This window comes from Xiphophorus maculatus, chromosome 10, assembly GCF_002775205.1.
Source record: "Xiphophorus maculatus strain JP 163 A chromosome 10, X_maculatus-5.0-male, whole genome shotgun sequence".
NCBI classification, from domain to species: Eukaryota; Metazoa; Chordata; class Actinopteri; order Cyprinodontiformes; family Poeciliidae; genus Xiphophorus; species Xiphophorus maculatus.
Window position 1 is genome coordinate 10097315 of NC_036452.1, and position 56291 is coordinate 10153605.

A 56291-nucleotide genomic window follows, 5' to 3' on the forward strand; every position below is an offset into this window, starting at 1 on the left:
TTCATGCTTCTAACGTTTTGGTTGTGTTTTTTTACGCAATAATCTATTTTCAGGTAGAACAAGGAGCTCTCCTTAAATCCATCTCCTCCTGAAAGGATCAACTTGGATTTTTCTAAGTGCAGTTATTTTTAGGAATATTGTTTCCTTTAATGGAAGGAAAAATATCACCTTGAGTTTCTTGGAAAAGACAAAAAAGAATAGACGTAGCAACAAATGTAACATATCCTTTGAACTTGCAGACGGTTGTGGTCTAGATTAAACAGCACAAAATGCTGTGCACAATTTTTATTTTTCATCTTCATTACATGGGTTTTCCGTACATTTTGAAGCTCTGGAGGGATACCACACTTTTGCTGACATTAACCAAGAAATCAATCAAATAAATTTGTTATAAAAGTATTACTGATCAAACTTTAGCTTTAGTAACATAAAGCCACATAATTTTTAAAGTTTAATCAGTAATACTTTTATAGCAAATTTATGTCAGATCATGATTTCTTGGCTAATGTCAAGTTGTCGTAACGAAGACATTTTGAATAATGTCAACTTTGTACTAAAAGTGTCATGATTTACAGAATGACACTTTATGGCAACAGTCATAAATATTCATGAAGACTTAATCATGTTCATGACTGTCTTATTCACAACCCGTCAAATAAAGTGTTACCAATATTTCTAAGCTGTGAGAGTGATGTGTAAAATTAGTCTGCATTGAAAATAAGTTTTCTGAATAGGAAACTCTCCTGTTTCCTTTTCCATTTCCACTTAGAATCATTGATTTTTAGAAAGAGACGACATGGAAACAATATCTTGAGTTCTGCATTTCTATTAATACCTCCTTCACTCTGTTATCCTTTTCCAACTCTCTCCCTCATCATCTCTGTCATTGTGTGGGATTAAAATATTAGATGCACATCCTCTCAATCTGTCTAAATCAAGCCTGAACAAACTCTAATCCTTCCTTTACAATCCATTTCTTAAGCTGTGACGTTGCACCTCAGATGCATCTCAAACTTTATCTCTGTCACAAGTATTTCCTTTAAACATTTTCATAAACTTTTGCCAAGTTTATGACAACTTGAATAGATTGTGTTGGGATTTAAGTTACCAGGTTAACCCAAAGTTGTGTACAACTGTGGAGTCGAGGGAAAACAAAGTTTTTTATTTCATAATTGAATCTAAAAAGTATATATATATATATATATATATATATATATATATATATATATATATATATATATATATATATATATACATATATATATAAACACAAAAATCAACAATACATGCATTTGTATCGAGCCTCACCGAGTCACAACTTTTATTTGAAACATATTCACAAGTAAAATATCTTGAACTTTGTTTGAATAGAAAGTGTAAACTTATTTAATCATGCCTTCTTTCTTTTGCGTCTTACTTTTTAGACATTATTCTTTAAAGAAAATAAAAACACGTGTTAGAAAACAGTAGTCAACTTGTCAGTTTAGATGAATGTCCATGTCATGATAACTGAACAGAGCTCAGACATCAGATGTTTATAGAGTTTGGGATATTTGTTTATAACCCAACCACTTCTTGCCTTGGTGTTTCACTTTTTATGTGCTGTTTGTTCACAAATGTTAGCTTTTTTTTCCTTTTTTTTCAGCAGATCTGACATAAATGTGCAGCATACTTTTCAGGTTACAATTTTTTTCTTGATCATGGATCAACAGATCAATGGGGATGTTTGTAAATTGATCAGCAGGGTTTGGACAATCAGGGAGGAAAATGTGGCACAAATTAAGAAAGAACCGCTGATGTCTTCAATAACCACTGAAACAAATAACAACAAAGGTTAGATCTATTTGTGCGCACAGCACAGGGACCCACTAACACAGTCTGAGGCTTCCCCGGAGCGGGGAGTGGATGAGAAACGGAGGGAGAGACAGAGGAAGAGAGAGAGAGAGCGCAGTGTTTCCCACCGCTGCACAGCTGTTGTTCTCCAGTTTCTCTGAGGAGGATGTAGGAGCCGGATGGAGAGGATGACCGGCCGCTCGGACTCCTAAAACCACCTCAGGCAAGCTCAAAACATCTCAAATAAAATTCTCTTAGAGGCTCTCCATTGTTTGGTCCGCGGATGGACTCCAGACTCCATATCGGACCGGTGGTTCCGACACCGGACCCGACCGGCAGCGCACCTTGGAATATCAGCTCCATCAACCCGCACCGGCTCATGGAGGTGTCTCCGGTGGCTCCAGCTGTAAGTGTCCGCGCATCTGTTTCCTGTTTTCAGCCGATTTGAACGCAACAGCTGTCCGCGTGACCGGAGAGCTGCTGTGCGCTTCTGAAACGCGCATCAGAATCTGATCCAGATCTGCCAAATCCAGTTCAACACAGCTGGAAAAAACTGGGGAAATGCTGCTTATTGATAAAAAAAAATTTCTACCGCCTTGTAAGATATTTTAATATTTTTTACGTGGATATTATTGCAAGAATAATTTAAAACTGATCATGGAAAGTGTAGGATTAACCAGCCGTGAGTGGATGAATGGATACTTGAATGATTGACGGATCTTCCTGTTGCTCCGCTCTTTTCATTCATAACCGCACCTGAATGGAGGCAGGAGTGCGGGTGGTTCCTCCATGTCTTGTAAAAAAAAAAAAAAAAAAAAAAAAACTGTCACGTCTGCGTGCAGTTATGCGTGACTTGCGTTCCCAAAGAGCGCATCTCCACACACAATGTATCTGAAGGTACAGCCACATAAATACCTCTCTGGTAAACGCTGGTCGCTTTTCTCACGGTGAATTTCACAGAGCCGTTCATATTTCTTTTTTGTCATATTTTCGTGCTATTCTGAGTTAATAATTGCCTGTAATTGTTTTGTCTGCTGAAAATGATAACCTTTTGGTTGTCTGCATTTCCGAAGTTTCTCTCGGGAGGGAAATGTCATTGAAGAGAGAGATAAGTGAGACAATACAGCATAAAAAGTGAAACAGGGATGAGAAATCGTTTATTGTCTTAATGTTTTTGGTAAATTTCAAACATTCTGCACTTTCTACCTTCAAGTCCTGTCAATAACTCTCCATTACTTCCATCTATAAATTTAAAACTTTAACCCATAGCCATTCAAATATCATAATTTTTATTTACTAATCTTTAAGACATTAATAAACCTTTTTCATTTAACCTATTGACATTAAATTCATCATGAAAAATACTGCTAAAAGGTGCATATTTTGAAAATGCTAATATTTATCCATGTAGAAATGTGGACTTGAGTTCAAGGAACAAAAAGTGTTGAGTGTTCAGAATAAATCCAACAAGCTGACTTTTATTTTGTTTTTGTAATGACTTAGTTAACCCCTGTTAATCTATATTATCATATTGTCTTAATACTGAACTACATAGTTTTTAGTTTAATTTCTTCCTATTATTCAGAGGAGTTTTAACAATGTTTTACCATAAATCTACATTTAAAGACATTGTTGTTTTGAACATTAAGCATGTTTAATGTTTTAGATTTTAGTAATTTGAGCCATGGTGAGTGAGGTACAGTGTAGTGAGTAAATGTCAGGAAATGTTATATATCTGAATAAAGAGCACAAGGTGTGCTTTTAAATTTCATAATATATGTTAAATTATGCAGCTAGCTTAGCAGCAAGAGATGTGGAAGGCAGTAATTTAAACATATTATTTCAGAGTAAAATATGCGCATACATCACATGTCAGCCTGTAATTCCTGTCTGTAATTAATTTCACTACTGATTATTTGAAGAAAAGCTTGTTTATAAGACTAGAGTCTCAAACTACGAGTGTAAGTCGAGCCACAAGCCCTTAAGTCACAAGCTTTAGTCACGTCTGAAGTTTTTTGTTTTTCAACACAACTTGAGATCTAGTCTCTCTATCTGTCTCTGTGCCTGACTTTTTCAGAATATACCGACTAGAGGGAGATTTTGAAGCACTTTGACAGCAGATAATCTGTTTTTCAGGGTCCATTGTAAAAAAAAAAAGTAGCTTTTTGACACCAATGAAAACTATTTCATTACACAAACTCATTTTGCCTTGAACAAGGGTCATAACCTGTGAGATGTGAGCATTTTTTTAACCATTTATGGCCATAATGCATGAAAATACACCATGGTTTAAGTTCATGGGTTCACAATTGTTTGTTTGCATGAGAGAAATAAAGTAGGAAGCAACAAAACAATAATGTGTCTCTATGAAGAGGAGATCTGAAGAGGCAGGAGCCAAATACGAAATGGTTGGTCAAATGGCCAAACATTAGTTAAGTTCCCAAATCTTTGCTTTTTCTGAATTTGGATTCTTTATCTTACAATTTTAACATACACCAACCAGGCATAATATTTTGCTTCCAAAAGCAACACATGGTCTCCTTCTTCTTTCTTTCTTCCCATGATGCATCCTGGCGCCACATTTTCCCCAAAAACATAGAAAATTTCCAAAAATATTTATTTGTAACCAATGTTTTTACTTCTGTAAACAACGAGCTGCTGTCGCCGTTCTTCTTCTGCGTATGCAGGTTGTCTTGAAGTCTTAAATCGTTCACACCGAAGTCTGATTGCGGTCACTTTTAGTTAGTAGTTTGAAAGACAAGGCAAAAAAAAAAAAAAAAGCAAAACTCCAAATTGAGTTTAGCTTTTTTTTGCTGAGTGAACGCAGCCCGAACAATCTGCTCCCAACATGTGACTCAAGATGAGTTCTTAAACTTTTCCAACCCAACCAGCGTTAACGCCTTCAGCAATCAGGCTGCCTGCAGGATCGGGCCACGCTGGCCAGCCTTCAGTCCCCATTAGCAACAATTAACCTTTGACCTTGCCGTTGGTTCAACACTGTTCTTGTTCTGAGCAGCAGCAGACTGGGAAGTCCCCTTAAGAGCTGCAGTTTCAGAGACGCTCTGAATATTCTGGCTTTCACAATTCGGCTCCTTTCACTCGAATCTCTATGGATTCCCATTTTCCTGCTTCAACACATTACGTTTGATGACATAATGAACGTTATTAAGCACTTGGTGCCTGATAAAGTTCACTTACTAATAGGTCACATTTAAAACATGGATGTGGAGTCAAAATGTAATTTCTGCCCAATTCGATTAACCCACAGTTACCAGTTGGTTAATGATTCAACTAATTTCTGGAAAACGTCAGTCTTGTCTTTCTGCCGTCAGGTTGGCTAATTTAGGCCTTGCTTCCAAGGAGTGGCTGATTCTGTGGTCATTGGGAGAGCAGCTCATCCAGTATTCATTACACTTAATGAGACAAATGAAGAAAATGGGAGATTAATATATGGAGAGAACATAAAACTGTGCAGAAACTGCAGGGATGGCTGGAACATCTATTCTGAACAACATAGTTATTCTGTCTTTAAAAGAATGAAATAATTACGAAAAAAAGCATTTATTCTGGTGGTATTCTGGTGGTAATTTTGCAGTACCACTTTGCTGCTGGTACTGCAGAATTTCTCCTCTGAGGAACAGCAAAGGATATTTCTGTTTTATCCAAATAGTACAGGCTAATAGGTTTCTTAAAAATCTCCATTTTCATCCCTTTAGGTTTATTCTTCTATGTCTGCTTTCCTCCCAATTCAAACAAGCAACCCAGACTGAATGAGTGCATCAATCAGAGGGACCTCTAGTGGCTTTGTTAGGAAGTGCATGCAACGTTATCGATAGATTTGTTCAAAAACAAATAAGGATGGTGCAATATGTGATTATTTAAATTTAACTGTAAAGTCTTTTACCATAATTTACTAGTGGTGCACTTTCTTTTGAAGTTTCCAGCTCCTCAACTTAGAAACGTTGTGTGAAGTTTAGTGTTTCTCTAATCAGAGTCCAGCATTTGTGGCATTTGAAGCTTTTCAGACAGCGACTGAAAGCAAAAGAGTCCAAAAGACTGTTATGACAAAGTGTCATTTACACTTTTAATACAAAGTTGACACTTTTAGCAGACTTTTGCATTAAAAGTGTCATTATTTACCGAATGACACTTAATGACAACGGTTGTAACCATTCATGAAGGCAGCTTCATGTTCATAACAGGTGTTATTTTATGTTTGTGACAGTGTTATGTCAGTCTTATGAACATCCTTTCAAATAAAGTGTTACACTGCTCCTTAATTAATTTTTAGGTTGTTTTCATCAGCATTCAACAGGCAGAGAAGTGAACTCGTCATGTTAGAAACAATTGAAAATGTGAGATTTTAACTGAGCCGAGGAAGTCAAACAAAATCTTGACTTTGTGTACTTACTATTCAGAAGTTATTTTCTCCCATCAGTCTCAAAGATTATCTGGATATCTCTGAGATATTAACCACATATTTGTTGGAGACGCCTCATTTCACCCCTGCCAAAAGTCTCAGAATTTTATCCGATTAGCTTTAGTTTTAATTAGTTTTAATTTAAATGTGTGAATCAAAACATTCCTGCGAGCGGCTGACGTGAGTGAAAATTTATTATAGACGTGATTTTCCAAGCAGACGGTTACATGATTCCAAGCCACAAGAAAGAGCCTGAAAATGTAAGTTTTCTGAGAAGATGTGAGCAATGGGTTCTTGAATTAAAGCCGTGTTCAAATGTCGCTGGGAGAAATTGTTATTTGCATAGTTATTAGATTGAAACATTGTGGTTTTAGAAAGACAGATGTGTCACTGACAGCTCGTCAGAAAGGGATGGAAGCACCGACATTTTCCGATGAGATAAAAAGAAGCACCATTGTGAATAAATAGGAGAGAAGATCTACGCTTGAAAACACTCTTAGAGGAAATTATGGTGCAGCTGATTGATAGACGTTCACTTGGTTTCATGTTTTTCTATTTTAAATCAATAGGGGTGGACTTGATGGTGTCCTTTAGATCATCTTCCATTTGACCTTCATTGTAAGATTATATTTGGTTTCTTTTTGGTCAGCATTGGTTCTGGTTTGGAGATTTGCCATTCTGGGTCAATTGCTAAAACTTGTACTTTGACCTTAACAGAGGCAAGTTTAGAGGTTGTTCTGGTTTCGTGACCTTCTGGTTGAATCGTTGATGAGCTCTTGGAGTAATTTTGGTTAATTTCTCCAGTTGTGGATTATGAATCTCAGGCTGGTTACTCGTATCCCAAAGTTTTAGGGTGTTTTCACACCTGATAGTCCAGTAGAGTCGGTTTGATTGGGGACCAGAATTGCAACAACATTTGCTACATTTTCAGCTGCTGTGGTTTGCTTTCTCACTGCAATGTGTTAAATGATGCAAACCCCTTGAAAAACCTTCCCTGTGGTGGCGCTATGCTAAGAACTACTGAAGGAAACAACAAAAAAACCACAGAAGAAGACACTGAGCTCAACTTCCTTTTTTGTGAAATGCAAAGAAGAGTCAGATTTTTGCAGTTATAGGGTTTTTCTCTTTTGTTGTTGGTAAAAGAGCACAAACAATTTCTCTCTCATATCTTTGTTTTTGTTGTATTTACCCAGAATGCCACGCTTTTTAGTCCACTTCCTGATTTTGGAGCAGTTTATGGTCCACTTCGCATTCACATATGCACTCGAACTGCACCAGAGTTCACTTCAACCTAACCGTAACGCTGGTTTTAGATGGACCAGAGTTCGATTACGAATTCACACCTTCCCCAAATGAACCGGACTTTCCAGACAAGTGGACTGGAGTTTGACTAAATCGCACTAAACCGGACTGGAGTCAACGCTCATTTAGAAATAACTTTGTAAACTTTTCCAGATTTTTAGACGTCAACGACTTTTTGTGTTGACAGTTAATTATTTGGATGATGTTGCATTTTGAGATCTTTTAGCCTACTTCATGCTGTCAGACAGTCCAGATGATTTTTGACTCTACAGATCAGTCAGCATCTGCTGATGACGCTCATCCTTGGTGTTTGTCTCCAGCAGTCTTGCTAACTAATTGTTAACTTTTTTGCATTTCATTTAGTTGATTAAACAATAATTTGACAGCAGCTATGTGTATGTACTCATATTATCTTTGTTTTATATTTAAAAAATTAGCTTAATTATCTGAATTATTTCAGTTTGATACAAAAAAAAGCAAAAGATCTGGACATAATGGGTGTCTACTTTTTCACAGAACTATATCTCACAAAAACAATACCCTCAAACTGAAACACTATCATCTTTGCATCACCTTTAGCAAAGAAGGCTGTTCATTAGTGTAATTATTCAGCTGTGTTGTTCTGTGTTTTCAGGAGTCAAAATAGTATCTGAGTGACAGCAGACTGTGATAATGAGGCTAAGCTGTCTAAATAAATCAGAATATAATCATGACTGTTCTCAATTAGGAATGTCCCTTCAGCTGTACAGCTGGGTCGAAACATTTCCATATGCAAGAAAAAGACAATCAACACATTAGTCTAGACTGAATATGACCTTTTTTGGTCAATTAGGGAAAATTATTTCTGTTTGCTTACTGCCAGATTGACCGGGAAGAGAGCGGTTGTAGATAAACGATTTCAATCCCTGTAAATGATTTGGGAAAGCTGAGGTGACGAAGTCACGGCTTTAAAGCTTCTGACAACTTTTAAAAGGGGAAATTTCACTTTTTTCACCTTCAATCATGTTACGATGCTATTCCCTCTTCACAAACACACCTGGAGTGTTGCTTTGACTCATTCATGGTTGTTTGAGAAATCCTCGAACTAACACTGGGATTTTTTTATGAGGCTGTCTTGTGATATTTGGCCAAAATGACGAATGTTACATTTTAGCAAATAGGGCATCGTTTGCAAACCTGGGAGCACCGTCCCAGCTGTGAAGTATGAGAGAGGCAGCATCATGATGTGGGGGAGACTGATGAAAACGTGAAAATGTTGAGGCAACATCTCAGAACATCAGCTAGTTCAGTTTATTTCACAACAAAGATTTGATGCAAGTCATATTTAAATTATATCAATTACTAAGAAAATGTATGTAAACTTTTGAATCTAAAGGAAATTTTAAAAATCTCTAAGTATTCCTCTATAAGATTGGTTCTGTTCGCTTTAATTCATTTATGTCGCTTCACGTTTTCTCTAATCTTCTTGTCAATATCTAATCTTCACCATCTTTCTTACATTTCTTGTTTATCCTTGTCTGTTTTTAGTGTCACTGTGCATTAAACATCAACCAGACCATTTATATTCAAATTACAAGAGGCAAACCCCCCCAGAAATCATAGAGGGACAGTACTTCCCACCATTTTCTTCAAATCCCACAGAAGAGAGGATTTCACCATTTCCGCCGCATTTGCCGTGTGATCGGAGTTAATCTGCTGGAGCTGAGGCAACAGGAGAGAAGAAGTAGAGGTAGCACAGAGAGAGGAAGAGATTTTCTTGGAAAAGCTAGGAAATCATCTGGAAAACCAAAAGATAAAGAGATCAAGCAGGGCGAGTGAATAGTGATCCGACGCTGTTTATATTCCACGCACAGAAACAACATAAATTTAAAACTTGTTCTTTCTTTCCCTACAACATCCCAGTGACCTTTTCACTCCCTGACTTACACAACCTGCTACTAGATGCCCTCTTTTCGCTGCTTGATGGTAAAACTCTAGAGAAGTAGGACTGCTGAAACAGATGTCAAACACAGAAATCATGGTGAACGCATCCAGGATTAAGCAGAAAATCTGCGTGTGGGAGTGTGGGTGTGGGGGGGGGGGGAGTGTGTGTGGGTGTGTTCCTGTTAAACACCGGGCCCAGCTGAGGTAGTCTTGGTGATAATGTGTGACTGACTGGATGTGTGGGTGGCTGAGCATCTGCCTGAAACGAGCTCAGTGAAAGACAAAAGAAAAGCAGTCAAGGATATAACATTGTGATGCCTTCAGGTGCAGAGACTCAGCTGGAAAAAGCAACTTCCTGTACTGTACTGTACAACCCTGCACTGAAAGACATTTACACTTTTCTGGGGATATTACTGTTTTTAAATTTATTAAATTAACTATTTTGTTTCTCATGGTATAAATAAATAAATGTTTTTTCTAAAAGTGAACATTAAGCAGGAAGTGACATAAAGTTGGTAGAAAACACATTGCTGCTCTGAGCTGGTTTATCAAATGCTTTCTGCTTTCACAATAACAAATTTTGCTGGACAATAAATTGTCTCAGACTTTATTGCGATAAACAATAATATTATTGTTTTGAGACCATTTTCAATTAATATAATAATGCAAGAACACATTGTAAAGGATCAATAAACTATAAATTCCAATAAACATTTAAACACTGGAGCTGGGAGACCTTTGAAATATCCTAAATAAACAAAGAAAAAACAGAAACAACAAATAAAATAAAGTCTGAAGTCTATGTAAACAAATTTATCTATCAAAAAAAGGGATAGTTGAGCTCAGAGCACCAGACTGAAGACTTTTATCATTCAGTTTTGGTAAAAAGAGAGAAAAGAGAAAACGATAAATCAAGCATTATTGAGTTTATCATGTGATTAATTGATTTATTGTTTATTGTGACAGGCCTATTCATAATTCATTATCACTTAAAGAAAGAAAAAAAACGGTTTTTGGGTAACACTTTATTTGACAGGCTGTGCCTGACATGAAGATGAAGGAGTTTTCATGAATGTTTACGACTGTTGTCATGAAGTGTCACTCGGTAAATAATGACACTTTTAATGCAAAGTTGAATTAAAACTTGTATTAAAATGGTCAACTTTGCATTAAAAGTGTCATTATTTACTGATGCACCCCTGTGGTCTGTGGGAGGAAGCAACACCTGCAAACTCCATGCAGAAAGACGCCGGGCCGGGAATCGAACCCAGGACTTTCTTGCTTCAAAATGGCAGTGCTACCAACTATCACTATCACTTTATATTTCCTTAAATCTCTGGTTTCTCTTTGGGCAGAACCAGGACGCCATCGTCCCGGCCCACGCGTTTCCGACGGTAAACGTCCCCGCACACGCCCACTACACCATAGGCGTCGTCATCCTGGCTGTAGGAATCACAGGCATGCTGGGAAACTTCCTGGTCATTTACGCTTTCTGCAGGTATTCAAGGGTTTTCCATCCTTGATGACTATTGTCCAATGAGCTAATAATTAAAGCTGTATTTCAACCACTCTGCGTGTGTGTGTGTGTGTGTGTGTGGGTGTGTGTGCGTGTGTGTGTGTGTGTGTGTGTGTGTGTGTGTGTGTGTGTGTGTGTGTGTGTGCGTGCATGGGGGTGTGTGTGGGTGTGTGAGCAGAAGTCGGAGCCTTCGGACGCCGTCCAACATCTTCATAATCAACCTGGCAGTCACAGACTTCCTGATGTGTCTCACCCAGACACCCATCTTCTTCATCACCAGCATGCATAAACACTGGATCTTTGGGAAGAAAGGTGATGTTTGCGTTCGACGCTCTTCATCTTCTGCTTCCAGCAGCGTAACGGGATTAAGAACAATCCAACTGTACAGTACATTTAATCATTTTGGGATCAATTAAAATGAAGCTTTTCAGCAAATATGATTATGTTGGAAACCTTTCAAATTAAAATCCTAAAGTCAGTGGCGTCACTGATTGTAGGTAAACTCATAATTGGAGAGTAGTAGGAGAAAGAAACAGTAAAATATTAAAAAATATGAATTTTTAAAAGGAATTCTCTTTAAATTTGTGAGAATTAAGTTAATTTCTTAGTATATGAGTTTCTTTGGGGATAAAAGGTAAAGGAAATAAAGAATCAGTTTCTCAGTTTTAGTGTGAGATGCCTCTTTACCCAGGACACAAATAATTATACAAAATGTATCATTTTATAGAAATGATATATTTTATTCTAAAACTTAAGATCTGCCACATAAACCTGAAACACAATATAAGATTTTATTTTAAAAGTGGATGTGAGAGCAATATATTATATTATATTATATTATATTATATTATATTATATTATATTATATTATATTATATTATATTATATTATATTATATTATATTATATTATATTATATTATATTATATTATATTAATATCCTGTACTTTTAACAAGGAAATTCAAAATTACAATATCATCACAAATTTTCTACAGTTCTGGAAAAAATTTAGAGACCACTTTAAATGATCGGTTTCTCTAATTTTACTTTTTATAGGTTTTATTCTATGAACTACTGACAACGTGTCTCTGAAATTCAAACAAAAATTTCATATTTATTTGCAGAAAATGAGAAATGGTCAAAATAATGAAAAAGATGCAGAGCTTTCAGAGCTCAAATAATGCAAAGAAAACAAGTTTATATCCATTTAGAAACAACAACACTAATGTTTTAACTCAAGAGTTCAGAAATTAATATTTGGTTGAATAACCAGGAGGTTTTCAATGGGGTTCAGTGCATCAATGTATCTAAATGTATGTAAAATATAAAACATTTTCATCTACAGAGCCAGAATAAAAGACCCTCAGGCAACCAGACCCACCAACACTTAAAGATAAAAATGAATGAATAAATAAAAAAGCTTCAACATTAATAAAACCTGGGCTTTGTTCTCACTGTCTCGTATCGTTTAGCTTTTTGTTTGTATTCCAGCCATCATGGAGTGTGAGACTGTCTCACAAAGAGCCGTGATTAATGCTGACATTTTCCGTTTAATCCCTAAATGCCATTTCCATATTTGTGATGCTGTGATATTGGGGCATCTCTCTGCAAAGATCCTGAGATTAGTAATGGGATTTTTATTGTCAAACTGTCTTCCTGCTCTGTGATCCTCCACAAAATCCAAAATAACACTGATAAAGGACAAAAAATGTATTCAAAAAGTATTTACGTGATGAAATGATGCGTCACAGATCTGGTATTGTCAATAGTTCTGTTTTAGAACCAGTAAGGAACTGGTTTTAACCTTGGAAAAAACTCCATGTAAGAAAAGCTTTGAACATTTAGGTAAAAAGATAAAATAAAATAACATTTTAAACTCATTTTCATCTGTGCAATTTTCGCTTCTTGTGTCAAATTCAAAAGACATTTACCACTTAGTACTGCAAGTACATTCAGTCTGAAGCACAAAGAGTGCATTTTTATTTAAAAGTTAAATAAGACGAACAAAACTGAGAGGAAATTTAAAGTGACAACATGAAGATTAACATCATGTTCTATTAACTTTCTCCTTTTCAGTCTGACCTGATTTAATGAATATTCTCCAAACTAACCAAGAAACCAGATCCATCTACCTCAGAAAACATATTTGTTGAAAATATGTTGCAATGTTGCAACTCCATTTATGCGACTCCATTTAAAAATAAGAAACGAGGCTCTTTAAACATCTTAAGCACTTGTTTGGCCTTGATGCATTTCTGAACTGCTTCAGGATCTTTAATAACCTCTGCAGGCATCTATCAGGTATCTGTCTTTTTGAAAAATGAAAATGTGTTTAAATACCATTTTCTTCTTATTTACCAGATTCAACCTTTCAGATGTAATTAAGGTTCTTTTCAATCAACCATGTTGGAGTGTTTAAAGCTGCTTTGAACATTTTGCTGTTTCAAGAATGTTCATTGTTTTCAGTTTTCATTATAACTCACAGACAACTAAAGCACAGCACTGTAAAACATTTGAAGGTGGTTTAACTTGAAAATAAAACTCCACCTGCTAAAAATGCAATTTATGTCAACAACAAAATTGTGTCAAAATCTTTGTGCTTTTTAAAATTTTTTTTACAGAATTTTCCTCTTCTTTAGGCTAAATTTTACGTTTATCTCTATTTTAAATCCTACAAAGTAGAAATAAAAAGGTGGCTTTTTAAAAATAACACAAATTAGATAGATATTTGTCTACAATTATTAGTGATCTTTCATCAAGAAGTTATGTGACATTTGTGGTTTTATTTTGCCTGGTTTGCGTAACAAAAAAGCTCCATAGGCTGTTAAGATTGCAAACCCCTGAGACAAAGAAACATGATATGAGAAAAAGTCAATATTTAAAGCAGTAAATCATTAGTACTGTGATTTATTCCAACATATTCTCCTCTGCCGCCTCTCCTCCCAGGGTGCGAACTGTACGCGTTCTGCGGCGCGCTGTTTGGCATCTGCAGCATGATGACACTGATGGTGATCGCAGTGGACCGATACGTTGTCATCACCCGGCCGCTGGCCTCTCTGGGAGTCATGTCTCACAGAAAAGCTCTCTGCTTCGTGGCCGCTGCCTGGGTCTACTCCACGGGCTGGAGCCTTCCCCCGTTCTTCGGCTGGAGTGAGTAGTAATACAGACAAACGGCTGAAAACGTTTTCTCTGAAACCTTTAGAAGAGTCAGTATGAAGCTAAACTGAACTTATCTATCTATCTATCTATCTATCTATCTATCTATCTATCTATCTATCTATCTATCTATCTATCTATCTATCTATCTATCTATCTATCTATCTATCTATCTATCTATCTATCTATCTATCTATCTATCTATCTATCTATCTATCTATCTATCTATCTATCTATCTATCTATCTATCTATCTATCTATCTATCTATCTATCTATCTATCTATCTATCTATCTATCTATCTATCTATCTATCTATCTGTATTTTTATCTATATTTTTTATCTAATTTTTTATTTGTGAAAATAAAATGAAAAAAACATTTCTTTTGCTTTTAGACACTGGGCATACAGAATCCAATTAATCAATTAATTAATTACTAAATCAATCAAGTTTATTTGTTTAGTAAATTTCAGCAACAAGGCAGTTCAAAGTGCTTTACATCATAAAATCCCTAAACGTTTAATGTTCAGGAACTTGCGTATCGAAGGCAACATTCAACTTAAAGTTCTTGCAAATAATAAATCTGATCCTATAAAAACCAAAACGGTGTTTTCCCCTCTCACAGGTGCCTACGTCCCTGAGGGTCTGATGACTTCCTGCTCTTGGGACTACATGACCTTTACCCCTTCGGTGCGCTCCTACACCATGTTGCTCTTTACATTTGTTTTCTTCATTCCTCTCTTCATCATCATCTTCTGCTACTGCGGCATCTTCAGAGCCATCCGCCACACAACACGGTTGGTACATCCGCATTTCTTCACGGTCAGCACCAACATGCTCCCACAGAGATAAACTCCTGTTTGGATTACTCAAAAAATACGGCAAAAAATTTGTAATTTTGTGTGTGGTTGGCAGAGCGATAACAAAGATCAACTGTGAGGGAAGAAGAGACTCTGCAAAGAGGTTCCATAAAATGAGGAGTGAATGGAAAATGGCTAAAATCGCCTTAATCGTCATTTTGCTGTTTGTCATCTCTTGGGCTCCGTACTCCTGTGCAGCCCTCACTGCATTTGCAGGGTAAGTGCCTGGATGTGTGCAACTTAGCCAAGGCTGCTTAAGAGAAATTATTTACCATGTAGCAGGACTCAGACTCAGTGAAGCACTTCATTTGTGGTGGGTTTCTTTGATAATAAAGCAGCCTGGAGATCAATTTAAGATGTAAAATGTCAGTAAAGCTGCTTCATGCATCAACCTGTTTTATACTGACTGTCATTGTGAAAAGCAGTATCAGTAAGTTAAAAGATATTCCCATAAATATTAAGTCAAGATAATGCACTTCTTAAAATATTTGCTGAAGTTTCAAGGCTCTGCCTGCTTACCTTTTTTCTCATAACACATAAATCTTCTAGATTCAATAAAAGGTAGCATCATACAGAACATTGTCTAAGACATTAAAGTTACAGCAACATTAACTTTCTCAAGCTCTTTCTTCTGTGTATTGATTAGCGTGGTTCTGTCTTGTTTAAATAATTTGCATAAAGCAGGTATTTTATCTTTCCAAACAAATAAAATGGCAAAATCCTTCCATATTTATTAATTTATTCATCCAAATAAATTTGTAAAAAAACACTGGCAGAATTTACGATACATTACATGGTAGATGCCTGAGCAAAAAACATTTAAAAATCACTGCAACAGCAAAATAATGCTCCCTACGGTTAACCTTTAACACCCTGTCACATGAAATAAATACAGCTCTGTTGTTTCCAGCAGCTCTGAAACTGCTCAAGCGCCACTGGACTGCAGCAAATTTAGAAAATCTGCAGCTTTCGTCATAAAACTACATCCACATACATCTACACATGGACATTTCCTGACGATTTGAAATTTCCCAATAAATATGGAGAGTTTCTGCAAGAACCTTGATGAGTGTTAGAACTAATGTGAAGGAGAAAACAGCGTCAGTATTTTGATCTTGTACCAGCAGCATAAGAAAATGAATATATGTGGTTTTCTGTGTTGCCACAAATCATGCTGCTCAACACCGTCTCCGTTTTTGTTTTCTCAAACTGATTTCTTTTCATCTCTAAATACAATGTCACATTTGGCTACATTTTTACTGAAACCTGAAGAACCAACAACTTTCCCTTTGTCTCCAAGTGGACTGGTACATGCACAATTTGGAGGTGTGTGCTCCAAATCAGGAAACAAATTCGAGAGGGACAGAAGCTGACACCCCACCCACATGAAAAATTGGTTAGTGCTCCATTACTGCAGGTTTGTGCCGTTAAAGTTTTCGTTTGTGCTGTTTTGGTTTCTGAGAAATTATAAGTTCTTTTTTAGGTCATCCAGAGGTCACCATTCCCCCCATCTTACCCCAAAACAAACCACCGGGCTACTTTTTTTATTGCAGGTTTGTGCTGTTAAAATATTCGTTTGAGCTGGAGTTAATTATTGTGGAGAGAGCTTAAAATATTGGTGAGAAAGATAACATTGCCTTCTAAAAACATTACTTGAAATGAGACAAATTCCTTCCTGTTCTAAATCTTTATTGACGTGCAAAACAAAAGGAGGCACACATTGTACAACAGCTGCAAAATCTGCCACATTTAACTTACACGATAGCATATGAAATTAATAACTGCTGCTTTGTGGTGTTGATGTCCAGCGCAGACCACCGACGTCATCAATTTAGGTGGAGTCAGTTGTCGCCTGAAGAAAATTATAAAATATCTCAAAAATGAAAGCTGCATAAATGACAGTTTAAACCTGCACTAACCTGCACTCTGGCTGTTTGCTGGATTTTTTTCACGTGGGTGGGGCGTCAGCTTCACTCAGCTGGAGAGAATGTAACCAGATTGTCAAATATTACTGTAAATTTACTTATTTTGAGCTCTGACAGCCTGATTTCAGCATGAGTAGCTTTTAGTCTTGGCATAAGATTTATTTATTTCGTTCATTCTGTTGATTTCAGTTTTGTAACTCCTCTTTCTTCTTGACATTGTTTAGTCACTGATAACTTAAATGTTATTTTAAAATGTAAGCACCCTACAAATACAAAACTCACACACACACACACATTCTGAAATGTACAAACTATAAGCTCTTTAGTTTTTGTTCCTTTTGCTTCTTTTCTTTGGATAATCCTCATCTCTTTCTTGTCTTGCATTTATTCTCTTGTTGCTGAGAAAAGTGCTTTTATTTTCAAAAAAAAATTATTGCAAAAAAGGTCAAATTTATCTCTTTTCTTTTTTAGGTGTAAATTCTTTAGTGAGGACCAGGCTAAGATAATGATGCAACATTTCCTTGCTGTGTTGGCAAGTCATTTTTTATGACCTGAAATACAATCACAAAAACAATTTCAAGCAAAGTAAAAAAAAAAACAAGCAAATTCCTTTGTTTGTAAAATAGACAAAACAGGATTATATTCAACAAAACTGTTTGGTTTATAAATATCAGGCAGTTGGATAAATAAAAGAGCTGCTATAATGTATGAAAACCTGAAAAGTAGTTTAAACATTATGTAAAAGTCGGGTTTCAGGTCTTTTACTCTTTTTAATAACTCCCATCACTCACATGGTCCTCATTTCCTTCTCTCATTTTTCTCCCTGTCGCCTCACGCGTCTCATCCGTTTCTCTCACAGGTACGCCGACTTACTGACTCCTTACATGAATTCAGTTCCTGCTGTGATCGCCAAAGCTTCAGCCATTCACAACCCCATCATCTACGCCATCACGCATCCGAAATACAGGTAGGATGCGACTCGATCCCGTTTCTCTTCCTCAGGACGCACTAAGATTATAAAACAGAAATACAACTGAACTTTAAGGTTTCTTTTGTTTTGTTTTGAGTTTTTAATTAAGAAACTTCTGCATGTCTGTTTGACGAATGCTGCACAATTAAACAGTTATTTTTCTTTAGTCATGAGGGAAACATTTTAGTTCCACACTGAAAAAAGAAAAATAATTTAAAAAATGATTCATCATGGTTTTCATTCATTTAAAACATTATCAATAGTTACAATAAGGAAAATAAAAACATGCTTAGCTGTCATTTTCACTTCTGGCAGTTGACATCTTGCAAAAATTAACATTTTCCACAGTACTTGATAAAAAATGTTTAATAAATTGGTTTTAGCCTGTATTACTAACTATAATAACTATATAACTTTCAATCTCATTTCGTTTATCTGTAATTACAATCATGCTGCACATATGAAGCTGGTTGATGCGTGTCAAAAATAGATCTTGAGATGCTGGCTGTCAGATTTAATGAAGACCTGATGAATTGCATCTAATTTTGAATACAACACTATAATTTCAGGGAACTAAAGATGTAATTCTGCAGATTCCTTTTTAGAAAACTGTCAGAAGTTTCTTTTCAGCAGTAATGATTGGTGCAGAAAAGAGGCTTTAAAATACAAATACATTTTCATCTTTCCTTAATTAACAGTCATAATTCCTACGTAGATTCAGTTTTTGGAAAACTCACAAATGTAAAAACTAGTCAATTCTATCAATGATAAAATAATCAAGCTTGTCATAATTTAGAAACAATCAGCTGTAACTGTATCAAAAATGTACTTCTACATTTTCTGGATTCTTTGTTTGGCAATTGCAAACATGCTTCCTTGTAGTTTCGCTAAAACTAAATATACTAAAGCATAACTTCACAAGTTGCATTGGATTTCTCATAAAATTACCGCTTTATTCTCGTTATATTTATGTATTCTTTTAATATTATGACTTTATTCTTGTAATTTAAAAATAAATCTTAGCCTGGAAATAATATTCCATTATGTTTGACCTTAATTCAAAGTCCAAATAAACAGAAACATTTAAGCAAAATTGAATATAAGCCTTAAGCTTATAAATAGTTTCCCTAAACCATGGAAACTCAATGAGTGCTTTGGTGGAGAAAAAAAAAAAATCTAGATTTTCCAAAAATAAAATCGTCAAAAACAAAAAAATTCTGTACCTAAGTTTCAAATTTACACCTGGATATTTTTGCTTATTTAAATTGTACGCAGTCTTTTAAATGTTCTGTGAGTAAATATATATTTACCTACTTATCCATAACAACTGGAACTTTCAATAATTAGCAAGTTATTTTTGCAATTTACCATCTATTAGCGCAATGCCTCCCCTTTTAGAAACCGCTGGAATTTTTCAGGTAGCGCAAAGTGTGGTGGAATTACGGTACTGAAAATTTGGCTGGATCGCCGGCGATCCGTTCGGTCTGGAAGGGTTAGTCGATAAAATCGTGTCCTTAAAGTAAAGTTGCTGCCTGAGCCGCTTACCTGCGTCTCATTCTGACTCAGATCGGCCATCAGCAGATACGTACCATATCTGGGCATGTTGCTGTGCATCAGCGGCAGGGACCGCTACAGCAGCAGCAGCCTGCAGTCCACACGCCGATCCACGCTGACCAGCCAATCGGAGTGCAAAGGCACCGGCCGGCACCACACCTCGTCCCAGTCTGAGAGCGAATCAGTGAGTGTACCTCATGTCTCATCTGGTATGTCTGTCTCACACCTCCATCCACAACGCCTTCCAGCGGTGAGTCACTCATTTCGGATCCGAATCGTCACAGGCGCACCTCTCGGACACCGAGGAGGACTGCTCGTCTCGGACGCCTGCCGGTCGTCTCTTGTCCGCTGAGGTGCGCCATGCCAGCCAGAGATCGAAGGTGAGTGGTCACAGCGCAGGAGCGTCTGAGAGGACCGCTGCCCTCAACCCCACTGACCCGGCCATTTGTCACCTTTCACAGCTCACTGTGAGTACATGAGGATGACCCATTTCCACACAGAGCACATTTAGATGTACATGTGTATCACCTAGAACACAGGTGTCAAACTCCAGTCCTCAAGGGTCGCTGTCCTGCAGTTTTTAAATGTGCCACAGGTACAAAACACTGGAATGAAATGGCTTAATTACCTCCTCCTTGTGTAGATCAGTTCTCCAGAGCCTTGCTAATGACCTAATTATTATATTCAGGTGTGGTTCAGCAGAGGCACATCTAAAAGTTGCAGGACACCAGTCCTTGAGGACTGGAGTTTGATACTCCTGACCTAGAACACACATTTTGCAGGTTGAAAGGCAAACGTTTCTAGTTTTGTTGAGTTTTGGATCATAGTTTTCAATATCTGTGGTTTCAGGTTTTTTTCTTGAAAGTATGTCCTTTAGTTTTGTCATTGTATCAAAGTTTATTTATATTTTGCTCATCAACAATTGAAAAGCGATGTCATGTTGGCTGAAGGAGACATAATATGCAAAAATTAACATTGTACTCAATTTTCTACTTTCATTTGAGTTTCTACCGCTTCTAAAAACAGCCCAACCACTTTAAAAAAAACACCCAGACGTTTTTTGGCAATAAGTTAATGTTTTTTTGGTGTCTGGTAAATGAACCGTTTCAAAAACCTCCTATATCAGCAGGAACTGCCTGTTACCTAGCAAGCCCAGCAAAGCTCAGTCCTTTACCGGCATGTCAGTCCGTTACGCATTCAGCGGCCGTACAATGTGGCTGAATGTGCTGTACAATGGCTGCTGGAAAAGACAAGTGTTTGATTGTTGACTTACCATTCAGAAACCCCTGGCTGCATTCTTGTTGCTTGTGCAGGAGGCTCTACTTATGCTTTTCAAAGATGTACAGTTGTATAATAGCGCATCTGTTTGCAGCCATTTTCATGTGCAAGTGTAAACGCTGATTTTCGGAGGCGTGGCCAGCAGCAGTTCATTTGGATTTAAAGTGACAAGAGGCCCTAAAACATCTCAATCTGAAAGGAGCTCAAAATAGGCAGAATGATTATCAAAAATTGGGATGAACTTGTTTGTATCCTAACCTGTTCACGGAAGCATGATAGGTGACTTGTAAAGTCAGTAAATGGTATTTTTTCTTCTTGAAACTATCAAGACATGGTTTTAGGAGAGCTTCTTTGTCTTTGTACCCAATTTCATATTAATGAGAATATCTTACACTCAAGACTAAGAACAAATCTTAGACTATCTTTGTTGGGCAGTCTTCGCTTTCTTGAGAAGTACTCAACATCTCATTTAACGGCTCTTGTTATGCCCTTTCTGAGAAGTCTGGTCAGCCACTCTAATAACTTCGGACGCTAAAGACATTACATTTTCATGGGTACATACAGAGTGTCTGCATACCTTAGCATGAAATCAAATAATTACAGTGTAACCCTGCCTGTTCGGTGAATTTGTGAATTCACCTATTTGTGAATTATTTGCGGAAGGAAACTCCAAAATGTTTATGACTCACAGATTTTTTTTTATAGAGCAAAGAAAATGCAGCTTGGAAGCTGGAATATTTAGACACCATGCTACTTGACATGCTGTTTGTTGGCATTTGCAAAACAGCCTGACATTTTCCTTGCCCCTGATTTGCTGAACCCACAAGAGCAGAAATAAGGAAGATCACAGTTTACACTGTACATGTTGACGCATCTTAAGGTATATTTGGTGTCTGAACTTTTAAGTATTAAGTATTCATGGAATTTAGCATTTTACTGGTGGGTCATTGTTATGATGTTTGAGTGGCCACATGAAATTGTGCAAATGTAGAGCAACAAAAACTCAGGAGTTCAACAAGCTTGTATTCTTGCAACATCCAAGTGGAGCTTAATTGACTGTGAAATCACACAGATCACAGAATTGCTTAAAAGTGCTAAAACAAATAGAAAATTGACTCCAAAACTCATCCCCTGTAGACCAGTTCACGTCTTAAAAGCAGAAAGTCAGATGTAGGTTAGAGTGCCAGCGCTTCAGGGGTAGAGTCATCAGAGCCACAGTGTGTGAATGTGTCTATAGCTGTCAGAAATGCTACATCATCCTCTGCAACAAGGAGGGAGACAGAAACAATCTCCTAAATATCACAGAGCCCCACCAGCGAGGGTCACCTCAGCAGATCTGGGTTTTTATCCACCATTACCTGGAGAAAGGTCACCAGCAGGGACATCTGTTCGCAACACGTGAAGGAGTTAGCTTGAAGTGAGATGACTAAAGTGGATCTGACCTGCTGGAGACGCCGGTCATTACCGCCCAGTTTGGGGTACCAGCAGGAATTATTACCAGAAGTTAAGATTTTAACCTCAGCAATACAGTTTTACTGCTGAATTTAAGGTGAACAATGTTGTCTTTTAAAAATCAAATTACTTTTAACTCTTTAGTACCTAATTTCAAATGTCCATCTGGATATTTTTTGCTTATTTTAGTTGTACGTAGTTTTTGATATGTACTGTGAGTAAATATATTTGCTCATTTATCCATAACAACTAGAACTTTCAATATCTAGCAAGTTATTTTCGTAATTTACCGTCTATTAAGAGAGTGTTTCATCAGATTAATTTCACTCCCTGCTATGGCGGGGGTGAAATTACTGTAATAACCCGACATTGGCTGGAAAGCGCAACGTCTCCCCTTCAAGAAACCGTTGGAATTTTTCAGACAGCGCAACGTCTCGCAGAATTACGCTGCTGCAAAAATACGTTTGATCTGAAAGGGTTAAATGTCCATCCAGAAATCCTCCCAGCTTGGTCAAACTTAATTCATAAGTACTTCCCAAAAACCAGAATATCCCTCCAGTGGTTGAATTCTGATCCATTTTCAATGCGTTATGCAACAGATGTGATCGCCAACAGGACTTAGATCTACATATTTAAGGCAAGGCTCATCCGCTTAGACCTAAAAGTGTTTTGGCATTGGCCTTAAAAATAAGAAGTTGCAGCCATCTATGAACCATATTTATATATAATATATTTAAATAGGTTTGATTTAAATAATGCTAAAAAAATAAACATTAAAATTCAATTTGCATTCCTGCTTATGCAAATAACACCATTTGAGTGGGTGGTTCTGACGATATTATTATTTATACATTGCTTGCTATGTTATTACCATCTTCACTCTGCATTATCCCCTCGACTGTTGCCTCGAGAAACTGTTTAAATCCCCTGAATTGAAATACTATTGAGAATCTGATAATATGTAATGATTTATCTGTACAAACCACTAGCACCAGCATTTTATGACTTGATTTTTAAAAGAGATTAACAATATCTGCTGCAGAAACTTAATTTTGTTGGTTTGTTAACTCAATTGGTTGCATTTAACCAGGACTGCTCAGTCTGTGTGATTCTCAAAAGAGAAAAAGTTGTTTATGACAGAGAATAAAAACCAGAATAAAAGGTTTTTTTATGGTTTTTAATTTGAGAATTAAGTTATAATTTAGTATTTTTTTGTAATTTCTTCTGAGAACGCTATGCCAAACTGCTTTGAGGAATACTGAGCTTCTTGTAAAGTTATAGTTGGCATCAGTTTTATAAATTAACACGACTTTGAAACAATTGTTTAAGCAACTTAAACCATTCAAGAAAAACGAACAAGTCAGATATTGATAACTCCATTGAAGCTGTTTTTCTCTTACAACATCCACAGACTAACTTTAACAACTTTTTAACAATATTTAGAGCAAATTAAAGAGGTTAGTTTTCTGTAAATGAAACAAACCAATCCTGTTATTTTGTTTTTCTTAGATAAAACTTTTCAAGCAGGAATTAAAACTCATCAAATGCTCCACTTCTGAATTTGCTTCCTGAACCTCAGAGCCACATTCTGAGAAAAGGTTCAACCAAAGTACCTGGAAAGAATTGTGGAACAGAAAGCATGTAGAGCATTTCTGTCCGTCTGTAATCATCTGTAAAAAAGAAGAAAGTGCAAATAACCTACTTAGATTGTCGCATGCAGACTCTCACAGATGGGCTGGCTGCCATTCAGGTCAGGTTTACCAAGGAGTCCATTGCAGAGAGACCGAGCGCTAATCCAGTAATCTGGGACTTTCAGTTTTAATCCACAGTGTGCATGATGTGATCTCATGTTTCATCCTAGTTCTTTAATCTCCACAGCAGATGACAAGGATAAATGTTTTCTTTGAATTCAACATCCGGATTGTCATTTCACAAACTCTAAAGTTCTACATCTACATTTTTTTTTTTTTAGATTTACATTAAAAATTCACATTTTGCACATTTTTGAACTTCCATTTGGATCTCAGCTGCTTCTAAAAACATCCCAGGCGCTTAGAAAAAAACTAAAACACCCAGCTGTTTCTTTTTAATTTTTTATTTCTGGAGAAGGAGCCGTTTCAAAAACTTTCCGAATGTAACGTGGCAAATCAGCAGGAATTTCCCGTTACCTAGCAACCCCAACAGAGCTCCACCCATCACCTAGCAACCCAGCACGTTTGGACAGCTGGTTTTACCGCTGTATGCGCCGTACAATGGCTGCTGGAAAATGCGAGTGTTTTATTGCTGACTTAACATCCAGAAACCACTTTCTGCGTCCGTGTTTGTTGCACAGCAGGCTCCACTTCTGCTTTTCAAAGATGAACTTCTGTTTGCAGCCGTTTTCACGTGCGAGTGCAAACGTTGAAGTGGGCGTGGCCAGCAGCAGCTTATTTGGATTTAAAGTGAAAGGAGCCTGTAAAACGTCTCATTTTGAACTCAAAATAAACTGAAATCTCAGTATCTAAGAGTAATTTTGTGCAAAATATGTCATGAACATGTTTTATATAGATCATAGATCTATCCTAACCTGTTCAAGGAAGCATAGTAGGTCGCCTTAGGAGTGACGTCAGTAGAATATCTACAACAAACCTAAACAGGTCAGTTTACAAATCAGATTAACACCTTCAGTGGGAACCAGAAGTGTGAGAAAAGGTTGTTTGGGTCAGTGCAGACACCTGAGTCCACTGACGCTTACAGCTGCTGAGAAAACAGAAAGCAGAGGTGTTTTGATCACCAGGTGAGGAGAGGATTCTGTCGCAGAAATCTGTTCTGTGTTTTTGAGATTCAGCCGAAGGTTTTTATGACAACATGTATTTACAGAGGCGTAAAAAATGTCTGGTCCTAGTTAATCTGATAGTAATCAGGCCTGGGTTTGGCTTAAACAACTCATGAATTAACAAGGCAATTAACCCAGAGCCTTGTTGGTTTTGATAGCTTTTATCCCTAAATAAAATGATTAACTATTCTAGAACTGATCCTTGTATGTATTCAGGTTATCTGTGTCTTATATTTTCATTTTGTAATCACCTTAAAAATGTAAGTGTGATTAAAGAGCAGAAACATGAAAAACCTGTGAATTCACTGCCCAATATTTGCTCACCAACCTTTAAGAAATTTATTTGGAAATAAATACAATTTATTATCACTGCATAATAGGGAAATATTTTAAGCTGGAGGTTTAAAGTACATGACTCAACAGGGCCTGCAGATAGCTAAATGTAACTAATTTGTGTAAATTTATGTTAATGTTTGCCTTTTGAATGAATGTTTTCATTATTGTGTCTCCCGTTTCTCTCCACTCGGCCTTTTTTTATGTAAGTTGCCATTACTTTATACCATTTTTGTGCTTTTAGGATCCTCAGCCTGCTGCTGTAACACAGATGTAGCAAAGTTCAGATGGCAGCTAAAAGTGCCAATTTTCAAATTAAAGCTAAAACTGCAATAGCATTGTATTAGTTTAGTAAAAAAGACAATGTGAAGCAAACCAAGGGCCCAGCAGGCAACAAGGAACAAACTACAGTGACAGTAACATTATTGACATTTTCCCTCCATTTTGTACAAAAGGTTTCACCTTTACCTTTTACATTCCACTCAGGAAGGCTGCAGTATGTTTTGTTTGTCAGTAGGTGGCGACATTGTCAACAACTTCAAATTTCAAAAGAGGAAGCTGCTAAGCACGGCTAAAGCAGATCTGGGTCAAATAATCTAACATAGATATTGTAGTCGGTGTTTCTTCTCCTTTCAGTTGCTTTTTGGGTCTAATGGAAACAAAGTCAAGAAAAAACAAAAAAAAAATATGTGGAAATTGACAAACATTTCCTCACTGTTGGGGTTTCTATCATATAATATCAGTATGGTTATCTAGAAAATGGGCCTCTGATTATTTGTTTTTAGTTATCTTTGGGTATCTATTCCACATTTAAGCACCAAAAAACTGAGGGTTTTTTATACATATTTATTTTTAAAAGCATTAAAACAAATCTTACGAGTGTAAATGTTGTTTAAACTTGTTCTGGCAGGTAAACAAACAAAACATCTGAGAGGAGGTGGAAATAAACCAAACTACTCAACATAAAAAACAGAAAAGCAAGATAAGACCTCGTTCAAAACAAACAAAAATGCTCCCAGATTCTCTTGCATCATGACATGAACACAGTAAACAATTTATCTTCATCAGCAGAATATTTAATGGCAGGCAACTATCCTTTCTTTGAACAAAAGGAGCTGCACGGTTCATCTGGGAGTGCTGTTTCCAACATATCAAAGTGTTTTCTGAAGGCAGACAGGAAAGAAACACAAAAATGAAAACATTTTGTGTTTCTTTCCTCCTCCTCCTACCTTGGCGAACACTCTAGAGTTGTATTTGCAGACAAAACTTGTGATATTGCTACATTCCATGACATTTTATGACCCTCACATCGTTTTCTTTTTTTTTTTCAATTAAACCCAAAGCTTGCTGTTGGGAGACATTCTTGAGATGGCATCTGATAATGTAAATATCCGCAGCAGAGAAATTTTGTACTTCTCCAGCATAATAAGTGACACACTTCTCCAGACATTTGTAGCTCTCTCTTTACAGAAAATAACACGAATAAAGTAAAATATGGGGGAAATATACATGGCAAATTGTACAATTGAAGCAAACTGTACTTAATTTGTTTCAATTATTTCAGCACAAACGTTGCTAGAGTTCCTATTGTACAGGAATATAAACGTACCTGCTGCATGTGAGAGAATATATACGCAGGATTCACTAATAAATGCAGCCAAAAATCAATTACAGATTGAAGTGTCACACAGCTTGTAGATGTTTAGGTCTTTTTTGGGGGAGCAGTGCTGGCCAGAGTGTCTCAAAAATATGTAAGAAACAACAACATTTTTATAAACATTACATACATCAGCTTTAATTCAAACAGGATGAATCGGGACAAAACAGTTTCTATCTCTTTTTACAAGTTATAGAGCAATAACAAATATCTCTATTTCTTTTTATTAATTAATGTTGACTGACTTTTTGTTTTCTAAACTGTTTTTATTTGCGTGCTGTTCAGACTCCGACAGAGCCTGAAGACATCTGCATGTTGGAGATCAGCCGGCAGCCGACCAGCCACCTGCCTGCTACTGTAAGAATCCACTAATTGTTCATTACAGACATTAAAATAACTAAATCATCAACAGATTCATGTTGTCTGCTGTTTTTATGCTCACATAACGATGATCATCGGATATAGTTTAACTTTTGTTTTTATCGCTGTCCTGAGAAATTCCTGTGTTTTCATTTCATATTTTACATTTCATGGTTGCATGTAAAATTATTTCATTCATGCTCTGTTTTATCATATAACAGCACATTAAAAATGAAGATTAAATGTTTTATTTGACAATATTAATTTATGTAATGCAGTTGTTTGTTAGTAAAGAAGTTAAATTTCTCTGTTAAAATTTAGAGTACATTGCTGTATTAGCTGTAAATACATGCTGTTCTGCTTGCTCTTGCAAATGCAAAAAAATGCTTAGGCATGAAATTTCTTCTTTTAAAAATTCATTGATATTACTAATTTATACAAGAATAACTCTGACACTTTTTAAAATTATTTGTAATAATTAACTGCATGCACTTGGTTCATGAGAACAAAAACATTTGAAAGACTAACTCTTTTTTATTTTATTTTCATCTCATTCCAATCAGTCCTTAAATTTCTGCTGTTTATATTAAAATGTTTCAACTGCTGGAAAAAAAATCATCTGTTGCCACCTTCCACTTCTGTTCATGTTCCTCTTAATTTTACAAGCAGACACAGCAGAGTCTCTTCCCATCAGTGGAAAGGTGTGAAGTGGTTGTGTTTAAGATCTGCGTCAGTTTGGAAACAATAAAATTAAAAAAAATTGATACGGATAGTTGGATCATTTTTCAGTGCATTAAAACCCTGCGCTGCAAAAACATGAAGTATTTTTGGTCCAGTTTCTGGTGCAAATATCTTGAAATAAGACAAAACTAACTTACAAGTAACTTTCAGCAAGAAATATGTGATTATTTTAAGTCAATAAATCCTTTATATTGATGAAAAGTGGAACTAGTACTTTACATTATTAAGGAATTATTCTCTTAAAACAAGTCTCTATATCTTGCTGAAAAGTTACTTGTAATTTAGTTTTCTTATTTCAAGTATACTAAGATATTTCCACCAGAAACTAGACAAAAATACTTTCTAAGATTTGTGCTAATCTAACACTTAGGAATTTATGTTACAAATAATGTTTCATTATTAGTTTAAGTGAATTAATTACATGTTAAACTTTTCTTCAGATGTATAAAATGTGTAAATTGCGACCTGGTTTTCTGTCCTTTGAGGGTTTTTGATCTGAAGTGTCAATCGAATCATACAAAAGGTGTAAATTTGCAGAATTCAACCATTTCTGCACCTATACATCTTATTCCTTCACCTCACTGCATAAACACAAAATCTTACAAAGTACTTTTTTTCCTAATTTCTAGTGCAAATATCTTAGCACACTTGAAATGAGGCAAAACTAACTTACAAGTAACTTTTCAGCAAAATATGGGAGCTTGTTTTAAGTAAATAATTCCTTAATATTGATGAAATAGTTATAGTTTCATTGGCAGATTATTTCACGTAAGACATTTTCCCCTGGTTATAAGTCAATTTTTCTGCCAATGAAACTAGAACTTTTCCTTCAGTATTAACAAATTATTTATTTAAAACAAGCCTCCATTTCTTGCTAAAAATTACTTGTAAGTTTGTCTTATTTCAAATGTACCAAGATATTTGCATTAGAAACTAAACTAAATATACTTGGTAAGATTTTTTGCGGTTCAATCACCTCCTCTCATTTATCGAGCTAAGTTTACCTTCTCTCTTCCTCCACAGCAGGATAGCATGAGGAGGGAGCCCGGACCAAAGACGGTGGCCAAGAACCCGTCGTCCATCATCGTCACCTCCATATCCACCCCGTCCATCCTGCACAGTCCTCCCGGTTTCCACGGCAGCCTCAAAGTTGCCAAAACCGTCACTCCGGTTAGTAAGGAGCTGCTCGACATCGCCAGACTGGAGACGACGGCGTTACCGTGAACATCTTGCAGTAAAGTCTAGTACTGTGTCACCGTGTCTCCCTTCTGAGGAGTGACCTGTACCAGCATGCTGTCTGATCATTACGGTTCCCTTTGCATGCAATGGAAATATGTGAGCCTGAATTCCCAGAAAATTTAGGTGATGTGTGTTTGAGCTGTGGGCATGGGCCGGTCTTAACAAATCAATGCCGCGGTTTTTTAAAGTCACTAAACTCGCCGTCTTGCTGTTGAAACTCTTTAAAGAGACACCAAGGATCGTCTTGGGGTTTCTTTGTTTGTTTTCTAGAAAGCCTGAGCCGCTTTCTCGCCCAGCTGTTGCTGCAACCTTCAGTATTAAAGTCATGTTTTTAAGAGGCGCTGCAAACAAGGTTTATGGGCGTCGCCATGTTGAATTCCCCACTTCTAACTAGAACGCCGTTACCTCGGGTGTGACATCAAATCCACATCCAAATTCAAGGTAACAGGAATTAGTCACTCGTCTTAGCATAGAAGTGAAACAAAAAGATTACCATCACCTGCTTGGACAGTTTTTACCTTAAAGGTGTCTAATTTGTTATAAAAACTTCAGAAAAGAACACAAATTAAAGTCTAGTCAAGTCGATTTTAAGCAAAGTGATAGTAAAGACTCATTTACAAGAAGTAGCTATAATTATATAATGGAAAATGTACAGGAATATTTAATAAATTAGAATAATTTTAAAATTAAAATGTTTTAAATCCCTCAGTTCACTAAGTGAATATATAATTATTCTAGATATAGATTAATTATCTACAGATTGAGGTTTTAAGCTTTTATTTCTGTTACAGTTAATGAAGATTTGAATGTTACATCAGGCCAATAAAAATAAATTTAATACAGAAATATGGGCTTAAAGAAAAGTATGTTCAATATCTGCTTAAAGGTTATTTCCAATCTGACAGAAAACCCTCCTCAGAACTAATTTATTGAATTTTGCTGCGTCATTCTGTGATTTTATAAGAGTACTTGCATTCCTATTTTTAACTCAAAGCATCTAATTTATAATATGTATCTTTGTTTTATTGTTTTTCTTAGTTCCGATTATTAAATTATGGTATTTTTGTGCATCATCATACGCACACTGGCCCATGCCTCGTTTGCAGGAAGGTGGTTTTCATATCATTTTCATTAAAGATGATTTACCTCAAAGCAGAAAGGAACAAAATAGCCTTAAAATCACTGTGTCAAGGATCGTAAAAAATGTTATTTAAACATGGAGTTATTTAACGAGTGATGTATTTCTCTACTAGTTTTTTTTTTTTTTTCAGATTTATTTTTTCTGCATATAAACTGAGTGGCTGTTAAACGTTTGTTTTTGTAGAGTTTCTTTGGTAGGAAACATAATTTGGTAAATAAAAATCTGAAATCCTAACATAAGTTTTGCACACAGTTCATGACCTGTACTTTATATGACTTTTCTAGCTATGTACTTAAATATTAACATAAAAATATGCCGTATTTCCATAAAAAATAAAAAAAATTATGTAATCCTTTTATGCAAACCCCTTAAAATAAAGAGTTACCGAGTTTTCTTTCTTTTCATAATTCAGTTTAGGTTCAACATTTCAAAGCTTTTTATCTCCACTAATGTACATTGCAGATTACTGTGACTGCTGCGTCTTTGACTATGATTGTACTGTAATTGTTTTCTTGATACCTGACGATAAAATCAGATATTATATTGACGCTGTGGTAAAACAATGATCAAAATTTAATCCCACTTGTTGCTTTGTTTTTTTTTTTAGCATTTTATCAGTAAATCTGTAATAAAAAAAAAAAAGCATATATTATGAGCATTACTGGTAAATTATTGTCAGATTAGGTATTAGTATTTTAGATGTGGTGAATTTAAATTCTGCTTTATTGAAGTGATGATTTCTGTAATTTTGTTGTCTTTGTATAAAATGTTTGTGTTTCTATTTATTTTTTTATAAAAAGAAAATGAAGCCAAACTGAAGTGTTGTTGGAGTCTTCATGGACGTTTTCATATTATATAACTTTATGGAAAGCAGCGGTGCTTTCTGACATGAGCCATTTGGGCGGTTACCCAGGGCAGCATCAGAAAGGGGAGGTCACAGTAAGTGCTCTGTTGGTTTTATGTTTGCATGTCTTTTGTTGATGCTGAGGATAACCACTCTCAGAACGGCCACTGTTAGTTTTAGAGCAGGAAATGTGTTGAGTTTGACGTGTCTTAGAAACTTTCCTTTACGCCATGAAATGATGGAGCCATTTTGAGCATTTCTGTCCCATCTTGACTCTGGCGCATTTACTTCCTGTCCTTTTAATGTCTGGAGTTACAAAACTGACCAGGAAGAGTTAATTGGCAGGAGTTTCTGGAAGTTTTTTTATTAATTTGTCTCATATTTGAATCTGTAAACGTTGTTTCTTTAGTTTTTTGGTCCAAAATTAGCAGAGTTGAAGCACTGAAGAGAAGTTTTGGATCTTTGTCCTTTAGCTTTGCTCTGGTAGAAGAAAAAACATGCTACATGCAGTCATGTTGCATCTGGTCAAAAGTTATTCTTATCTTCTTTGGCTACCTGCACAACTTTTTGTCTTTTCATTTCAGACAATGTAATGCATAAAATTTTAGAAGGCGCTTGTTGCAATCTCTGCGGCGGAGAATTGAGGTCAGGCTAAGAAAAGAGAAATTAAATTACAAGGATAAGTTGAAATAATAAGAATAAAATCATAATATAACCAGAATAAATTGTTAATAATGCAAAAATAAAGTGATATTACCAGAATAATGTAATAATCTAATGCTGATTAATTAATAGATTATTTTACTGCTTGTAAAATTAATACCAAAAATGTTTAACATTCCTCATTTTACTGCAGTTGTAGCAGTGCTTTTATGTGTCAAAGTTCTCATAATATTACAACTTTAGACTCTATTATTGTAATTTTGGTCGCAGCACTCCATCGTAAACAGTGGCGCAAAAAGTGGCTATGCAACGCATAGGGGCGCTGCACTAGAGGGGGCGCAAAAACGTTGTGGGGATTTTTTTTTGTAGTCAGCATTTTATGTCCTTAACCACTGTTAGTGTATGAAATGATCAATAACAGAGGAACAGCACTGATTAAAGTCTGCTAAATGGACCTTACCAAGCTCCGCCTCGCGGGGCGTTGTTTCTATGTAAACATGACTCTATTAGTGCATCATTTCTACCGGATTTTCACAATATATCAGCTACTACAATGGACTAACAAGTTCATGTCATCTTTTTTGGATGAGATCAAGGTGTTTGAGCCAATCGATGCCTCCGACATTGTGCACGTCACAGCAAAATGCTTTCGCTCGATGAGGAAAACGGCAGATCCACACACCCTCTACATCAGGGGTACCCAAACTTCTTGAGACCAAGATCTACTTTTTCTCTCACCAGCCGGCTGAGATCTACCTCATGACACGAAGACATAAAAATTGTAAATTAAACTCTGTGATGATTGAATGAAGTATACTTATGTCCACTAGGTGGCGATCATGAGTTCATGTGAATGCATAAATGTAAAGAATAGGACAACAGAGAGAGAAAGTCTTGACACACCTGTGAGAAACCTGTGTGAGCAGACGCATAAAAAGAGACTTTAATAAAAGTGTCTGAGTAATACAACACGCCTGGTCATTATCAAACACGAATATAACAAACTCTGTTGACTTATTTTATATGCAAATATACATCAGTTATAGCAGAAATAATAAAGTGATAGAAAACCTAATGCAGTTTCTTCCTCAGTGAGACTCTGTCACTGGGAGGAGGTTACTGGTTTCTCAGTCACAAGCTGGTTGCAAACCTGAGGCCAGCAGGTGTCAGTCAGTTAAGGTAGATCTGAACTTTGGTTTGATGACGTCAATATGAGAAGCTACAGACTGATAGGAGGAACCAAAGAGCTCTGTAAAGGTAAAGGCAAATCTTCTGAAGTTGGGATTATTAAAAAAGAAGAGGATCATTCAATGCTAGCTTTGAACAAAACGTTTGGCTCTTTTCCTCTTTTCTCCTCGAGTCCTTGGCGAGTGACGCTCTCCGTGCAGCGACGTGCAGCGACCGCGTGCGGCTAAAACGAAACAACAACAAAGCGTGTTGACGTCACAGATCACAGAGTTTAATCTCATACAAAGCAATGAACAACAAAGCTGCAGAGGAACAGAGACATGCATTTTTCTCATCAAAATAAAGACACACAAGGGGAAGACAGACGAACACAGAGACAGACAAAGGCGCCCACGTGGAGAAAAGATGAAAAAACTCTCAACTCTCCGGTGATGACCTGAAACTATAAACCAAAAGGGTGTTTCCCTATTTAATATATGCAAAGAAGGCGTTCTGCTCTTCGACCAATTAGAACTCCCTCAGGCCCCCAAAGAAAGTTGGGACTTCCTGATTTATAGCAAAGGTGTCTGTTTTTTATCTAAGCAAAAGGGCAGACCACTTCGTGCCCATCGCTGCCTGATACGGAAGATCCCAGGCGCCAAACGTCCTAAGATGAGATTTCACAGACATCTCCGTCGTCCCCACTCCCATTGGAATGCAAATTTATTGCTCTGTTGTGTCAATGGGGGAGGAAAAGGCCCTGCTTCCCCATGCTCAACAGAAAACTGTTCCAAATAAGAGTATTAAACATAACTGTTACAAATGTTGTAGATTAACTGTATTTAAGCAGTAAAATTAATCCTTTTTCTCAACAGGATATAATTAATTTAATTTCACATAATTATTGCGGTAGAAGCCATTTGTTTGTTAAAATTTTATCAAATAACTTTGTTCTATTTGATGTTTGTTGTGAATGACATATACTCACAAACGAACGGGGTAATTAGTCCAACGTTTAGAAACTACAGCGGCTGTAATGCGCCACAGCAAAGGGAAACAAAGGTAAAATAACCCGAACAGGTGATCAACTCAAAATCACTCCTACCGTTTTACTCTCTCTCGCTCTCTTTGTAGTTTAAGCACACCTGTTACCGGGGCAACCAAGACGAGCAAAGACGTTAGAAACATAACATTCCGTCCGTTACGATATCAAGTTTCCAGGCTTGATATTTATTTCTCGCTTCCTTGAACACAGCGACGGTTGATTGACTAGCTGTACTTGGTGCTAACGTGGCTAACACGAGTAACAGTTTAGTCCAAAGCCTTTTCTGCTAAAATAAAATCTTTCGTCAGAGATGTTGTCCTGGTTTTGTTCAGGTTTTGACTGCCGCCTGGTTTCCAGTGCGTCCATCTTGGGTTTTGTGACAATCGCTGGATGGACTGCTTTTGATTGGCGCCTGATTTCCTTTGCTGAAACAAATTGGCGATTAACTTTTCTCAACTTTGAGGTCTCTGGAAGTTCTGTCTGTGTATAACAGAGACCATTTTGTTCTCGTTTTCTCCTTGTGAGATCATTTTCTTCAGCATGTTTTCCTGGCACTTGAGTTTAGCATTTAGCTGAAGGTTGTTTTTGTGCATCTCATTTTGCAGTTTCATCAGATTTTTCTGTACTGTATTATGTCCCTCAGATCTGGCTTCACACTTTTCTGTCTTTGTTTGAGGTTCTGGGGACTTTGGCAAATTTGCTATTTCTTCTGAGTCTTCAAGCAGTCGCATCTTTTCATAGAGGTGTAGCTGTGTCAAACAGCACTCATGATTATTTTCCAAGAAAGTTCTCCTTTCAGTTCCCTCAGGTAGCAATGCAGTAGTTTACCACAGTTCTTGAAGAAGATAATTTAAATACTGTTGAAGGTCAACAATCAGTTTAAGTAACGTTTCTGGCTCTTTTGGACAAGGGAGAAGCAAAGGGATGGGGATTTGAGTGTTGTGACTTTGAGTTTTGTAGCCTTCAGCTTCGGAGGTTTGGTGGTCAGGGACCTCAAGGATGTTCTCTAACTTCACATTTTTGTGGTTTTGGTTGTGAGAGACACCAGAGACATTCTGTTCTTCAACATTTCCTCGGGTTTGTTCCTCATCGACATTGTCCACTTGAACATTTTCTCCGGTTTGTTCTTGAGAGACATTGGGGACATTCTCCTCTTAAACTTTTATTTGGGTTTGTTCTTGAGAGACACCAGGGACATTCTCTACCTGGATGTGTTCTGGTTCAGACACAGTTAGAGACTGTAGTGTTTTGTTCATGTCCTCACATGTCAATGGCTCTTTCTCCGCCTGCTCATCCTCTGTCTCCGGTGTTTTAGACATGGATTCATTTTCCGTAACCAGTTGAGTAGAGAAGACAGTTTTCCTGGTACGAGCCTCCTTTTCTAAGGAGTCTGCCAGATCTTCTTGTTTTTTCAGAAGACTACTATCACGTTTTTCATCCACATTTTCAGTGGATGAAATCTTACAAACCGATGTTAGAGGGAAATCTTCTTGTGAGGTCTCCTGAATAGATTGTTCCTCCTGTGTTTTAGGGATGTTTTCTGTTATGGTGATCAGTAAGACGTCTTGCATTTTGGTGATTTCAACTGAAATATTTTGATCAATAGGACCGCGTAGCTCCACACAGACCTGCAGTGGTAGCTGTTGCTTCTTCTTCCTCTTCCTCTCAGGTGGTCTATTCTTTCCTTTTTCATCCACAGTTTCCTGTGTTGTAGCGATGGTTTCAATAATCAGTGAATCGTAAAGGTTTCCAGTATTGTCATCAAAACTATGTTTATGTTCTTCAAAACACATCTTGAAGGGCATTTGCTTAGTTACAATTTTCTTGTGCTTATTTAGTTACATAAATTATTCAGATGCTGAAACACCATAATATCATCACACTGTAATGATGAAACACACTGTAATAAATATATGTGTTTAAGACTGCATTTTAAACAATGTAGTTTATAAAAACTTTGTCAAATATATGTTTTTCCATTTTATTTAGCATTTTTACATTCTTTCTGTGCTGAAATACAGATTAAATTACCAAGAAGAGCCAAGAAATTTGTGAGACGAGTTCCTTTCGGCAGCAAAAAAAAAATAAAAAAAAATAAATAATAATAATAATTAAAAAAAAGAAAAACAGTTGTAGTTTACTAGATTTGAAGGGCGATTAAGTATTTATTACAGTATTCGAATATCAAAATAAACACATTCCTCTAACTCGTCCTTTTACCTATCTAACATAAAGATATATTTTTAATCCCATAAGATGTAAGTATTGAATGTATTCAGATATTTCCCCCTCAAAAATGACAATATTGACTTTATAAGTGGAGCTTCCATTTTGAAATTCCAGACCTTATACGTCTAGTGGTGAAATTGATTAGAGTAATATCTTTGAAGGGTTTTTTTAATTTCGAACATACCTGTTTTACATGGATGAAACATTTTGAGGAACAGCTCCAGGTAATCACATGTGATTGGAATTTAAATTCTGAAAAAGAAAGCATTATTGTGTATCATTAAAGATTATACAATATATTTGCTTTTGGTTAGACGTGGGGGGGAAAAAAGCCCCGGAAGTAGGCTCTTATTTTGAAAATAAGCCGTAAAACGTGCTTACCGTAATGCTTAGCACTCGTGCGCCACAGAAAAAGACTCGTAGGGGCTGGCTGGTACGGAGCCGCCTAGGGGACATGGGGAATTTTTTTTCTTTAGCGTTCCCTCGCAATACTTTTGCATTACCTCGCAATACTGTACTGGTCAGTTATGCAGCATAATTGAACACTGTAAGCCTTTCTTACGGTGGGCGCCGTACTTTCTGCTTTAATATAAGGTTATGTGAGGTTTTACCATGAATGTTAGTATCTTTTTGTGAAATATCTGAAGTTTTATATCTTTCTTTAGAATAGAAAGGCACCACAAACCTATGATATAAACAGAAACTTTCCGTAAGTAGGAAAGAAATAAAAATATATCCTGATTTGGACTATTTCTGAGTTATTATCGCAGGTAATAAATCATCTGACAGTTTTGATTGTGTCTCTGTTGTTTTCGTAGTCTGAATGGTTTAAGGAGCTGCTTTCAGTGCCGTTCCATCTTAGCCTTAACAGACATAAACATGCAGTAAAAAAATCAATTTTCAATCGACGATATTCAACATTGTCGGCGATATTCAGTGGCACCCAGTGGGTTTGATATCAGACAGAATGGATCAGGTGAGATGTTTGCATCCACCTCAAAAATATGTAGTTGCGCCCCTGACTGTAAAGAAGACATGTGATATTAAACAGCAGGTTTCTGGAAAAGGTCCATCTTTGTTAAAGAAAAAGAAGACTACAAGTACGAGCAACACATAGATGGATCTATATGAAATAGTACAACTAAATATTCCTGAACATTGGAATATAAAGAGCAGAAATTCAAAAGCATCTAAAAATCTAATTTGTAACATCACACCTTTGCACAACCTTTGATTTTAAACGTGTGGCTGCAGGTGACTGGTTCCCAGAAACATCTGGATGTGACATTTAGAAAAGGGTAGCCTGAAACCACTCATTAAATTATCTGCATTTTTTCCCTTCATTTAACCTCAACAGCTGTGGCTGACCGCTAATTAAACCGCTCCAAATGACACACACACAGATCTACGGCAAACAGGCGGCCGCAACAGGGTGTGTTTCCAGGAAGTCGGTTTGTTGTTTCCTCTCTCAAGCAGAATTAAACACGGAGCTGGAGACAACATCGACGCACCAAAAACCTGATTACAGATAATAAGGTGCTGGCAGCGTGAAGCGATAGCACTGAGAGAGGAAGAATGTGTTGCAGTAAGAGGGGTCTATATTAGCGACGTGAATCGGGCAGTGAAGCATTCTGGGGCTTCGTGTTACAGACCTTATACGGGGCCCGGGCCCCCATGTCTCTGTTGCTATGTCTCTGCTATTCTTAGCCTGTGTGTCCCTCAACCTCACCAACCCTACAGGCAAGAAATCCTCCTTCATCTCAATTTTGTGTTAAAACGTAGCTTTTAAAGCTCCCGGTCCACACAGACTTGGTGTTTCTTGGTAGTTTTTGGTTTCAGGGTGAGACTCTGTTAATGTGGAGTGGCTCAGCTTTGCTTTGCACCCTGTTATCTGTGTGTGTGTGTGTGTGGGTGTATGTGTGTGTGTCTCAGAGGTTCACAGCACCTGACCCACCCATCTACCAACCACCACCACCGCCCCCCGTGGCGTTTGTCCTGAGAGCTGGACGCAGACGAGGAGGGACGGCTGTGAAGCCAGTAACGGGCGGTGGAGGAGCCAGCAGCCACCAGGGGACTGAGGACTGGGACGGGAAGGATAACCAGCAGTGAGGCATAAGGGGGAGAAAGTGCGCCGACAGAAGGAGCCGTTAGCAGGAGGAGTGCTGACATTAAGCAGAAGATGAGTACGTACACAGTGACTCTGAACGGCCCGGCTCCGTATGGCTTCAGGCTACAGGGAGGAAAGGACTTCAACATGCCCCTCACCATCTCCAGGGTAAGAAGAGGTAGACAAATAAGTTGGAAATGAAAAGAAAGCATCAAGTAAGGCGTGGTTAACACTAAACTGCAGCAAAACATCTTGGATGTTCTATAAAAGCTGGCCAATCATACTTGCTAACTTATAAAACCTACATTTTGTACATTTGTTTTGGTCTAAATGCATCTAACAATTGGTTTAATTGGAAATGGGTCAAAGCTAAATCTACCACCTTTTATATTGTCCAGTATGTAATCTAGAACAAAGTTTTCAAGTTTGCCCTCATTTTATCCTTCACAGCTCACATTTATGCACGTTATGCTCGCAGTAGGTGCTTTGTGCGTGCAAAAAGGTGTGATTTGCGTATTAAGGAGGAGCTGGCGATCAGATTATGTAACGTTACCGTATGGGATGAAGACAGAGAGGCTCCGATGTAATCTCAGGAGAGATTTCCAGAATAGAACACCACTTGTGAAAAGTCAGGAATATTTTTAAAGTGATGCCAACTTTCTATGCAAAAAGTCAAATTTATGTGTTTAAAGCACATTTCAACACAATGCAGTAACCAGTTATAAAACGTGACATTTTGTCAAAATCAATCATCAAGTACATCAACTATTAATCAATGTTTCAATTACTATTAATCGAAGACAATGCTCAGCAGGTGGAGTTTCAGCTGTTTTGCAATTTTCTGGAAGTTTGTTCCATTAAAGTGGAGCATATAAAGTAAATGCTGCTTCTCCATACGATTTAATCAGTACCACTAATTAGAGCTGCAGCGTTTTAGAAAAACACACTAATGTGATATCATTGGTCAAAATTCTAATGGTGATAAAATTCGCCCACATTTTCCTCACTCTTCTTTTACTTTACCTTCATCAGGACGTCTGCACCACTTTCTGTTAGCATTAGCATCCTGGCCACTAAGATCTACATCAGGTGTTAGCATTAGCGGTAGAAAAGGCCCTCCTAACTGGATGATGCTAGAAATATAATAATCTATCAATTACTGCATTATTGTGAAACTGTAAACATTGATATTTTTATGATTATGCTTTGATATGTTGTGTAGTTCTCCTAATCAATGATGATAAAAAATGTACATAAGCATTTACATTTAATTGAAAACTGATTAATTAAGCTTAATTTTGAACATTGTTTCTCATGATGTAATTAATGACATGCATTTTATAGTGTTTACTGTCAAATACTTCAAAATGCTCTGTTATTCCAAAGCTAAATTACAAATTGTACAGTTCGCTACAGGATAGTGCTTTGTCTTAACTCAACAATGTACTAAAAACCAATATATTTATCAACTAGTTGGTTATATTATTGTTGGGTTTTTTTACCCAAACCACCCAGTCGTTCAGTGTGTGACTCTTCTTCTGCACCCTAAAAACATTAATTTGTTTTATATATATTTTGAACAGTATCAAAATATTTTTCCTATATATCATTACAGGGTTTCTCCCTGTGTATTATAAGCCTGGTGGGCCACCAGGCTTTACATGCTCACCCACCAGGCTAAGCATTGCTTATTTACTAGAAGATAAATATTTACCTTATTTACCTTATAGTAAATAAGCATTGCTTAAATAAGCAAAGCTTATTTATATGTATTATATGTATTTTAGGATTAGAAACATGCACTCTTTAATTAGGAACTGATTTCTGGGAAAGTTTTGAGTCATTAGCCAGGCAGAGGTGCATTTCATTTAAACATTTTTAAGGATGTTTACACTGAGCACAACACATAAATACTTCTCCAAACTGAACGGATGAGTAAAAAACAAATAGAAAACTCATTAATAATAATTATTATTATTTATTCAACCAGACAAAAAAACTCTTCTAGATCTACAATTTATTTTTCAAGAGGCACCTGGGAAGAGAACTGTATTGTTTGCACAACAATGCAATATTTCAATCAGATAAATATGTTTGTTTAGTTTTAAAAACATCAAAGCATAAAATAATAAAAACAGCTAATAAATCTGGTGCTAATCTGACAGTTACCTGTGATGCCCCCAGATTATGGCGCCCTGGGTGGTGACCTTAACAAAAAACACCACTGTAACCTCAAATTCAGATTAAAGTATAATTTGAGGCCCAATTGAGCAGGACTTTAGTCACTGTTTGGCATGTCTGGTGCCGATGTGCAGCAATAGCTTTAAATAGCATGAGAGGAGAGATGGATGGAGGGGCGGGAAAGAAGTACGGAGGCTAATGACAGCTTGTGTTACCTTTAGTAAGCTTAATTCCTCGCTGCTCGTCAGTTTCATGTTCGGCCTCTGGAGCTGCGCCTGCAGGCCAGATGGTTGAAGGAAGTGGGAAAATGAAGGTGGGACACTCACCTGTTCTCCTGTCTCCACATTCTCCAGCTGCTGACATCTGTTTGTTTATCCTCTGATCTCAAGCTTTGACAGTTTTCATCGCTGGCCTTACGACATTGAATAATTGTATCTGTGCTCTGCGTCCCTCCCTCCTGTTTGCAATGGAGACCTGCAGGTTAACATAACATAAAACACTGGGGCTTGACATGACGGCTCAGGGTGGCGTTACAGTTTGACGTAACTCTGCTGAGCTTGGATTTCCTTCTGCTTTGGCCAAGAACTAAGAAAGGAAAGAGACAGTGGATTCCTTACATACTGTTAGCTAAAGCACAGAATCCGGTGCACAAACCGCTGATTTAATATTGAAATATATCATTTGGCATGTCTAAATCTTACACTTTAATGTTCCTGAATCCATTTATAAGCTTTAATTAAATCAGTTCTATTGTCACTGAGTATAGCTAATTAAATTAGCTAAAATATGTGACCATGGAATCCATTTTGACTTTTTATAAAGCACAGAACATTTGATTTTAAGGCACTATAATTCAATATGCAGTAAAGTATGTCTTATCATCTACCCTGCTTTGTCTTGGGCTTCAGTGCAAATAAAATAATGTCTTTATTTAATGTCTTTTTTTCATTTTTCCTGTTCGTCACTGTCCACATGGATATAATTGCTGAAACTCAGATAGTGAGGGATGAAAGAGAAGTGCAAATAGCAGATCAAAGCAGAGGCTGCGCAGCATGATCAAGGACGTGTGATAGTCATGAAATTGAGCGAAAAGGTGGCTAGTTTTAGGAAAAGGTGGTTAAAATATATATATTTATATAAGTCAGACAAGACTCTTTTACATGAATGTCAGTAGCAGGTGTTTGTGTGTCAGGCAATGGAAGCAGAGTCAATCACTACAAAGCCATTGCTTATTTTTAACTCTTTAATGAGTTTACTGTAAGTCTAGACCAACACGGTACGGCTCTGAATTCACTTAAACATTTTGTCCAAACTTTACAAATTATCCAATTCATTACACAACAGTTTTATTGATACAGTCTGGCATAAAATCAGACTAAATATTTTGTATTTTAGGTCAATTTTAGGACAATTACCAAAATAACTTAGAGTTGCTTCAGCCAGAATAATAGGATATTTTTGGTTTAAACAAATAGCCTTAGCGATTTGGGTCAAACATTTTGGGCACTCCATGGTTCTTGCAGTAGTTTACTGGAATTTTGGCCCATTCCTCCTGACAGAACTGGTGTAACTGAGTCAACTCCTTACGGCCATCTTGGTAGCTTTGAAGACATTCTATGGCATAGAGTTCAGGACTTCTGTGATGGCTGCTCTGAACCGCTAATTTGTTGGTTTTCTTAGGATCACGCTCCACTTGAAGACCAATTTGTCCTCTTAGCTTCCAGGCTGATATCCTGAAGTTTGGATCTATTTTGTGAAGCGGACCAGCCCCTCATGCAGCAAAAGACCCTGAAACTTGATGCTGCCACACCTGTACTTTTTAATTTGGTTTTCTAAGCTCTTCAGCCCATGTCAGTTCAGGACTTGTTTTATTTTGTATTATGATGCCATTTTACCAGCTCTGGCCAGTATTTCCTTCAGGTCTTTTGCTTTTGCTCTATGGTTGATTTGCACATTTTGCACCAAAACTCATCCTGGGACAGTGAGTCCATCTCTGTCCTGAACACTTTGTGGCTGGATATTACCACTGTGTTTACATTTCCATGTAATTGTTAAAACAGATGTGTACATCTACATAAAATACATGAAATATAAATGAATCAATAAGATGCTTACAATGCAGTGACATCACCATCTGACATTACCCAACTTGTTCAAAGCACATGTAAGCTTCTGAATCTTAAAGTAATAAAGTTTTCTAATTTTTCTGGTATTTATCTAATATAAATATAACTTTGGTGAGCCTAGCTGATTTAAAACAGGACTCAACCTAAATGTCAAATCCCAATAAAGATATTTCTCCCAGTAAATTCAAGTGTAAAAAAAGAGTTAGAACTGTATTCATGTTTCAGTTCTGCTACATTTTTAAAGAAGTAAATCAAGAAATTGACAAAAAAAACAATAACTTCTGCACCAACCGAGACAATATATTTTTGTTCCTAAAATATGTTAATTGACACACGTCTTTCCATGAAGCATTTCATGCTTAATTATTTAGTGTGTGATTTTTAGAAATACCCAAATACTTCGAAAAGAGCATAAACAAAGCGCATGTTTTTAATTCTCAAGCCCTCCAAAGGGCGTAAGACAAGGATAGAGTTTTTAAGGGAAATACGAAAATAACTTATAGAATTATAAGTTATTTTTAATAATGTTCAGACAAAACAATGTACCTGATGCATAATCTGCTTTTCTAAACCTTCTCTTTCTCAGATAACTCCTGGCAGCAAGGCAGCAGGCGGCAGCCTGACCCAGGGCGACATCATCTCATCAATCGACGGGATCAACACCGATGGGATGAGCCACATGGACGCCCAGAACAAGATCAAGTCAGCAATCAACAAACTTACACTCACCATGCAGAAGTAAGCGAGCCTGCAAAAACGAAAGCAACCACTCAAACAAATAGATGTGAAAGTAGAGCAATATCTTCTGTGATAGATGTTAATGGAGCATGATGGTGCTTTTAGTTTACTGTTGTTGCCAAGGACAGACATGTGAATGCTTCATTGTCTTCATCACCCATCTCAAGCACAACGCCAGCGCATCCACCAGATTGGGAGTGAAAATTTTGCCTTTAAAGAAATAGAAAGATGCTTGGAAACCAGAATTTTAGATTTATTAATTTAAATGAATTGTTTTTGTGTCCAATGGTGTTCATTTGAAGCCATTTTGTAACCTATTTTCTTTACTCTCTGACATCAGATCAGACTTTACTGTTTTTGCTTTAGGTCAGTTATAATTAAACCCTTTAAACCACATGTGTCAAACTCGAGGCCCGAGGGCCAAATCTGGCCCGCCAAATAAATGTCCAGACATTTATTTGTACATATTTTCTTATGTGGCCCTCTGCACTCCAAATTACATCGACAAGTCCCTCCAGTTTTTCACAAATCCACAAAATTCATACAAAATCAACAAACCCCAACATTTCTTCTGCAAATTCTTTTGAAAATTGGTCAAAAACGTTGGGTTTAAGTGACTGCTGACTCAGCTGTACTTGATGTAAAGTTAAAGTCTGTAACACATTAGCGCAAATATTGTAAACATTTCTTACACATATTTCTAAACTAACACCACAAAATCTGATTTTGATTGGGAAAAAAAACACAAAAAGCAATCACGAAATATGTGAAGATGTTCAATATTTAGTTTTAAGAAACACAAATAAACAGGTATTTCTTAATTTTGTAACAGTCTAATGGGTTTTATCAGTACATTCTGGTACAACCAGCCCTTTAAGAACATTCAAATTGTTGATATGGTCCAAAATGTAACTGAGTTTGACACCTCTGCTTTAAACAGAGGGGAATGATGGCGACATCTTTCTAAGGTTTTTCTAAAGTTTACCACAAACACATTGCTTGTTTGTGTACCTGCACAACTCCGGTTCATCCTTTGGTTCCATTTCCAGATGCCACGTTCAACTGTTCAGACATTTATATGTACATATTTTCCAAATATGGATGTCCAACCACCATACTCTTCAGGAAGACGGCATGTTTACGTCACAGAGCAGGTTATGATCAAAAGCAAAAGACATTGGGAAGATCCAGGCAGAAGCTAGAACAATAATGAAGGAAATCCTGTCCTGACATGGCCTGAAAAGCCGCTCAGAGAGGAAGAAGCCATAATATCAGCAGAAAACTTCTGAGTTAAGATTTACTTTGGATCTGATGTTTTTGTCAAATTGTAATGTATTTAAATACCTGGTGTGAGCTACATGCACATTTTATTACTAGTAATGAGAACAGAACTGGCTTTTTGCCACTCACAATATGGAGGCGATCTTAGTGTACAGTCTATTCTTTTATGATTATGGATGTTGTGTGTAATATCCTTGAGGAAATTTAGTTAAACTAGAATCTACATTTATATTTAATAATTAAAAACAAATTAATTTCTTTCAAATCAATGCAAAGGCTGACTAGATTTCAATAAAACTACAGATAAGTTTCAATTTTGCTTTTTAAAATTACAGTGAAGGTCTCAGTTGTTCTCAGATATTTGCTAAAGCTCTTCCACAGGCAATAGAAAATGCTTAACTGTGAGTTTTTTTATCTGAGTTAATAATGTTGAAGTTTTCCTCTCATTTCTGCAGCTCAAACTTCCAAGAGTCGGACAGAAACAAATTTCTCAGTCAAGTCAATAAATTTTTAATAAAAATTTGGTTGCATTTGTAGATCCAGACGCCCTGTACCAGTTCCCACGGCAGCTCCAAGAATGGACTCACCGATGCCCGTCATCCCACACCAGAAGGTACGCAATGAAAACAAACTTTTGTCAAGAAAAGAAACAGACAAATCAACAAGCAATGTTAGAATCTGGGTTTGTGTCTTTGTATCTGTCCATGCAGAGGAGAATATCAGAGATCAAATCCATCCCATCAGACTCATGGTGCCCTCTAGTGTTAGAAATCTGTAGCGCACCTAGAAAAAGTATTGCAGGGAGGTCAGAGGTCAGCAAACACAAACAGAAGACAAGTTGCTATAATTGGCTTTCTTCTGTCTGCAAGGCTCGATCCTCTTCAGCTTTTTAAAGAAGTAAAACAAATTATTAAAAACAAAAAGCAATATATTTGTGGAGTAAAAAAAATCTCTTCCCATCTGCAAGATCTGCAGCTGACCTTTGTTCACCTTTTTATTAAATTACAAAATGCAACTTTGAAAAAAAATGTAAGCAAGTAAAAAAGTGACTGAGAACCTTTAAATAATTAAAACCGTCCCATTTTTGATGTCTTAGCAAGACTTTAAAAACAATTTTACTCATTAACCAGAAACAAAAACTTCCATTTAAACTCCAAGTTCACTAATGAGATTATGCATAAAATAAGGAATTATGTTGCCATTTTTGAACTAATAAAACTTCTGAGCTATGGTTGAGTGCTTTTAATTGGATTAACTCCATCATTATCGATGTAAATTTAAAAAAAGCTTCTTAGTAAGCTTTCCTCCTGAACTGGGGGTCTAACCTTTAGCATGGAATCTCAGACCAGCTTGTAATAATGATCCCAGTTTGACTCTGAACTTAATTCTGCTGCTATTCTGTTACCTGGTTTGAGGCCAGACGTGTTTATGTGTGCGATCTTGAAATAGCGTCGCATGTGAGAGGTACGAACACTGGGACAAGTACGGGAACTTCAGAGAACATTTTCTTCTCGAAGACCAGATCGTGTCTGGTTCAACTGGATGATGTCATTTCCTTCCACAGCAGCAGCAATTTCAAAACATCAGCTGTACTAAACCGGTGCTGGCTTCAAGAGAATAAATATTTTCCACTTTGTATTTTGTAAAATAACTAGAGTGTGGTAAAAGTTTTGACTTTGTGATTTTGTTCAATTTAAAACTGCCCAGTTTATGATTAAAGCAAGTCACAAAGATCTTCCAGAGAATATTCAAGATGTATTCAGTGACAATAAGATAAGATTTAAAAAAGAAAACGTGCACACTACAAGAAAAACATGTGTGTGTCCATGTGCAGAGGGGATTTTTGGCGTAGGCTAAATGTTGAATTGAAACAACGTGAGGACATAATTCAGTTTAAAATAAAACATAAAAAAGTGTTTTTAATTGGTTATGTGGCAGGATGGATGTTGATGGTAGAGACGAAGTGAAATCGACTCCATTCTTACAAAGTTTGTTTTCAGTGGATTGATGTTTGATTGAATAAAGTAGCAACAATATCGCTGTTGCAAAAGAAATTCTTCAGTGTTTTCTAATTTATGTATTTTGTTTTTCTTCTGTGTTCTTTAAATAAACAATAATGTGTAAAGCAAGACATAAAAAAGGCGCAGGATCAAGTAAGTCTTCAGTCATCAGTTCTTTCAGTCTTCCCACAGAACTGGACTTTGACTACGCCATTCTAACATAAATGTCTAAAAATCATTGTCCTCCTGCAAGACGAACCTCTGCTTGAGTCCCATCTTTCCTCCAGGACTGCCCCGTTTTCAGATCCACCCATCTTTATTAACAATTAAAGGCTTCCTTGACAAAGAGCATCCCAAAGAATGATACTGCCAGCACCATGTTTCACCCTGTCTCCCGCATGTTGTGGAAAACTGCAGCCGGGACGTGTTTTGTGTGTCTTTTAGGAACTTTTCAAAATAATTCCGTCTTTATCGAGCGTTTGACTAACAGCTGTCGGATGTCAGATTCTCCTGCCTCAGTGTCAGATCTCTGCAGCTCCTCTAGAGTTTCTGCAGGCCTCTTGGCTGCTTCTCTGGTTTATTTCTCCCCGACACGTCTGCTGTGGTCTTTGGTCTTCATGTCTGCCGTTTGTAATATTCTCTGACAACCCCATCGGTTCTTCACATAACTGGATTTATCTTGAGATTAAAAAGCATGCAGGTGGACTCTGTTTACTAATTAGGCTACATCTGGATTTAATTTAGGGGTTTCACAGTAAAGGCAGCGTGTCACAATAATAAATAAATTAATTAATCGCATTGATAAATAAAAATGAGCTTGATCATTTTCATTCTGATCACTGATGTTTTTGGAGGACAGTTTTGTTTACAGAGACTTTATAATCCATTTTACTGATGATTTTGGTTGATGTTTTTGTTTTATGTTGGATTTTTTAAATATATTTCCCACTTCCAGTGTGGAGTGTTTTACACAAAATTAAAGTTTATTAGTCTTTATTAGCAAACATGCATTATTATGCCATTATCCAAACATTACTTGAAAATGGCTTCAAAACAATATTATCATTTATCACAATAATTTGTGGGACAATTTATCGTCCAGTAGTTGAATTTGTATTATGTCATTATCATTATATTAATTAAAAATGGTCTCAAAACAAACAATACTATCATTTATTGCAATAATTTCTGGGATAAAATTTGTCATTATGACAGACCAAGTGGCTAAACACACTTTTAAAATGTCTATTTATAAAATAGTTTTGAAAGCCATGGGCCGTTTTTATTCCACTTAGCAATTAATATGTACTTCGTATAGGTTTTTCACATAAAATCCCAATAAAATAAAATACAAAAATATTAAGGAAAATGAAGACTTTTTCAAGAATGTATGTCCAAAGTTCAGATAAAACTGGTATTGAGTACCTTTAGTTGTTTTTTGGGGTTTTTTAAGTGGGCCCTGTTGGACCTCCAGCATATCAAATCCAGATATCGGTCTCTGTTAATGTTCTTCCCTTCTGGAGCTGAGCTGGTTTACAGTGACAGCCAAAGGTACATCAGGCGTCAGGAATCAAGCCGGTGATCTCATTCATGCCAGTGGCCCCACCTCTCAGAGGACACACACGCCCACCCCCACACACACACAGATGGGTCAGAGCAGCTGTTGAGCTGGGTAATGGAACTTTCCACTGTGGTTTCAAACCATCATCCTGAATCCCCTGAATGCCAACCCCAAGATAGGGCACCCCCCGTCTGCAGGGAGATGTCTCATGTATTGGACGTTTTCTACTGTACACACAGCAAACCCAAGTTCTGCATAGACCAGTCGGTTAGGTTACCAAACCTTGCCAAGATCAGATACACATTTGGTGCAAAGTGTTGCTTTTTGGGTGCTTTTTAAGTATCTCAAATACTGAAAAAACTAAAAATATAAAGGATTAAATTGTGTAAGATGGATGTTTTTTCATGCAATAAATGCAAAATATCAAAGCTTACAACCAGATTAGACAACTGATCTACCAATTACTGCATTATTCTGCGTAATATGGAGCTGAAGTCATAGGTCAGTGGACCATAAAGTAGATTTTTGGTAGTTTGGTCAGGATATCTATGTTTTGTTTTTCCTTTAGAATCCCAAACTTCTCAACATATGAAATACATTTCTTTCTTGAATTTATCGCAGGGATTTAACACAAAATAATTACAATAAATTTGCTCAGGTTAAGTCTTTTTTCAAAAGCTTTTAGAGCGGGCACTTATTAGGAAGATGTTGTTTTACAATGCATTGAATTTGTTCTCCGTTTATGTAATTTCTGAGTATTATGGTGGGATTTGAGTTTTTAGATTGGCGATATCTCAACTTGAAAAAGCCATCACAATGTCAAATGTCAAAGATAGTTTTTGGTTTTACAGCTGGATTGGTTAATAGTAACTTAGTGGTGTTAGCTTAATCGCCTTTAACAGTACAACATCCAATTTATTTCCAACATGGTAATTAAAATTAGAAAATGTTGAAAAATAATTAAAATCAATTTTTACAATGTTTTAAAAGCTGGTTAGTCGTTGACACCAAATGCTAGTTTTGCGTTTCTACTCTGAAGTAGCTGATGTGAGCTAAAAAGCTAAAGCTCTTTAGTAAACTTGTTAAACTATAACGTTAAATCTATTTCTAAGGAGTCACAATGTGCGTTAAACCAGGTCTTAAATTTAACATTAGTTACCATAGCCATGACGCCAACAAGCTAACTAGAGGCTAGTTAGCAATTCTTTTTCTCAAACAAAAACAGTGAAAAACCTAATCAAGATACTTATTAAATATTAATTAAATTAAATTCTCACAGTTCCTTGATTTCTAAAGAAGTAACACTTACTGAAAAAATTATTTATAAATAAAACAGAAACATATAATCTGCCTTCTGTCTAAACAACATGAATATATTCTTTAAATGTAATATGAAACAAATACATAAAAGGGGCTATTAGTGTTTTAATGCGATTAAAAGACATTACTTTAAAAACAAAACAAAGAATGTCACTCAGTTTCTGTGGTCAGACTAAATTCAGACTTTTTACTAAATGTAGAGGCTTAAGAAGAAGACAGTGTTTTATCAATAGTTGATGTGATTGACACTCTAAATGATTATTGCACGCAACCAAAGATTGTCTGATAATATTATGACAATAAAATGTTTGTTTATGCTGGATGAAAATCCCACAAAGTGAATCAGACTCAATACAGATTTGATGCGACCAATCAACAGGCAACAAACCATGTAACCCAATTTTACCTTTAACTTTTTTTCCACGCTAGTATTTCTTAGAATAAAATAGAAAAAAATACTACATTTTGTTGATTCTGACTCATAATAAAGTCTTGGTCGTGACAGTTTATTAAGAGATAAATCCTTTGTGTCGCTCTGTAGAGGCACAGAGCATCTGCAGAATTAATTTCCAGTTCTGACATAAATGGATTTGGTACTTTGTGCTACGTTTGTGTATATTTCTGTCTGTTCTGTGCTAAATTTGTCCTGCACCATGTGACTGAAACACTTCTGTTCTTGTCAGTCATTCCTGGTGATAAAATAGGAGCAGAGAAACATCACACTGACGATAAATGGCTGCTATTCTGACCTGAGCATGGGATTACTGGCGAACATTGTTGAATGCAAACATAATGTAATATTATTACCGTTATTGAATTTAACCTTCTCCTTTTTGTTTCTGTGTGTCTGTATGTTGTTCTGATGTGTTTCAGGTCATTGCCAACACAGCTGCAAAGTGAGTATCTGAGTAATTTTTTTTTTTTTTTTATGTGCATGAAAAAAAAAATCATTTGAAAGATGATGATTGTCAGACATACAGTTGGTGTGGAAACAGTCTGCAGATGAGTTTTATAATACAGGAACATCTCAATAAGTTACAAAATAATTGAAAAAGTCAAGTTTGTGTGTTAAATGGATTCTTTACATGTACTCTGAGTATTTATTTTTGTTAATTTTTGTTTTGTTAGAAAGCCCTGAAAGTGTTTATATAGCTCCACTGATTGGAGTTTCTGACACCGGCACTTTTTGAAACCAGGTGGCAATCAAACATTTTAGGAACCCCTGCTGCACAGGTGTAGCTACATTTACTTTGTTATATTTACTTGAGTAACTTTTTGGTTACTCAACCAAAAAGTTACTCAAAATAACTTTTAGGAGTATCCGTATGTTTTACTTTTAGCTGAGTAATTTTACAATGAAGTATCGCTACTCTTACTTATTTAACATTTCTGGATGCTCTGCAAACTGTGAGTAACTTCACTGAATGAAAGCAAGCAAACTTCACCAGACACAGACTCACTCCTGCATTTTTTGTTAATTTCATAAATATTTCGTAATTATTTTATTCATATAAGTTAATTTTATTTTGGTCTTCAAAATACCAAAATTTTTACATAACTTTATATTTTTCTCCATCTGATTATGTAATTTTTATATATTAAATAATGACTGTTTTGATCACTTACTCAGTTCTTGAATATTCTTTTTACCAAATACATTTTTACTCTTACTTGAGTGACGTTTTTGTTTTGTTGATTTTAATAATGTAGGTAAATTATCTGTTTAGGTAATTAGATCTTTTTTATATATTTTTTTGGTTTGTTTGTATGATTCTGCTTTGGCAATATTGTGGATGTGAAGTTTGTTTATTCTTTGAATTTATTTAATTTAGTCAAGAAGTTGCTTCTTCTCCTGACATCTTAATGGTGTTTTAAGTTCTGTTACGCTGCTCTTGACGGTTGGTGGTTACCGTAGAAACCAGTAACTGGCAGCTCCTCCCCCTTTTGCAGTTCCTGTCGTTACTTTTTAACTGGTAGTAAACATCCCCGTTTTTGTCATAATGATATTTACCGATAGCTCCGTGCTAACGACTCACAACTCAGTTGAATTAAAATAACAAAGTTAAACATCTAATCATTTCCAGATCAATAAGTGAAGGTAGTTATGCTGGATTTTATGTGTGTAGATTCCAACGGTAGCTCTATGGCAGCATGAAAACAGACTGCGCTAACTGCTATATTGGCATTTAAACACCGTTACATATTACTGTTTATTTCCAAGCATTTTCCTGAAGGCAGATTTTCACAAGCCGGTATTATTTAAGTCATTACTCACCCATTTTGTCCCGCAGCGTTCACACTTGCATCCAATCAGACTTTTTGTCCCTTACAGACCTGACGTAGGACTAGTTACCGAATTTTCTTGCCCGCCATTTTGTCCTCAGTGTTGGTGTATGACTCAAAAATGACACAAAAAATGTCTAGGGTAACGCATTGAGGTCCGTTAGTCTGCCATAAAAACAGTGTGGTTGTTGGAGGACTGCTCTACTTCCGCATGGGGGCGGAGCCGGCGTCATGTCAATTCCTCACATTGCGCTGAAGTAACCCAATTCCGATTTTTTTTTTTTTACAATGTGACCTGTATCTGATCTTTTCATGACAGTCTGAACAACACAGGTCGGATTTTTTTCAAATGCGACCCAGGCCTCTCCGATATCCGATACATATCCAATTCAGATGTGACCTAAGGTCCAGATGGCATTCATCCGACCTGGACGTCACTGATACTCGACCAACGTCATTATTCTGCGTCCTGATACGCTCAAGCGGGAAGAAAAACAACAACCATGGCGAACTATAATGAGGATTAAGTTGTTAATATGCTGCTCTGGTCGGACAACAACTTCATAATCGTAAGCTATGCTCCACCGTTAGCATCCATGTTTACTTCCGCTGAGCACTACTTCTTCTTTATGGTGGTTAGCAAAACACTGAACACGCTGACGTTGTTGCGCCCTCTTCTGCCCATGCGGGACACTTTCAGGTCGTTTGCAGTTCACACTGGAGTTCAGATGACATACTGTATATTTGGAAGTGTGAACGGCCACTGCAAAAAAAGAAAAAAAGAATCCAATTTGACATAAAAATCGGATTCGGGTCACTTCAGGATGCAGTGTGAACGTAGCTTAAGAATTAAAACAGTGAACCTGACTGTGTCTGTTGTGAAATCAAACTACTGGACCTGAGACGAACATGGAAGATGAACATGGGGTTGATGACCGCTTTGGTCAAATCATGACCAGTGACCTCACGCGTCTTGAATTTCTGCCTCTGACCCGCATCTGTTTTCTGTTCCCACACTTCCCTGTGGCCTGACAGCGTGGAATACACCCCCAGCTTCAACCCCATCGCTTTGAAAGACTCTGCATTGTCCACCCACAAACCCATCGAAGTGAGGGGCCCCGGCGGAAAGGCCACTATCGTTCACGCCCAGTACAACACACCAATCAGCATGTACTCACAGGACGCTATCATGGACGCCATCGCAGGACAGTCGCAGGCCAAAGGACATGACAGGTGAGACCGGAAACCAGAATAAATTCAGCGTTTCACCTCCCATCCTCAACTGATAATTTGATATTTTCATCACTTTTGGTTATTTCATCCAAATTAATGGAGGAGAACAATCATATTTTAACACTTAAGTTGCAGCAGATTTAGCAACATAAACACAGTTACATAATTTCAGTGTGGGCAACAATTTTATTCCTAGCTAGATTTTAAAAAATTAAACAAACCAAATCAGGAAAGTCTCAGACAGAAGAGGAAGTACTCTAATGTTAAACACAGTATATTAATCTATAGATATTCTCATAAATGACTAATTAAATGTTGAAAAACAATCAAATGCATTCTGATTTGTTGAATGCATTTGATTGTTGTTATAGGGTGAACTGGCCCTTTAAGCCAAGCAGTGGCGCTTTTGAGCCCATAAAATGCTCACATGCAGGTTTTAAGAGGCATTAAGATGAATAAGTTTATACACTATAATGTAAAAAATAAAAAAACATGGTTCATGTGATAAAGATGCTTTCAGAATCCAGGAACCTTTTATTAGTTCCTGTAACTATTAGGCACAGTTATCTTTCTATTGTTTATACACTACAGGAACTAAAGTTTATCTGAAATGTTCATATATATTTTTTGTTTTTTCAGCAGAACCTTTCAGGACTAAAAGTACCTTTTACAACAAGTTGTCTTGGCTTTTGAACCATTCAAGGCGTGAAGGCCAATATTGGTTCTCTGATTGGTTAGAAAAGTGTAGTTTAAGTCAAGTATTTTGTTTTCTGAGGTGTGTATAGTTTTTGAGAATAAGTTAATGTTTAAAACTTCCTGATTGTCAAGTTACATTTGACAGGCACTGTGCTGTTACCTAGCAACCCCAGCACAGCCCATCACCTAGCAACACAAACGGAACTCTAGCATATTTGGTCAGTTGGTTTTACTACTGTATGCCGTGTACAATGGCTGCTGGAAAAGACAAGTGCTTTGCTGTTGATTTACTATCCAGAAACCACTTGCTGCATTCTTGTGGGTTGTGCAGAACGCTCTACTTCTGCTTTTCAAAGATGTACAGTTGTATTATTACATGTCTGTTTGCAGCCATTTTCATGTGTGAGTCTAAATGTTGAGTTGGGGGGCGTGGCCAGCAGCAGATTATTTGGATTTAAAGTGACAAGACGCCCTAAAACATTCTGAAAGATGCTAAAAATAGGCAGAACTGACTAAACTGAAATTTTGTTATCTAAGAATGATTTTGTGCAAAAAAGTAATGAACATGTTTTGTATAGACCATAGAAGTATCGTAACCTGTTTAAGGAAGAACAATAGGTTGCCTTTCAAAATGAACAGGCTTAAAAAGCCTAAAATTATGAGTTAAAGGGAGATGTTGACAAATAAAAAACCATAAAATTACATGTTAGGCACTCAGATGATAAATATGAGCCCCATAAACTTAAAGATATTTTGCATGTATAACACTTACGTTTGAAAAGCCGTAGCGGTGTAATATTGCCTCTCAAAGCCTATGCTGCTGCAAATAGTATGCCAACAGTAGATTGTTTGGCTTTTCTTTTCTGGCTAGCCAGTGGCTGTGCCATGTACTCCTCCGTTTCTTTCACCCACTCTCCTCTGCTCATTCCATCCTACAAACCAACCCCACCTGTGGTCTGTCCTCCACCTATTCCTCCCCATCCTCCCTTCCTGATCGTGACCCAGCGAGGAGGCCGGCTCTCCTTTGGCGTGAGTACAGCAGCGTCGCCTCTCCATTCTCCTCAGACTCATGGCTTCTTTGTGCCCTAACAGCTTGTGCACTGCTCCAGATGCTTCACTTACATATAGATATGTGCATTTATTTGGTAATAATGGTTTGTGCTTCATTGTGTTTGAAGGACGAACCGCCTAATTGTGACTCTTTCATGAACTCGTTAATGTTGAGAAGTACTTCCAGGTACTTCGGACAAAGTGTGAAACTTGTGAACAGCTTGTGTTGAAGATGTCTAGCATCACGTAATCTGGAACCTGTGATTTCATCCGAAAATATGTCAAAAGCTGAAACTCGCTTCCCTAACCCACTGAGGAATGCAGTCATGTTGCCTTAAAGTTCCTTTACTGCAGGACCTCCACATCTATCTATTAATAATAGAGGAGCAATATATGTATTTTTATGTCATTAGATAAAGTCGTGCTTCAGGAAATTTATTGTCCCTTAATAGCATTTCAGTGACAGTTTGTTTTTGTGGTGCATCAGAGTTTTTTTTTTAGAAAGAATGAATGTGACACAGAATGAAATAATCAAGAGTTTAGTCTTAAAACAATAGATTTTCAAAATAAAAATTATGACAGTGAATTTAAAAATTATTAAATGTTTGACCTCACATCTTAGAAATGTACCAAATCAAAATTATAATAGACTATGTGATATATAGTTTATTCTAAGGACATCTAAATAGAATGTTTCAGATCATTTCTGTAGTTAAAATTTACACTTTTACTTCTTATGAATAAGAAACTCAATGTTACGACATAAAAAGTCAATTATAAGACAATTTATTTCATAATCATGGTTTTAAAAGTTAAAATTATAACCAATTATCTGTACCGTCATTCCAGCTTGAAAATAAATTATTTATATATAATTTTTTTAAGTGGGTGAAATGGGCTTCCATAATATTTATATATTTTCTTTAAATTGTTCATTTTTTCCTCTCGTTGAACTTACTTTGTGTCTTATAATTATAAGTCCAAAAGTCAGAATTATAACTTTAAAAGTTTGAATCTTGAATTTGTAGGTCAGAAAATAAACATAAATTGTGCCATTTTTAATTTAAGTGGCAGGCATATTCATATATCCAAAAAATTCTATGTGATTGATCATTTTTCAGTCTAATTTAAATTATAGCTCAGTGTCTCAAAATTATGATTTTGATTTTATCATAAAAATTCTAAATTACGACTTTTAATGTAAAAATTATGACTTATGAAATACAACATTTAGCACATTTATATTTTACTTTGTAAAAAAATAACATTTTAAATCACATTTTAAAACAAAA

At 36.6% G+C, this 56291-nt stretch overlaps 2 protein-coding genes across 3 annotated transcripts in view; both read left to right on the top strand.

The window, feature by feature from the left end:
* Positions 1 to 1992: 1992 nt before the first annotated feature.
* Positions 1993 to 31190, top strand: LOC102227481 (melanopsin-A-like). The gene is made up of 11 exons (XM_023340451.1): positions 1993 to 2239; positions 10834 to 10976; positions 11173 to 11306; positions 13941 to 14144; positions 14776 to 14947; positions 15066 to 15227; positions 17795 to 17902; positions 19472 to 19643; positions 19744 to 19926; positions 27280 to 27351; positions 29119 to 31190. The coding sequence occupies exons 1-11, from the start codon at positions 2117 to 2119 to the stop codon at positions 29317 to 29319; spliced, it is 1674 nt and encodes a 557-aa protein (XP_023196219.1). The 5' UTR covers positions 1993 to 2116; the 3' UTR covers positions 29320 to 31190.
* A 7026-nt stretch (positions 31191 to 38216) lies between these two features.
* The window catches only part of LOC102235006 (LIM domain-binding protein 3-like), a 20225-nt gene continuing 2150 nt past the window's right edge, over positions 38217 to 56291 (top strand). The window contains exons 1-6 of one of the 2 annotated variants that reach the window (XM_005794634.2): positions 38222 to 38698; positions 43424 to 43575; positions 45394 to 45469; positions 50611 to 50633; positions 53056 to 53253; positions 54955 to 54978. In XM_005794634.2, the coding sequence (XP_005794691.1) occupies positions 38603 to 38698; positions 43424 to 43575; positions 45394 to 45469; positions 50611 to 50633; positions 53056 to 53253; positions 54955 to 54978 (569 nt within the window). In that variant the 5' untranslated portion in view covers positions 38222 to 38602. Of the gene's footprint in view, positions 38699 to 43423; positions 43576 to 45393; positions 45470 to 50610; positions 50634 to 53055; positions 53254 to 54954; positions 54979 to 56291 lie in introns of both variants that reach the window. The other variant, XM_005794635.2, reaches the window with a different exon arrangement.

Excerpts from the sequence above, each read along its gene's own strand:
- LOC102227481 (XM_023340451.1), top strand. The coding sequence starts at position 2,117 with ATGGACTCCAGACTCCATATCGGACCGGTGGTTCCGACACCGGACCCG. Across the intron at positions 10,977-11,172 it reads GTCATTTACGCTTTCTGCAG|AAGTCGGAGCCTTCGGACGC; the intron begins GTATTCAAGGGT and ends GTGTGTGAGCAG. Across the intron at positions 17,903-19,471 it reads ATCACGCATCCGAAATACAG|ATCGGCCATCAGCAGATACG; the intron begins GTAGGATGCGAC and ends ATTCTGACTCAG.